The following is a 72,089-nucleotide window of genomic DNA, read 5'->3' on the forward strand; positions in this document are numbered from 1 at the left end:
GCTGCCCGCCCATGCCGGATGCTGCAAATCGGCTATTTTGGTGAGGGATTCTGGTCTCCAATCGACCTGCCGCCCGCCAGAAGGACCGCTCGCAAAAAGCAGGTCTGAGCTGGCCGTGAGTCGGGCGTCAGGGAGAAGGGCTCTGAGTGCTGCACATCGTGGCTATGGTGAAGATGCTGGACCATCATGAGTGGGACTGAGTGATCCTTGATGTGTGCAAGGTGACCTCTGGCGTTTGTGATTTGACAAAGAATTGGAACGATTGGCTACAAAAAAAAAAAAAAAAAAAAAATCATGAGTGGGACTGCTGGAAAAAAGTTAGGTGGATGTTGCTTTACTTTGTTGCTGAGGGTCATGTTTAATTTGGATGTGATAAAAGCGACTGAAATGTGTCTAGGCTGATGGAAACTTCTTTCTTTGATCTTGCTGAAAGACCTTCATTGAGAAGCCCAATGGCGAAGGGAAAATAATTATGAACAAGTGAAGTCACATTTTGTCCATCCAAGCTGATTAATTAATTCAGTAACACAGTAACAAGAAATTATCAGGAAAGCACTACACATAACATAGAGGGTGAGAGGGTTAGGGTTAGAATGATCTATTGTAAGCCTGAGACAGCTGCAGACTCTGACAACGTTTGTATGGGAGGAAAAGGGTATAAAATTACAGCTATTCAACTTTAGGGGCAGCATGATTACAGAGCAAACTGAGAAAGAACTAAGGTCAATAGAACACAGCAAGAGACAAGCGCCGTGGTGACTCAGTGGCCTACCGTTGAGGTTTCAACGACTAGACTGTCACTATTGCCTTGTTAATGTGTCTTTCTTTGTAATGCAAGGAAACTACTTCATAAAATCTGTCTGATTCATCACAAAAGACCTGTACCAGCGTGCCTTGTTGTGGTAACGGACATAAATCTATTCTGAGAGATGTAATTAATCTGACATATCGAATAATCCTCACAGCACATAAAGCATGTTATGATGGCCTGATGACCGTACCCATTATACATTGCAGTCATATGTGGATAGGAAGATATTCCTGGTAAAGCAGATGACCTGTGGGATAGATGTGTGTTTCTCACAGGGCACCACACATGACTTTAAAATCAGACACTCACCCAGAGAGGGTCAACAATGTGAGTGTATTTACAAGTGCACAATAACAAAGGTTACATAACATTATTACATTTACAAACATTTACACCACCAGCACCCACCCGTCTACCCGACACCACTGCCTCTCTTCCCCCCCCTTGAAGTGATGCCCAAAATCCCCTCCCTCTTTGGCAGAGGACGCGGCCAAAGGCGCCGGGATCTCCTGCTCCTCCGGATCCGTCTGCCTTGAGGGTGTGGGGTAAGGGGCTTGAACTGTGCGTCCAGAAACCATCTCTTGCCTCATCACCTCAATGGTCTCGGCTGTGCATTCCAACACAGTGATGAGCCGGTCCATCCTGTCATCGTGCTGCTGGGTGAAGGTGGCCATGCTGGCAGCTATCTCAGTCATGTTCTGGAGCATATTGCGACCTATCTGCACGCTTGTCCATGATAGCTGGACCATCTCCAGAATTGCAGGGAGCCGTGGTGGAGCCTCAGGTGGATGCTCGCTCCTGGTGGGTTCTGGCACCTTGCTTGCCTTCACGCCACAGCCTCTGCACTTGGTAGAGCTTGCCAGTGTGGAGTCCGTTCCAAACCCCAGGAGCTCGGAGGCCGACGCTGAGATTCTGCTGACACCTGGCTCACATGGCAGGAGGCTGCTATCATCCTATTCCTGCTCAAGGGGCTCAAAGACGGGCTCTTCTCCCTCCCCTCTCTCCTCTTCTTTGTGGCTCAGGTTGGTGGAGGATTTCCACGACCATCCCAGGTAAGATGTTTGTACCTGCGCTCCACCTCATCTCAAGGCTGAAGAGATGAAAGAGCCCCTACCTAACATCATTACAGGAACACATACACCACACAGATTCAGTGAAAGAAAGACCAGCATTTTTATATAGTGCCTTTCATGACCACCGGATGTCCCAAAGCGCTTTACAGCTAATGAAGTACTTTTGAAGTCCAGTCACTGTTATAATGTAGGAAACACAGCAGCCAATTTTCACACAGCATTCTCCTATAATGTTTTTTTTTTTGGTTATGTTGATTGAGGGTTAAATATTGGCTAGGACACCGGGGATAATTCACCTGCTTTTCTTCGAAATAGTGCCAAGCGAATTTTTACGTCCACCTGAGAGTGCAGATGTGGCCTCGGTTTAATGGCTCATTTGAATGATGGCATCTCCAATAGTGCAGCATTCCCTCAGCACTGCACTGGAGTGTCAGACTAGATTTTTGTGCTCAAGACTTTGGAGTGGGACTATGAACCCACAACCTTCTGATGCAGAGTCAAGAGTTCTACCCACTGAGCCACAACTGACACAGTGGTTTAAGAAGGCAGCTCACCACTACCTTCTCAGGACAGCTCAGGATGTGCAATAAATGCTGGTCTTGACCGCGAAGCCCACATCTTGAGAATGATTAAAAATATAGTTTGAGATTGTTTTTTAAGTGGACAGTGGCAATTGATGCAAGAAATCACAGGATTTGGCCATTTCTGCGATCTGTCCACTGAGTACTCAGCCAGTTCAGTTACATGAGGCCAGTGATGATGGGCTCTGAATTGTCTGGTTTTATAAGAACATAAGAACATAAGAAATAGGAGCAGGAGTAGGCCATAAGGCCCCTCGAGCCTGCTCCGCCATTCAATAAGATCATGGCTGATCTGATCATGGAATCAGCTCCACTTCCCTGCCCGCTCCCCACAACCCCTTATTCCCTTATCGTTTAAGAAACTTAAATTTATTCAATGTCCCAGCTTCCATAGCTCTCTCAGGCAGTGAATTCCACAGATTTACAACCCTCTGAGAGAAGAAATTTCTCCTCAGCTCAGGTTTAAATGGGCGGCCCCTTATTCTAAGATCGTGCCCTCTAGTTCTAGTCTCCCCTATCAGTGGAAACATCCTCTCTGCATCCATCTTGTCAAGCGCCCTCATAATCTTATACATTTCTATAAGATCACCTCTCATTCTTCTGAATTCCAATGATTAGAGGCCCAACCTACTCAACCTTTCCTCATAAGTCAACCCCTTCATCTCTGGAATCAACCTTGTGAACCTTCTCTGAATGTCCTCCAAAGCAAGTATATCCTTTCATTAATATGGAAACCAAAACTGCACGCGGTATTCCAGATGTGGCCTCACCAATACCCTGTGTAGCTGTAGCAAGACTTCCCTGCTTTTATACTCCATCCCCTTTGCAATAAAGGCCAAGATACCACTGGCCTTCCTGATCACTTGCTGTACCTGCATACTAACCTTTTGTGTTTCATGTACAAGTACCCCCAGGTCCCGTTGTACTGCGGCACTTTGCAATCTTTCTCCATTTAAATAATAACTTGCTCTTTGATTTTTTTTCTGCCAAAGTGCATGACCTCACATTTTCCGACATTATACTCCATCTGCCAAATTTTTGCCCACTTACTTAGCCTGTCTCTGTCCTTTTGCAGATTTTTAATGTCCTCCTCACACTGCTTTTCCTCCCATCTTTGTATCGGCAGCAAACTTGGCTATGTTACACTCAGTCCCTTCTTCCAAGTTGTCAATATAGAATGTAATAGTCCCAGCACTGATCCCTGTGGCACCCCACTAGTTTCTGATTGCCAACCAGAGAATGAACCATTTATCCTGACTCTCTGTTTTCTGTTAGTTAGCCAATCCTCTATCCATGCTACTATATTACCTCCAACCCCGTCAACTTTTATCTTATGCAGTAACCTTTTATGGGGCACCTTGTCAAATGCCTTCTGGATGTCCAAATACACCACATCCACTGGTTCCCCTTTATCCACCCTGTTCGCAGTGCACTAGTGGTAAGTTAGAATGAGAGATATAAGTTGCGTCTGTTGCCAGGATCAGATGAGATAAACAGAAGTGAATATTTTCTGAGCCTTAAGAGTATGGAGAGTTTTAGCAGCGATTACTGCAGCTGGTACTGACTTTCGGAGTGCTTCTTTAGCATTCTATGTACAGCATTGGACTGACTTCTGTTTCTGGCAGTGTGAGACCACTGGGAGATTTGGACCCCTCACAACCCACTTTGAGTTATTTTCAAGATCAGGTATGGCATTCCCTATGGGCATACCTTTGTACATCATTATCCTGGAGGAGAAGCAGCAGCTGTAGAGGATGAAAGAAAGAAGAGTGAGACAGCATTCAAGGTTAATGCAAGAGATATTACCCAATTCCCGAAGAAAATACAAGCAAAACAGGTCCTATGAAGACCTTAATGAGGAGTTGTGTATTAGAGGAATGTTTCATCAAAGAGGCAATAAGAGAGCTCACAGCCATGGTCATCTGCACACACTGCTCTGCCTGTGGCTACAAAGGTGACAACTGCGCTTAACTTTTATGGCACAGGCTCACTTCAGGCTGCCACTGGGGATGTTTGTAATATCAGCCAGGGTGCAGCACAGCCTTGTATTAGTCAAGTGACTGATGCACCTGAGAGGGGAGCTGGGGAATTAATTGACACCATACACGCATGCAAGCACCTCCTTCTCTACCATTCCGTACCCGAGCTCCACCCGCGTAAGTGTCCTGGAGGCATAAGCTATGGGTTGTAATTTGCCCGGACTATTGACATGTTGTAAAACGCACCCGACCCCATACGCTGATGCATCGCATGTGAGAACTAGCTTTTAATCTGGATCAAAGAAAGTCAAAACACTGTTGGAACACAGAAGGTTGCGTGCCTTATTGAAGGCGCGTTCCTGGGCGTGCCCCCAAAACCAATCGCATCACTTCCTCAGTAGCATGTGGAGAGGCTCCAGCAGCGTGCTTAAGTTCTGCATAAAGTTCCCAAAGTAATTGAGTAGCCCGAGAAAGGCGTACAGTTCTGAGACATTCCGGGGCCTGGGTGCCAGGCGAATTGCTTCTGTTTTGGACTCTGTTGGGCAGATTCCATCAGCGGCAATCCTTCTGCCCAAAAATTCAATCTTGGGTGCGAGAAACAGGCACTTGGATTTCTTGACTCGAAGGCCTACCCAATCCAACCGCTTTAGTACTTTCTCCAAATTACAGAGATGGGAGTCGGTATCCCTGCCCGTGATAAGTATGTCATCTTGAAATACAACCGTCCCCGGGATGGACTTGAGCAGACTCTCCATGTTGCGCTGGAATATGGCAGCTGCCGACCTGATGCCGAATGGGCATCGATTGTACATGAAAAGGCCTCGATGTGTGTTGATGTGAGTAGCTTGGATTCCTCGGTGATTTCTTGCGTCATATACGCAAATGTGAGGTCTAATTTTGAGAAAAGTTTACCTCCAGCCAATGTTGCAAATAAGTCCTCCGCTCTGGGCAGCGGGTACTGGTCCTGTTGGGAGACTCTGTTTATGGTAGATTTGTAATCCCCTCAGATTCGTAGGGATCCATCAGGCTTCATGACTGCGACGATGGGACTTGCCCAGTCGCTAAATTCCACAGGTGATATAATGCCTTCCCGCAGAAGCCTGTCTAGTTCGTGTTCAATCTTTTCCCTCATTACATAGGGTACAGCTCTGGCCTTGTGATGGACTGGTTTAGCATCCTGTGTGATGTAGATTTTGACTTTGGCCCCTTTGAAAGTGCCCACACCTGGCTGAAAGAGATGTTCAAATCACTTTATAATTGTTGAGCAGGAGGTCCGTTCCTCTAATGACATGGCATGGATATCATCCCATTTCCAGTTTTGTTTTGCCAGCCAGCTTCTCCCCAGCAGTGTTGGGGGGTCTCCGGGGACAATCCACAGGGGAAGTCGGTTCACTGTCCCTTTGTGTGTGACAGAGAGCATGGCGCTGCCGAGGACTGGTATGATTTCTTTGGTATAGGTCCTTAGTTTGGTGTCGACCCTTGTTAGTTTTGGTCTGTCTCTTTTATGCGGCCACAGTTGTTCAAATTGTTGAGCGCCCATGAGAGATTGACTCGCTCCCGTATCCAGCTCCATGTTGACAGATATCCCGTTGAGTAGGACCCTCATCATTATAGGAGGCATCCTGTTGTAGGAGCAGCGACCATTGATCGTGTTGACCCGCTGTACATCGGTGTCCCGGGTACTGTTCCCACCATCTTCTGGTCCGCTTTCCGACCCATCCGATTCATATACCAGCCGAGCAGCCGGTTTTTTGCACATGCGGGCCAAATGCCCTGTATTTTCACAATTTCTGCAAACAGCCTGCTGAAATCAACATCCCCTTGACGAGTGCCCACCCCCACACCTCCAGCACAGACCGCTTCCATTGTTTCCAAAGAATGAGCTGCGTCTGGCTGATCTCTCTTGAGCTTCTCTCAGTTTGTAGTTGATTGCTTGCATTGTGGGTTGATGAGGTGTGAACGGCCGTTCCTGTGGCCCTTGATGGCTTCTTCCTGCTGTCGAGAGCCTGTTCTTCCGATTTTGTCTGTGTGTGGGGGTAGCAGCTTGTTTTGTACTGTGAACTTCTTGTTCCGATATTTTGTTAGTTGTCGTACCTGCATTGTAAATCAACCTCGTTTCTTCTTCCCCTACCAAGAATGTCTGTGCAAACAGTGCTGCTGCCTCTAAGGTCAAGTTCTTGGTCTCTTATAAGCTTTCGGAATATGCCTGCGTGGCCTATTCCTTCAATGAAGAAGTCTCTCAGCATTTCTCTCCTCAGTTCATCGAAGAACTCACATAAACTAGCCAACCTCCGAAGTTCCGCCACGAAGTCGGGTATGCTCTGACCCACACAGCGTCTGTAGTTGTAGAACCTGTGTCTGGCCATGTGTAGGCTGCTCGCTGGCTTCAGGTGGTCTCTTACCAGTGTGCTCAACTCTTCAAACGACTTGCTTGCTGCTTTCTCGGGTGCCAACAGATCCTTCATTAAAGCGTATGTTTTCGAGCCACAGCTGGTCAAGAGATGGGTTCTTCTCTTGTCTGCCTTATCATCGCCTAACCAGTCTTTGGTTACAAAGCTTTGCTGGAGCCTTTCTATAAAGTCCTCCCAATTGTCTCCCGCATTGTACTTTTCATCTGATCCGTTGTTCGCCATTCTATGGATTCTGTAATCCCGTAACTCATCGCTACTGTAAAGTCCTGTCCCCTCAGTACAGATTCACTCGAGGCATGTAGTGAAGTCAAGGTCACTCTGGACCTGCACCTTTATTTCACAGCTCTGGAATGCTGCACTTGCCTGAGACCTGTCCTTATATACCTGTCTCTTGCAAGTGCACCCCTGGTGGTAAGGTTTGCTGGTGGTTACAGGTCATATCTTATTACAGTCATGTATAGCATGTTAGGATACAGTTATATATAATAATGTAAGATACATGACAATCCATGCATGACCATGGCAATAATAATCATCTGAGTGAATAACTCAGCATGAAATAGGTGCACTTTTTCAAGTATGACTCTAACCTCCATGAATAATAAAGCACAACATAAGTACACATTCAACTTTAAAATGGCAAAGTCCAAAATGAACACAGGCCAACCTATTCTTTCCTAATATACCCTGAATAGCTAAACAAGCCTTTCTTTTTCCTATTTTAGTGTTTCTCCAAGGTACAATCTGAGGGCCAGTATCACAAGAATTGATTGACTGCTCCTGTGGTTAAAAAAAAGGTCATAGAACTGGAGTAGTCCTCCTCTCACAGTGCTCTAAGGGAGTAGGTGGAAGGCCTGGCATGTGCTGTGACGCAGGTGGATTCCAGTGATCGCTATTCCACTGGGCTCTGCATGAGTGACCCCACTGATCAGCACGTTGGCTGGTCTGCTGACAGCTATCAGTTTCAGGTAACATACTCTGGAAGTCTGTATGTAGAGTGCTGTTTAATTGTTCCCTAGCACTACCACAGCTGCACTTTGTGCTTTTGTGGAAGAGAAGCCTGTCCCTGGCTGTTTCTTATGTGCCTGCTGCAACTTGCAATAAAGTCTCCATACACTCCATTCATGCCTGCAACAAGGAAACAGCTTTCTTGATATTTTCTCAACTGAGGGCTGTTGACCCCATAGTCACAGTTGTCAGTTGCTGTTTGTCCTAAGGACCAGCAGATAGGTGTGATATTCCTTGAACATCCTTTTTGCAATAAAGAAAACATTTGCCTAATATTCCCACAAAGGACAGCTGCAGATTGAAGACTAATACCTGTGAGTTGCTGCACATCCTCAGAGACTGACCTCCGAGCTTCCATGTAGGTGTGATATTCATTGAACATCCTTCTTTTCAGGTGAGAACCCATGAGATCTGTGCCCATGACTCTGAAGCCATGGATAGCCTTCTGCTCGTTCTCCAGTAAAAAGTGGCACATCTTTACCTACTTCCTACTCTTCCAACTCCACCATGCTTGCCAGTGGCTATTTGAAGATAATTATTAATAAAAGGAAAAAAGTGAATAAATTAAATAAAAGGATCAGCCATTTAAGACTGAGATGATAAGGAATGTCATCACTCAGAGGGTTGTTAATCTTTGGAATTCTCTACCTCAAAGGACTGTGGATGGTCAGTCGTTGAGTCTCAGTCCAAAGGCTGAGATAGATTTTTGAACTCTAGGGGAATCAATGGATTTGGGGATCAGGCAGCAAAATTGATTTGAGGTCGAAGATCAGCCATTATCTTATTGAATGGCGGAGCAGGCTCGAGGGGCCGTATGGCCTACTCCTGCTCCTAATTCTTATGTTCTTATGAAATAAGAAACTAGTTGAACAGAATTCATGTTGGGCTTGCTCCATATTCTATGTACTCACCCTGCACGTCACTTTCTCTTAATAAAAAAATCACATGTATTATGCTTGTACTGCAAAGAGCACAGTAACCTCTGGTTAAAATCATACATAAATTATTCTCAATTTTTTTTTAAACTTCTCATATGAATACATCTGAATTTTAATTAGAAGTAGATGAAATATGTGATTTCAGTGCAAAGTAAGCACATTGTTTGGGAAACATACACGCCCATCGTAACTATAGAATATAGAGATACAAGGTGTGGCAGTCAATTACATATGTTTAAGGACGCAAGTTCAATCTTGGAATAGTTCAGCAATTGCTATTGCCATGCTAATCGAGTGTTAATTGAAATTACATAGCACATGATTTTTCTGTTTGATGGAGATACGGTAAGACATGTGCTCTAACACTCACACAGAGGGCCATTCAATACAGTGGCAGCATCAATAATACTGACATGTTTTAAGTGCAATAAAGGAGCTATGATATACAGGCAAGCCCAGATTAATATTTACACAGCAATTTTCCCGAACAATGGAACCTACTAGTGGGAAGAAAGCATTGGCCACATGGAACCCCTGCTCGAAGGAGTGAGTTACAGCTTCAGTGGCCTAGAAATTGGACCCTACTGTGCCCGTTCGTACTCTCGGTTCCACAGCACTATTGCAGGCTGCTGCTGGCCCATGTTAGCCCTCTTCCTGTCCTTCCCCATCCAGGACTAATCACAGGGCCACTGCTGGCAAGGCAGCCAGTCCAAATTTGAGATCAAAGTTAATTGTACTTAGGTGGTTTATAGGAAATGACTGTTAATTGTATGCAGGTGGGAGATTTAATTGGGGACTTTCTTGCTCTCATATATTAATTGGAGTAGGCTAAGGAAGAGTGGTGAGCGTATTTAAGGGATGCATAGTGTGTCTATAGATGTGTAAGCAACTAAAGGCTCGTACTCTATCCTCCAACACCTGGCTACCTGACTTTTATATGTTTGCTGAAAGATGTCTGTTGTGGAAAATGGCAGAAAGCATGTTAAAATCATTGAGGTACTACTACCCTCCGATGTTCCCAGAGTTTGAACTGTATGACCAGTGGCAGTATGAGGTTAAGATATGGACTTGGGTTACTACTCTACCAAGGAGAAAACCAGGCATATCCCTGGCGTCATTGCTTCCTGAATGAAGTAAAATCAGAAGTAAGGTATTTTTCTGAGACAGATTTAACTCAGTTGGTTAGTGATGAAGATTTGGACTTTGTAATAGAATTCATGGATAAAATCTATAAGAAAGATGACCTGTTAAGTGCCAATGAGGCCTGGTCAGAATCTGATTGATTTTGGAAAACAGTTAATAATTCAATGGAAGAATATATTGTGGACTTTAACAAATTGTACAAAAAATTTACAGTTTAATTTGGGAATTCCTTGATTGGTACTAGCATTTAAATTACTAGATTGTCCTAAGGTGTCTCATTTGGACAAGTACCTGGTCCTAACTGGTGTCCAGCTCTTGGAAAAGAGGACACTGTTTCCCTAGGATTTTTTTTTAGGCAGCAGACATCTGATCCAACAATCATTCCCTTCAGCCTTCATGGAATAAATGAAGCATTCTGCTGTGACACGAAAATTGAAGATTTGATGGTCACTATGTTTTGAAATATTCCGCAGGCATCAATGGAACGGAAGGATTCATCATCATAGGCAGTCCCTCGGAATCGAGGAAGACTTGCTTCCGCTCTTAGCATGAGTTCTTGGGTGGCTGTATGTGGCCTGCCCAGCGGAGCTGATCAAGTGTGGTCAGTGCTTCAATGCTGGGGATATTGGCCTGGACGAGGACGCTAATGTTTGTGCATCTGTCCTCCCAGGGGATTTACAGGATCTTGCGGAGACATCGCTGGTGGTATTTCTCCAGTGAATTGAGGGGTCTACTGTACATTTTTCACGTCTCTGAGCCACAAAGGAGGGTGGGTATTACTACGGCCCTGTAGACCATGAGCTTGGTGACAGTTTTGAGGGACTGATCTTCAAACACACTTTTTTTTTCCTCAGGCGGTCGAAGGCTGCACTGTTGCACTGGAGGCGGTGTTGGATCTCCAATGCCTATTCTTGTGGATAGGAGGCTCCTGAGATAGGGGAAGTGGTCCAAGTTGTCCAGGGCCACATCATGGATCTTGATGTTTGGGGGGGGGGGGGGGGAGTGCTGTGCGGCGAGGACAGGCTGGTGGAGGACCTTTGTCTCAATAATGTTTAGCGTAAGGCCCATGCTTTCATATGCCTCGGTAAATACGTCTACTATGTCCTGGAGTTCAACCTCTGTGCACAGACACAGGCGTCGTCTGTGTTCTGTAGCTCGACGCCAGAGGTTGGAGTGGTCTTCGACCTGGCTTGGAGATGGCGAAGGTTGAACAGCTTCCCACTGGTTCTGTAGTTTAGTTCCACTCTAGCGGGGAGCTTATCAACTGTGAGGTGGAGCATGGCAGCGAGGAAGATTGAGAAGAGGGCTGGGGCGATGACGTTGCCTTGCTTGACCCCGGTCCGGACATGAATTGGGTCTGTGATGGATCCGTTGGTAAGGAACATAAGAACATAAGAATTAGGAACAGTAGTAGGCCATCTAGCCCCTCGAGCCTGCTCCGCCATTCAATGATCTGGCTGTGGACTCAGCTCCACTTACCCGCCCTCTCCCCGTAACCCTTAATTCCCTTATTAGTTAAAAATCTATCTATCTGTGACTTGAATACATTCAATGAGCTAACCTCAACTGCTTCCTTAGGCAGAGAATTCCACAGATTCACAACCCTCTGGGAGAAGAAATTCCTTCTCAACTCGGTTTTAAATTGGCTCCCCCGTATTTTGAGGCTGTGCCCCCTAGTTCTAGTCTCCCCTACCAGTGGAAACAACCTCTCTGCCTCTATCTTGTCTATCCCTTTCATGATTTTAAATGTTTCTATAAGATCACCCCTCATTCTTCTGAACTCCAACGAGTAAAGACCCAGTCTACTCAATCTATCATCATAAGGTAACCCCCTCATCTCTGGAATCAGCCTAGTGAATCGTTTCTGTACCCCCTCCAAAGCCAGTATATCCTTCCTTAAGTAAGGTGACCAAAACTGCTTGCAGTACTCCAGGTGTGGCCTTACCAATACCCTATACAGTTGCAGCAGGACCTCCCTGCTTTTGTACTCCATCCCTCTCGCAATGAATGGATCACGGCTTGCATGTCGTCGTGGAGCAGGCGGAGTATGGTGACATACATTTGGGGGCATTCACAACTGAGGAGGATGCTCCATAGACCCTCACGGTTGACAGTGTCAAAGACCTTTGTAAGGTCGAAGAAGGCCATGTATAAGGGCTGGTGCTGTTCCCTGCATTTTTCCTGCAGCTGTTGCGTTGCAAAAATCATGTCTGTTGTGCCCCAGAGCGGACGAAATCCACACTGCGACTCCGGGAAGAGCGTGACTAAATGGTGAGGAACTTGTGTACAGAAAAACTTTGTATATCAATTGTGAGAATTGGCGTAAACATCGATACAGTCCTAAGTTTTGGACATTGCTTTTTCATATTTCAAGAGCTGACAGCATGACTTGGGACAGCCCCAGGCATATTCCACAGGAATACACATCAGGTGGGTGGAGATAGTCTGGGATGGCTGAAGTGAGATGGAGGACCCTTTGTCATGTAATGGCATCCCAGCAGTGAGCGATCAGGTAAACTGGTCAGTGCTCAAGCCATCGAAATGACTGAGCCCTGGAGTGAGGGAACCTCAGGATGAAGGAAGCTATCTGGCCACTCAGACACGTTGGAGCCTTTATCCCCAGGAACAGCCCAGTAACAAAGGCACAGCCGAAGATGTGATTCATTGATTTTAGTTGGACTGCCTTGGGCAAAGAACTGGTTTTTGGTGTGAGAATTCAGAACTCACTCTCGCATTTGGGATGGAGAGAAGAAACCACCATCTATGAGCAGTGAGAGCCTCGTTCATCGGGAGAAGCAGCGAGTAAGCCAGAGGGGTAACTGGTGAGCATTATCCCAGCCCACACATAGAAACACAGAAATTTACAGCGCAGAAGGAGGCCATTTCGGCCCATCATGTCTGCGCCGGCTGACAAAGAGTCACACGGCTCTTGGTCAGCAGCCCTACAGGTTACATATAAACCTATGAACAATAACGGAAAGGCAAAGAGCACCCAGTCGAGCCTCACCACAACTGCGGCACCCCTTTACTGAACCGGAGCCATGTGATCTCCTGGGAGAGGGTGAAAACCAGATTAAAAACCCAGGCCAATTTAGGGAGGAAAAAAAATCTGGAAAAATTCCTCTCTGACCCATCCAGGCGATTGAAACTAGTCCAGGAGATCACCCTGGCCGTATTCTATTCCCTGCAGTACTTGCCATTATATTTGCACCGTCCAACAAAAGGTCATCCAGTCTAATCCCAATTACCAGCTCTAGGCCTGTAACCCTGCAGGTTACTGCACTTTGTGCCCATCCAACCATCTCTTAAAAGTGGTGAGGGTTTCTGCATCCAGCGTTCTTCCAGACAGCGAGCTCCAGATCCCCACAACCCTCTGCGTAAAGAAGCCCCCCCCCCCTCAAATCCCCTCTAAACCTTCCACCAACCACCTTAAAATTATGCACCCTCGTAATAGACCCCTCCACCAATGGCAATAGACCCTTACTATCAACTATGTCCAGGCCCCTCAATATTTTGTACACCTCAATGAGGTTTCCTCTCAACCTCCTCTGTTCCAATGAGAACAAACCCAGCCTATCCAATCTGTCCTCCAAACTAAAATTCTCCATTCCAGGCAGCATCCTCGCTAGTGCGATCACGTCCTTCCTATAATACGGCGACCAGAACTGCACGCAGTACTCCAGCTGTGGCCTAACCAAAGTATTATACTATTGAAGCATAACCTCCCTGCTCTTATATTGTGTGCCTCAGCCAATAAAGGCAAACATTCCGTATGCCTTCTTAACCACCTTATCCACCTGGCCTGCTACTTTCAGGGGATCTGTGGACCAATGGTGGAGCTTTGGAAGCGTGGCCTATTCAGTTGGAGCTCTGTTGCTGTGAGAGAAGGAGCTTCCTGCTGTTGCTCCTGTCTGGGAGGCCTTGAGTGAGCCCTGTGAAACAGCCCAGGAAGAGGAGGAAGGGGCTTTCTACATTTCAATCCATCCAGAGGGAGAGGAGGAGAGCGGAAAATTCAACAACCTTTAATACTGCTGCAGAGAGTTGGAGAGAGGGGGAAAAAAGAATAACTATCCAGTGTGGAAGGAGGGAGAAACTTCATCAAGCAAAGGTGGGTGTGTTTTGGTGCATTCCCCTAAAGACTTTGTTGTATCGGTGGGGGGAGGAAAGAAGACTTGCTAGAGGGCCGGAACATTGCGGGGGGTGTGTGTGTGTGGAAGTGTGTGTGGGGGTCTTGCTTACAGCTAGGCCCCACACACCACTGAAGCACCCCTCCCCCATTGCCTAGCCTGGGATAGCTGGAGCTACCTGGCTGAAGAACTATTAATCACCTATTTAACATCGTTGGGAGTGTGTGCCTGGGTGGCTCCAGCTGTCCCAGGTGAAGACATCTTCTCCCCCCACCCGAAGACCATCTACAAAGACTGTGTTTGTTTTGCCATCATCTGGGGAGTGCACCCCAAGAAAAACACCCACCCATCGCTGTGAGGGGAGACCTGCCCTCGCAGCTTCCCTCTTTCCCACCCCCTCTCTCTTTCTCTCTCTTTCTGACTCTCCCCGATCTCTCTGAGAGCCCTTTCCTCCTAATTGTAAAATCAATTAAGACAACTGAGCAGAGGGAGCAAGGCCCCTCCCCAATTGTCAACTAGGGGAGAGGTGTGCCTCTTTTAGAGCTCCCTCTGTTCAAACACCAATGAGGCCATTTAAGACCATTAAGGCCTGTGACTTTGGGGTGGGTGTGGCCCTTAAAGGGACCCCGTGATGGCGACCCCATCCACGCCGGTGGCAGGGCCAGCAAAGACATATGCACAGGCGGCGTCCACATCCACGGTGCCTCCTGCGCCTCCTGCTGCCCTGCCACCGTTCAGACGAATAACAAAAAAACACGGGGTCAAGAGCTACACTCACCCCACAATGAGCATCGAGGAGTGCGTGCGGGCGATGGCTGGGGTAGTCGGCCCCTCGGCCATTGTCGCAGCCTCCAAGATGTCTGGGAAGGCTGTATTCTTCCTGGGGTCGGAGCGGGCGGTGTCCCTGGCCCTTGAAAAGGGGCTCACGGTGGGCGGGACGTTCCTGCCGGTGGACCCTCTCGAGGCCACCATGCAGAGGGTCATCCTTTCTAACGTCCCGCCCTTTGTTCCCGCTGGGCTCCTCCTCCCTCACCTACACCAACTGGGGGAGGTAAGGTCAGGGATCAACCCCATACCGCTCAGCCTCACGGAGAGCAGCCTGCGCCACGTGTTCTCCTTCCGCTGCCAGCTCTTTGTCCGGCTGGCGCGGGAGGAGACGACGGAGGGATCATTTAATGTGGTGCACAAGGGGACTGCCTACCGCATCTTCTGGACGTCGGACGGCGTGCGGTGCCATGCCTGTAGGGAGGTGGGGCATGTTCGTAAGAACTGCCCCGCCTCCAAGGCCGCCAAACCACCGAGGGCGGCCAAGGCTGCCGCTGCCGCCACCCCCCCCTAGTAGCGTCTGCGTGCCGGTAGCTGTGGGTGCGCGGGCATCGTTTGGGGCCTTTGTTTTCACGGCCTCCGGCGGGGGGGGAGGGAGAACGTCCGATCGGAAGGAAGGCGCGGAGGAAGGCGAAACATCTCGAGGCGGGTCCCCTCAGTGCGCCAGACAATTTGATCACCGCGCTCAGCCCAACCCTGTCACCGGCGAGCGCGGGGTGCCCTGAGCCCGTGCCCGAGCCCTTGACCAATATCACAGAGGGGTTCGGGCGCGGGCAAGATAAGAAAAAGGGGGGAGTGGAGCGGAAGGCCTCGGCAGACATGGAGGTCTCCCTGCCTCCGCGCCCCCCCAGGAACAAAAGGAGGCGCCGCTCCAATAAGGCGGAGGGGGTGCCTGCCGCGTGTCCCGCATCCCCCACCAGCGCCCCCAAACTGCGCTGTAGGCGAGAGGAATCTGTCCCCGGGGAGGGTGGGGCAGTCGAGGCTGCCCAGCCTCTGCCTCCCGGGAATGGCGTGGAAGATCTGCCTGTCGTGGGGGGCGTGGGGCCAGCGGAGGAATGCGTAGCCGCCGGGTCGAGTGTCCCAGGGACTGAGGCGGGCGGGGCCGAAAAGGCCAAACCTGAGCCCGCCCAGCTATTAACCAACTTCCCCCGGGAGTCGCTCGGCCCGGAAGAAACAAAATATGTTAACAATTTTAATGATTCTGTACACGCTGGGCCGGAGGGGTGGCGGCGGGGAGGGGGAAGAACAACAACCCTCGCCCCCTACTTTGGAGCTGGGGTACTTGGAGGACCTGGAACATTTCTTTGACCAGGTCTCTCCGTGTTCCCCGGCTCTTGGGGCGGGGGAGGAACCTCTTCCGCTGTCGCTTCCTGACCCAGCACCGCTTTTAAAAGAGCCCAGTGAGGACTCCTCTACCGACGATCCTGGGGGTGGGATCGGGGCAGAGCCAGGGCCGGATGGAGCGGCCGGGCCGTTTGCCGTACCTCGTGCGGTCGACGGGCCGGCTGCTGGCGGTGACCTCCCGGAGGGGGACGGGGACTCAGTGGGGGACGAGTGAGAAGATCTCGAGTCCATCGCCAGTGAGGCGGTGGATCTCCTCGTGCCCGCCGCTGAGTCCCCCCTCATTCCCGTAGAGGATCTCCGGGACTTTTTGGTCGAGAGCCAGGGTCGCCGCAACCGAGCCCATCTGGCCCTGGAAAGATGGTCCGAGCCGGGGCTGCTCGTCGCGTCCGTCCGCGCCGCCGCTAAAACCATGGCCGCGGGCGGGCCCTTATCAAAGGCGCAAGGCCTTGAGCTGCGCCGGCTCAGAAGGTCCCTCGCTGGGCTGCTGAAGGAGTGGAGGTCAACAAACGACTCCACTCCCCCCCCACAATAGGTTAGGTAGAGGTTGCACTATGCTTTTGTCATGAAGATAACCATAGCCAGCCTCAACATCAACGGCGGCAGAGAGGCACGCCGTAGATTTAACAATTTTTCGCTCCTGCAGGAGGGGAAATATGCGGTGTGCTTCCTGCAAGAAACCCACACCGCTCCGGGAGACGAAGCCACGTGGCTCCTGGAATGGCAAGGAGAGGTCCGCATGAGCCACCTCACTACCACTTCTTGTGGGGTGGCCATCTTGTTGGCCCCGCATTTTCAGCCGGAGATCTTGGGGGTCGAGGAGCCCGTGCCAGGCCGCTTGCTGCACGTCACGGTTCGCCTGGGGGACGTGCCGCTCCATCTCGTGAACGTGTACGCCCCTCAGCCCGCCCCGCAGCAAACGCGCTTCTTCGAAGAAGTGTCCGCTCTTCTTGACTCCGTCGACGTCGGCGACTGCATTGTCCTCGGGGGGGATTTTAACTGCACCCTCGAGGCGAGGGACCGCTCCGGTGCCCCGTAGTGCACGGCGATGGAGAAGTTGAGGGACCTGGTCGGGTCCTTCGACTTGGTGGACGTCTGGCGAAATCTCCACCCCGACTCCAGAGCCTTTACTTGGGTGAGGCCTGGAGTAGGATGGTCTAGAGTCGACCGCCTTTACATGTCTCGGGCGTACATTTCCTGCGTCCCGGCGGCCTCCATACGATCGGTGCCGTGTTCGGACCACCACCTGGTGTGGGCGGAGCTCGCTTCGCTCCGCGCGAGGACGGGGTCCGCGTACTGGCATTTTAACAACCAGCTGCTGGAGGACGTGCGGTTCCAGGACTCGTTCCGTCGATTCTGGTCCGACTGGAGAAGGAAGCAGGGGGGCTTCCCCTCCTTGAGGCTATGGTGGGACGTGGGCAAGGCTCACGGTGGCGTCTTCTGTCAAGAGTATGCGAGAGAGTCGACCAAGAGGCGGGCGGCCAGGGTCGGGCACCTAGAAAAAGAGGTGCTCGACCTGGAGTCCCATCTTGGTCAAGTCGTCGAGGACCCGGCCCTGCGGATGGTGTACGAAGTGAAGAAGGCCGCGCTGAAGGACCTGCAGCTCGTCGGGTCCCGAGGCGCGTTCGTGAGGTCACGGATCCGGTTCCTGCGGGATCTGGACCGCGGCTCCCCCTTCTTCTACTCGCTGGAAAAAAGACAGAGTGTCCGTAAGCAGCTCTTGACGCTGCTGGCCGACGACGGCTCTCTCGTCTCGGATCCGGAGGGCGTCAACAACAGGGCCCGTGAATATTACGGGGCTCTGTTCTCTCCGGAGCCGTCCAGCGAGGAAGCGCGTAGAGTTTTGTGGGAGGACCTGCCGAAGATCGGCCCGGAGGGCGCCGAAAATCTGGAAACTCCGCTAAGCCTGGCGGAGCTGACCGGCGCCCTCGACCGGCTCTCGAGGGGAAAAGCCCCGGGGCTGGACGGGCTGACCGTGGAGTTCCACAGGGCATTCTGGGACGTCCTGGGGGGGCGACTACGCACGGGTCCTGGGGGAAAGTCTGGCGACCGGGGAGATGCCCCTCTTTTGGCGCAGGGCAGTCATCGTCCTGCTGCCTAAGAAGGACGATCTCCGCCTCCTTAAGAACTGGCGCCCGGTCTCCCTCCTCAGCACGGACTACAAAATCTTCGCCAGGGCGATGTCTGCTCGCCTTGACGCCGTGCTGGACCACATGATCCACCCCGACCAGTCCTGCACGGTCCCGGGCCGGACAATCCACGATAACATCCATCTGGTCCGGGACCTCATCCATCATTCCCAGGAGGCTGGTCTGTCAGTCGCCTTCCTATCTCTCGACCAAGAGAAGGCGTTCGACAGGGTGGATCACGACTATCTGTTCGGAACTCTGCGCGCTTTCGGGTTCAGGACGCATTTCGTCGCCCGGATCCGACTTTTGTACGCCGCCGCAGAGTGTCTGATTAAGGTTAACGGGTCCTTGATGGCGTCCCTTCGCTTTGGGAGAGGGGTGCGCCAGGGATGCCCCATGTCCGGCCAGTTATATGCCATCTGCGTGGAGCCTTTCCTGCGCCTCCTGCGGACGAGGTTGATGGGACTGGCTCTGCAAGGGTCGGGCGTGGAGGTCGTCCTCTCGGCTTACGCCGATGACGTGCTCCTCGCAGTAGAGGATCCCGCTGACCTGCGGAGGATGCGTGAGTGCCAGGAGATTTACTCGGCCGCATCCTCTGCCAGGATCAACTGGGAGAAATGTTCCGGACTCCTGATGGGTCAGTGGCGGGTGGACTCCCTGCCGGAGGAGCTCAGGCCTTTTGCCTGGAGCACGACCCATCTCCTCTCTCTGGGAGTCTACCTTAGCCCCGACGAGGAAGCCTGGCCGGCGAACTGGCAAGAGCTGGAGGCCAAGGTCGCCGCTCGCCTAGGGCGCTGGACAGGACTGCTCCGAGTGCTGTCCTACAGGGGTCGAGTGCTAGTCATAAACCAGCTGGTGGCCGCCATGTTGTGGTGCCGGCTGGTCACTTTGACCCCTCCCCCTGCGTTTGTCGCCAAGATACAGAAGAAGCTGGTGGACTTCTTCTGGAACAACAGGAAGCACTGGGTCTCTGCCGTGGTCTTGAGTCTCCCGCTTGGGGAGGGCGGTCAGTCGTTGGTGTGCGTCAGCACCCAGCTCGCGACTTTCCGTCTTCAGACCCTGCAGAGATACCTTTACGTCGAGACCCCTCCTAGGTGGCGTGCTCTGGCGACGTATTTCTTCCGCCAGCAGCACGGCCTCAACCAAGACACGCAGCTCCTGTTTGTGAGCTTGGGGGGCGTCAGGACCGCCTTCCAGGAGCTGCCTGTCTTTTACAAGGAACTCACCAGGGTCTGGAACAAAGTCTCCACCAAGCACAGCTCTCCGGCTGGAGTGGCGGCTGTCCTGCAGGAGCCGCTGCTCGGGAATCCGTACCTCCACGACCGAGGTTTTAGGTGGCGGTCGGACGAGAGGGCTGGTGAGGTGACCAGGGTCAGGGACCTGCTCGATGGCGGAGGAGCGGGCTGGATAGCGCCAGACATGCTGGCATGGCGCCTAAATTCCGCCAACGTCCGCCGCGCGGCCGATGCCATCGAGTCGCTAAAAACAGCTCTGGGCCCCGACTCCGTTAGGTGTGTCGAGGAGGCTCAAGCACGTGGGGAGATCCCGTCCGAACTGACCCCCGTCCGGACGGAATTCCTCATCGGCGCCAAACCCCGGAACCTCCCTCGGGAGCCGGCGCCTCACAACTTGAGCCGCCTCGAGGAAATCCTCTCCGTGCCTTTCAGTTCCGCGCAGAGGGGTTTCCTGTACGAGCTGCTCCTGCACACTCTCAACTTTGCCATCCTCGCCTGCCGTCCGGACACGCCATGGCATACCATCTTGCCGTCCGGAGGAGGCGGGGGTCCCCGATGGAGGGCACTCTACGCGGGAGTCCTCCCACTATTTATAGGGGACTTGGCCTGGAGGGTGGTGCACGGAGCAGTGCCATGCAATAGATTTTTAAGCCGGTTCACGGGCTCCCAGGCCGCCTGCAATTTCTGCGGTCTGGAAGAGTCCGTGTTCCATGTTTTTATTGAATGCACGAGGTTGCAGCCCCTGTTTTATTATTTAAAGGGGCTGCTCCTGAAATTCTGGCTGCACTTCAGTCCCACACTCCTGATCTTGGGCACCCTGTGCGGAGGGGAGCGGGTAGGTCCGAGGGCCTCCTCGTAGGCCAAGGGTGCCATCAGCCGGTCCAGGCAGCGGGCGGTCGAGGGGGTCGTTCAACCTGACTGCCTGCCTCTCTTCCGCGCGTATATCCGCGCCAGGGTGTCCTTGGAGATGGAGCACGCGGTGTCCACCGGTACGCTCGCGGTCTTCCGCGAGAGGTGGGCACCGGAGGGACTGGAGTGCATCATCACGCCCGGCAACCAAATTTTAATTTAATTTTATGTTTTAAAGTTTAATTTGTTTTAATTGCCGGTGTTTTTAGTGTCCTCCCTCCCCTTTTATAGGGGGCACTTGGAGAAAAAAAAATAATATGATTTTAGTGCCCAAAGAAACTTTAAAAAAAACAAAAACACAAAAAAGCAAAAAAAAATGCAAAAAAAGGGCCTTGGAAATGTTTGGTGTGCCCCCCAGATCGGGGGGACACGATTTAAGGATTAATGTTTTAGTTTCCTCCCAAAAGGGTTCTGTGGACAAGCACTCCAAGGTCCCTTTGTTCATCTACACTATCAAGTGGCCTACCGCTTAACGTGTATACCCTTTCCTTATTAGCCCTCCCCAAGTGCATCACGTCACACTTCTCTGAATTAAATTCCATTTGCCACTGGTCTGCCCAGCTGACCAGAAGATTGATCCTCCTGCAGCCCATGACTTTCCTCTTCATTATCAACCACACAGCCAATTTTCGTGTCGTCTGCAAACTTCTTAATTATACTCCCTATATTCAAATCTAAATCATTGATATATACCACAAAAAGCAAGGGACCCAGTACTGAGCTGTACGGAACCCCACTGGAAACATCCTTCCAGCCACAAAAACATCCATCAATCATTACCCTTTACTTCCTACCTCCAAGCCAATTTTGGAACCAACTTGCCACTTTGCCCTGGATCCCATGGACTTGAACCTTCATGACAAGTCTACCATGCGGGACCTTATCAAAAGCCATGCTAAAGTCCATATATACTACATTGTACGCACTACCTTCATCGACCCTCTTGGTTACCTCCTCAAAAAATTCAATCAGATTAGTCAAACACGATTTTCCCTAACAAATCCGTGCTGACGGTCCCTAATTAATCCTTGCCTATCCAAATGCAGATTTATCCTGTCTTTCAGGATTTTTTCCAATAATTTTCCCACTACTGAGGTTAGGCTGACGGGCCTGTAATTACTCGGCCTATTCCTTTTTCCCCTCTTTAAACAAGGGTACTACATTAGCAATCCTCCAATCCTCCAGCACCATGCCCAAATCCAAAGAGGACTGGAAAATGATGGTCAAGGCCTCTGCTATTTCCTCTCTTACTTCGCTCAACAGCCTGGAATGCATTTCATCTGTGCCTGGGGACTTACCTACTTTCAAAGCTGCTAAACCTCTTAATACTTCCTCTCTCACTATATTTATTTCATCCAGGATATCACACTCCTCCTCTGTAGTAGTATCTGCATTACCTCTTTCCTTTGTGAAAACAGATGCAAAGTATTCGTTAAGAACCCTACCAACATCTTCTGCCTCCACACAAAGATTACCCTTGTGGTCTCTAATAGGCCCTACCCTTTCTTTAGTTACCCTCTTACTTTTAATATATTTATAGAAATCTTGGGGTTTCCTTAATTTTACTGGCCAAGAATTTCTCATGCTCTCTCTTAGCGTTCCTAATATCCTTTTTTAATTTTGCCTCTTAACTTTCTATATCCCTCTAAAGTATTTAGCCATTGATATATGACATAAGCGGCCCTTTTTTTCTTAATCCTCCCCGTAAATCCCTAGACATCCAGGGGGCTCTAGAATTATTTTTCACAGCCTTATTCTTTAAGGACACATGTTTGGTCTGAGCATTCTGGATCTCCTCCTTGAATGCCTCCCACTGATTTACCCACAAGTAGCTGTTTTCAGTCCACCATGGCCAAATCATTCCTTAACTTAGCAAAATTAGCTTTTCTCCAATTTGGAATTTTTATTCCAGGCCTATTCTTGTCCTTATCCATAACCAACTTGAATCTGACTGAATTATGGTCACTAGCACTCCCCCACTAATAACCCTTCAACCTGCCCAGCTTCATTCCCCAAAACTAAATCCAAGACTGCCCCCTCTCATGTTGGGCGTACTACGTAATGACTAAAAAGAATTCTCTTGAATGCATCTCAAGAATTCTGCACCCTCTATACCCCTCACACTAGATTTGTCCCAATCAATATTTGGATAGTTAAAATCCCCTACTGTTACTACCCTATGGTTTTTAGACTTCACAGCAATTTGCCTACATACTTGCTCCTCTATCTCCCTCCCATTGTTGGGGGTCTATAATAGTGTGATCGCCTCTTTTTTTTTTCAATTCGTATGGCCTCATTTGATGATCCCTCTAACCTACCATCCCTCCTCACCGCTGTAATAGTTTCTTTAATCAGTACCGCAACCCCCCACCCTCTTTACCCCCTTCTCTATCTTGTCTAAAAATCCTGGAGCCAGGATTATTGAAATGCCAAACCTGCTCCTCTTTCAGCCATGTTTCTATAATGGCTATAATGTCATACTCCAAAGTTTCTACCTGTGCTCTTAGCTATACTCCTTGCATTAAAGTATATACCATTCAGCACAGGAAGACATCTTTGCTTACTACAAACTAAGCCCTGTTTCCTCTGTCTTACAGATTTGCTTTCTAGATTCTTGCTATCCAACTTCTGCTTTACTTCCCTCCCTTTTGAATTCGTTCTCAGGTTCTCATCCCCCTGCCAAGCTAGTTTAAACTCTCCCCAACAGCACTAGCAAAAGTCCCCGCGAGGATATTGGTCCCGGCGCTGTTGAAGTGCAACCCGTCCGGTTTGTACAGGTCCCATCTCCCCCAGAAGTGGTCCCAATGCCTCAAGAATTTAAAGCTCTCCCTCCTACACCAATTTTTCAGCCACATGTTCATCCTCTCTATCCTTCTATTCTTATACTCATTAGCACATGGTACCGGTAGTAACCCGGAGATTATTACCTTTTGAGGTCCTACCCTTTAATTTTATTCCTAGCTCCCTAAATTCTTCCTGTAGGTCCTCATCCCTCATTTTACCTATGTCGCTGGTCCCGATATGGACCACGACCTCTAGCTATTTACCTTCCCCTCCTGTAAGGTTCGAAAATCCACAGCCACATTTGAAACACCGTAAGGACAAGAAAACTAACATGGGATCGTTCCATACACTAAACGAACATTTTTGGCCAAGTTAAAAGCAGGCTGGGAAAATGTATGGGCGGATAGAGACATTGGATACAGACATTGTGGAGTCTGGACTCACAAGCGAGACAGAGGCACTGGCCAATGGGAGGAAAAGTGCATTCTGGCAGGCCAATCAAGGGTCGAGTCGGGCCTGAAGTGGGGAAATCTTCAACCAATAAGGACTCCCCGGCCCAGTTTGAAAATGACTTTTCCCCCCCACCCCCCCAAAATCAAACTACGAATGTGGGCCATTATCTACCTAATTAATATGGACAATAGCTCTGAATCAAAACTATGAATCACTGCAGGAATGGCCCACTGACTCCCAGGACTATAACAAAGGACCCACAGACTTTCAGGCACCTATGTGCCCCGTAACAATACCCTGGTCCTCACACCTGCGTGTACCTGTGACATCTTCTGATTAAATATTCAAAGCTATCTCCCCGCCCAAACTTACACAATGGACCACCCACTGGGTTTGAGCACGAAAAGACCAGAACTGAATTGAATACAAATATAGGACACAGAACCACCAGAAAAAGGAGTTGTGGACCAAAAAGGAGTTGTGGGTAGAGTTCACGGGGGAGGAAAGGTGTGGAGAGGAAAAGACTTGCAGGAGTTGTGGAGAAAAACAGTTTGGGGTCAGTTCTTGAAAAGGCTGCTGGCTGCTGGAGGGGGAATGCAGCTGAGAGAATTTTGCAAACTTTTTTATTTTGGTTGAGACTAAAAACCCACGAGCCAATCTCCTGGTTGGTAAGTGGCAGCAGGTGGTGCTGTTAGCCCTGAACACACTGGACAGGGTGAGAATAGCTGAAGCATCAGGCTGGGACATGCAGAGCTGTGCAGACCTGGACACCTGGTTCAATAACCTGGATTCACAGCTGTAGTCTGACGATAACCGAGAGGCAGATAGAAGACACCGACGCAACATCGAAGAGGAAAACCGAACACCCACATAAAACCCACCCCAGAGGGACCCCGAGCTGAAATAAGTGCTACAGAACCCCGGAGTTGATAGGATTGAGAGTAGAGCCCAAACCCCCTCAGACTCCATTTAGGATAGGAATTGGTAGGAAGGGTGGGAGTGGGAGGTGTGGTTGTGTGTGAGTGGAATGTTTTAACCTCTTGTTTTCCCCTTCCCTGTTGCGAGATTTTTCGGGTTGTTGAATGAGATTTTGCCATTACTGCTATTTTATGACCTCTTCCTATGCCCTCTATCTGTTTGCTGTTCTAAATAAACAACATTAACCATTTTGTACTCTTACCTACTGTGTCTGGTGCCTCATTACTCACCCACCCTCATAAATCGCACGTACAGAACACAAGGGGAGTGTGGATTCGAACCCACACCCCAAGCTCCCCTTACACTCATAGGATGCCCTGCATCTGCTCTGTGACATCCTTGACCCTGGTACCAGTGAGGCACAAAACCATTCGGGAGTCATGTCTACGGCCGCAGAAATGCCTGTCTGTTCCCCTAACTATAGAATCCCCTATCACTAGGGCTTTTTTGTTCTTCGTCCCTCCCCCCTGTGCAGCTGAGCCACCCGTGGTGCCTTGGAATTGGCTCTGGCTGCACTCCCCAGAGGCACCATTGTCCTTACCGATACACAGAATTGAATATTGGTTTGAAAGCGAGATGGACTCACGGGGGGACTTCTGTGCTACCTGCCGAGCACACTTACTACGTCTGGTGGTCACCCACTTCCCCTCTACCTGCACACCTTTAAGCTGCGGGGTGATCACCTCCTGAAACGTGCTATCCACGTAGTTCTCAGCCTCGCGGGTGCACCTTATTGACTCCACCCGTTACTCCAGCTCCAAAACGCGGAGCTCGAGCAGTTGAAGCTGGAGACACCTCCTGCACACATGGTTGTCGAGGCTGCACGAAGCGTCCAGGACTTCCCACATGCCAATGCCATCCCTCTAGTTAGACTTATCTGGTTTAAAATCTACTTAAAAAGAAATAGAGAAAAGAGAGCTACTCACCAACTCGCCTCATCGACCTCTGTGGCCTCCCGAACTCACCGACCTCTGTGGCCTCCCGACCTCCGAGCTGCCAGCCTCTGAACTCCCTACCTACATAAAGAGAAATAAAGAAAAGTGAGCTACTTACCAACTCACCTCGGCAGCCTCCGACTCGCCGACCTCCAGGCCTCCGACCTCCCCTCACTGTAACACTTCAATCTTGTTGCTGGGTGACAGCATGACTCCTGATCTGAGCAGCAAGGTTTGTGAAGTCGAACCATCCTTAAGATCACTGCATAGTGTGAAGGTGTGTGTCCCAATCAAGCCGTAGGGGTTTAGTGGGGAGGTTTATGCGCGGATCATAGACGTACGCACAGTCTGTTGGACAGGTTCGGTGGTGCACTATTGCGCCAAGCAGGGAATTTTTAGTCATGGGCACTTTGCAATCGGGGCTTGTTCAGACGAGCCAGTGTTGTGTGTTGTACTGTGTTTTACACCACCTGGGTGTGTTTTACTGGGAGCAGGTGTGTGCTTTAACTTGAATAAAAGCATTGTGACAGTTGAGCCTGAAAGATCTGTCTATAACTGTGTGTATTCTGTTCACTACTATAATTCCCAGGGAAACCACCAAGGGTAAAACCACTTCCACAACAAAAGACGAAATTGTGACTGTAATTGTGAGGGAATGAATTCTAAGAATGCCAAGGAAAAGTCAACAAATGTTTCAGGTGTGACTCTCAGTGCCAATATTCGGTGAATGAAGGAAGATGCATGTATTTGAGATGACTCATGCAGAAAGTAGCACTGAGGAAGAAGATGAAGATAATAGGACTATGAGCAGATTACACTGGTGACAAGGAGTTTTAACCCGATGATGAATGCACTGTATGCGATCGTGCATGTACTTCAACGGTATGCAGGGTAGATTAGTTAAAATGTTATCTTCATTCACTAAATAGTGATGATCGATGCAAGGTGAAGGAATATAAAAGTACAACATGCTTTAGGTTTGGAGATGACAACAACTTAAGATCACTCGAGAGTGGTAATGCCATGTAAAATAGCTGGAGTAAGCCATTTTATAAGTACAGATGCAGTTTCCAGTGAGATACCTCTGCTTTTCAATAAACCTTCCATGAAAAAGGCACAAATGAAACTTGACATGGAACACAATAAGGCAATTATTTTGGGGAAATCGGTTGGTCTGTAGTTTACCCAGTCAAGACATTATTGTATTCCCTTAACAAAACCTGATGTTTCTCATCAGAGTATTAGGCAAGTATTAATGGCATCGGGTGATAAAGATAAGCGCAAAAAAAAAGCAAATTGTCTTAAAATTACATAGGCAATTTGCCCACCCTACTTGTCAATGTTTGAAATTTCTGCTAAACAATGCAGGTGTAGTTCATGAGTTTACAAGGATAATGGAAGTGATGAGTGAGAGCTGTTAAATTTGCAAGAAGTATAGAAGGACACGTCCTGTTGTAAGTATTCCATTGGCGTGTGACTTTAACGAGGTAATTGCCATGGATTTAAAGATATGGAATAAAGACAGAAATGTTTTCATCTGGCATTATATTGACCTGGCTGTGAGATTTAGTATTTCTACACTAACATATAATAAGGAGAAGAAGGGTGGAAAGTGTGGGATCATGCACTTTGGCAGGAAAAATCAAAGAGCAAGTTATTATTTAAATGGAGAAAGTTTGCAAAGTGCTGCAGTACAGCGGGACCTGGGGATACTTGTGCATGAAACACAAAAGGTTAGTATGCAGGCACAGCAAGTGATCAGGAAAGCCAATGGAATCTTGGCCTTTAATGCAAAGGGGATGGAGTATAAAAGCAAGGAAGTCTTGATGCAGTTGTACAGGGTATTGGTGATGCCATACCTGGAATACTGCGGCAGTTTTGGTTTCCATATTTACGAAAGGATATACTTGCTTTGGAGGCAGTTCAGGGAAGGTTCACTAGGTTGATTCTGGCGATGAGGGTGTTGACTTATGAGGAAAGGTTGAGGAGGTTGGGCCTGTACTCATTGGAATTCAGAAGAATGAGCGGTGATCTTATCGAAATGTGTAAGATTATGAGGGGGCTTGACAAAGTGGATGCAGAGAGGATGTTTCCACTGATAGGGGAGACTAGAACTAGAGGGCATAAACTTAGAATAAGGGGCCGCCCATTTAAACCTGAGATGAGGAGAAATTTCTTCTGAGGATTGTAAATCTGCGGAATTCTCTGCCTCAGAGCTGTGGAAGCTGAGACATTTAAGAAACTGTCTATTTCTGTCTTAAATTTATTCAATGATAAGGGGTTATGGAGACCGGGCAGGGAAGTGGACCTAAGTCCATGATCGGATCAGCCATGATCGTATTAAATGGCGGAGCAGGCTCGAGAGGTCGTATGGCCTACTCCTGCTCCTATTTCTGAGATTCTTATGTTATTATGGAAAATGGATAGGAACTGGACTTGGGACACCAGCAAAGTTTTTGACTGATAATGGAGATGAATTCGCTAATGAGGAGTTCAGAGATATGTGTGAGAATATGACCATCATTCTCATGAATACAGCAGCTAAGAGCCCTTTCAGAAATGGTCTTTGTGAAAGTTATCATGTTATGATCGATGACTTGGTGCGTAAAATTTTGACTGTTAAACCAGAATGCAAATTGTCAACTGCCCTAGCATGGGCAGTTCACGCAAAAAATTCCCTTCAGATGGTTGAAGGATACAGTCCTTCCAAACTAGTCTATAGGCACAATCCCAAATTACCTTCTGTTCTTTGTGATAATCCTCTTGCTCTGGAAGGTACTACAATTAGTGTAATTTTTTCTGAGCATTTAAATGCTTTGTATGCAGGAAAATTCACAGAGCACTGAGGCATCATTTTAGACCATCTGAGAGAGTTCAATTCAGGGGATTTGACAAACTATAAAAGAGAGGGTCATAGGGAATGGAAAGGCCTTGGTAAGGTAATGGGTCATATGGTAAGACAGTGTCAAACATGGTAATCAAACTGTTACGGTTCATTCCTCACAATTAATTGGAATTAATTATAAAATCTCAGACTCCACTCAATTGAATGAAGTAAACTAGGCACCTTGTACCTCAGATATTCATGACTTTTTTGATTAGGGTCCTGAGGAACAGAATGCGATAGATCAAGGGTTGGACAGTGGTGATGTGATTGATCATGACGCACATCACAGAGCTATCACATCCACAGAGCCCTGCCCAGAGTGAGTACACCGGTGACATACGTTCCAGAAGGGACTAATGAATGGAGACATGCAACAATTTTGGGATGTGCAGGAAAAGCTACTGGTAGGTATAAATTTTGGTTGAATGTTCTGAATTATGACCAAGAATAGAGGTCCATAGATTGGCAGAATGGAGTGAATGAGTAGAAAGTGCAGTCCAAGCAGTGATAGGATGTCTGAAAGTAACTCTTGTGTTGGAAAATGATCATGAACTAGAGAAAGAGGCTTTGATAGTGCAAGAGAGAGTTGCAATAGGAGTCCCGACAGACATGGAAGTAGTAGAGGTCATAGTTTGAATAGATCAGACAAAGAAACAAGTACCGCAAAACTGGCACAAAACAGAATGAGAGTAGAAGTTCTCATGATCGTGAAGTTTTGATGGTTGGCAGTAAACTAGAGGATTAAACAAATAAGAGAGGCAAAACAAACTAAGTTTGATAGTTGGAAAGAATTTAGAGTTTATTCTGAGGTACCAGATAAGGATCAGCCAGCTTTGTCGCATTGATAGGATTGTACTGCAAAAGTTCTTGCAGATGCGACTTATAAGGCTTAAAGTGAGGTTGGTAGCTCGGGGTTTTGAAGAGAAACTGGGTGACACAGATGTTAGAGTGGACTCTCTCTGTACGAAAAGTAATGTAAAAATTTTTTTTGGCTCTTTTGGCCACATATTCATGGGAGTATGGGTCAGTGGACAAAGGCTGTATTTCTGCAGGGCGTTACTTTTCAGAGAAGGGTTTCTGAAACCACCGAAAGAGGTAACGTGTTGTGTATCCATAAAGCATGCACTCCCATATTCCGCCACCAGGGAGCTCATCCCCTGAAGTCCCAAGGGATCCCAGCATCCCTTGGGAGCACTGTATATAAGCCGGCCCCTAAGGCCTGTTCCTCACTCCGGAGTGTCTTATTAAAGACTGAGGTCACTGTTACTTTAACCTCTCTGTGTGCAGTCCCATCTGTGTTAGGAATACAATAACTGGTGACAAGAATACGAATCCATCGCAAAGATGCAGCAAACTGTAGGCATCCTGGAGAAGTTCTCGGAGGGTGAGGACTGGGAAGCCTATGTTGAACGGCTAGACCAGTACTTTTTAGCCAACGAGCTGAACGGAGAAGGAAGCGCTGCAAAAAGGAGAGCGGGGCACCGTCCTACAGTCTGCGGGGCACTGACCTACAGCCTCATGAAGAGTCTTCTGGCTCCGGTGAAACCCACAGATAAGTTGTATGAGGAGCTGTGTACAGTGGTTCGGGAGCATCTTAACCCGAGGGAGAGCGTGCTGATGGTGAGGTATCGGTTCTACACGTGCCAGCGATCTGAAGGTCAGGAAGTGGCGAGCTACGTCGCCGAGCTAAGGCGACTTGCAGGACAATGTGAGTTTGATGGCTACCTGGAGCAAATGCTCAGACTTTTTTGTACTGGGCATTGGCCACGAGACCATCCTACGAAAACTTTTGACTGTAGAGACACCGACCCTCAGTAAGGCCATTGCGATAGCACAGGTGTTTATGTCCACCAATGATAACACCAAACAAATCTCTCAGCACACAAGTGTTAGCAATGTTCATAAATTAACTGGAACTGTTTTTGCTAGCAGAAATGTACAGGGCAGAACCGACAAGTCTGCAACTGCCAGCAGGACTCAGGTCACCCAGATGACTGAGTCCCCAACAAAGGATGAATGCAAGGCAATTCACACCTTGGCGTTGTGGAGGCTTCCATTCAGCCTATTCATGCCGCTTCAAAGGGTATGTTTGCAAGAGCTGTGGAATAATGGGGCACCTCCAACGAGCTTGCAAATGAGCTGCAAGCTCTGCAAAACCTGCTAACTACCAGGTGGTAGAGGAAGATCGGTCCACGGTGGATCAAAGCAATTTCGAGCCTCAGAGAGGAGGCAGGTGCTGAAGTACACTGGGTGCAAACATTTTCAACGAAATGTCCACCTATAATGCTAAACATAAAATTGAATGGCTTACCCGTAGCCATGGAACTGGACACTGGCGCTAGCCAATCCATCATGAGTAAAAAGATGTTTGCCAGACTGTGATGCAACAAGGCATTCAGACCAGCCCTGAGCCCCATCCACACGAAACTAAGAACGTACACCAAAGAGCTTATCACTGTCCTGGGCAGCACCATGGTCAAGGTTACCTATGAGGGCATGGTACACGAACTGCCACTCTGGATTGTCCCGGGCGATGGCCCCACACTGCTTGGAAGGAGCTGGCTGGGCAAAATCCGCTGGAACTGGGATGACATCCGAGTGCTATCACATGTCGATGAGGCCTCATGTACCCAGGTTCTTAACAAATTTCCTTCCCTTTTTGAGCCAGGCATTGGAAACTTTTCCGGGGCGAAGGTGCGGATCCACTTGGTCCCAGAGGCACGACCCATTCACCACGAGGCGCAAGCGGTACCTCACATGATGAGGGAGAAAGTGTAAATCGAGCTGGACAGGCCGCAACGCGAGGGCACCATCTCCCCCATGGAATTCAGCGAGTGGGCCAGCCTGATTGTTCCAGTACTCAAAAGTGATGGCACGGTCAGGATTTACAGCGATTATAAAGTAACTATTAATCATTTCTCGCTGCAGGACCAATACCCGCTACCTAAAGCAGACGACCTATTTGCGACGCTGGTAGGAGGCAATACATTCACCAAGCTCGACCTGACTTCAGCCGACATGACGCAGGAGCTGGAGGAGTCTTCGAAGGGCCTCACCTGCAACATGCACAAGGGACTGTCATCTACAGCAAATGCCCGTTTGGAATTCGGTCGGCTGCAGCGATCTTCCAGAGAAACATGGAGAGCCTACTCAAGTCGGTACCACACACGGTGGTCTTTCAGGACGACATATTGGTCACGGGTCGGGCCACCGCCGAGCACCTACAAAACCTGGAGGAGGTCCTCCAGCGACTGGATCGCGTAGGGCTGCGGCTGAAGAGGTCGAAATGCATCTTCATGGCAACAGAAGTGGAGCTTTTGGGGAGAAAGATTGCGGCGGACGGCATTCGGCCCACAGCCTCTGTCTTGGCATCTATCAGGAACGCCCTCAGGCCACAGAACGCCACGGAGCTGCGGTCGTTCCTGAAACTCCTCAACTATTTTGGTAACTTCCAACCAGGGTTAAGCACCCTCTTTGCGCAATAACACATGCAGGGGCTCGAAGGTGAGAACTGGGTATGGGGAAAAAAGCCAAGTAATTGCTTTTGAGAAAGCCAGAAACATTTTATGCTCCAACAAGCTGCTTGTATTGTATAACCCGTGTAAAAGACTTGTGCTAGCATGTGACGCGTCGTCGTACGGAGTCGGGTGTGTATTACAACAAGCTAACGTTGCGGGGAAGTTGCAACCTGTCGCCTATGCTTCCAGGAGTTTGTCTAAGGCCGAGAGGGCCTACAGCATGATTGAGAGAGGCATTGGCGTGTGTGTTCGGGGTAAAGAAAATGCATCAGTACCTGTTTGGCCTCAAATTTGAGCTGGAAACCAATCACCAGCCCCTCACATCCCTGTTCGCTGAAAACAAGGGGATAAATACTAATGCCTCAGCCTGCATACAAAGGTGGGCATTCGTGCTATCAGTGTATAACTATACCATCCGCCACAGGCCAGGCACCGAGAACTGTGCGGATGCTCTGTCGGCTACTATTGCCCACCACGGGAGTGGAAATGGCGCAGCCTGCAAACTTGTTGATGGTGGCGCAGCCCGCAGACTTGTTGATGGTCATGGAAGCATTTGAAAATGATAAATCACCTGTCATGTCCCGCCAGATTAGGACTTGAACCAGCCAAGATCCTCTGCTGTCCCTAGTAAAAAGAACTATGTACTGCATGGGAGCTCGGCCAGCATCCCCGTTGAAATGCAAGAGCTAATCAAGCCGTTCCAGCAATGAAAGGACGAGCTGTCCATTCAGGCAAACTGCCTGTTGTGGGGTAACCACGTAGTGCAACCAAAAAAGGGCAGGGAGACGTTTATCTCGGATCTCCACAGCACACACCCGGGTATAGTAATGATTAAAGCGATAGCCAGATACCACGTATGGTGGCCCGGTATCGACTCTGACTTAGAGTCCTGTAGACGGCAATGCAGCATATGTGCTCAGCTGAGCAATGCGCCCAGAGAGGCACCACTAAGTTTGTGGTCCTGACCCTCCAGACCATGGTCGAGGATCCATGTCGACTATGCAGGCCCGTTTCTCGGTAAAATGTTCCTGGTGGTGATGGATGCTTTTTCAAAATGGATTGAATGTGAAATAATGTCGGGAAGCACCGCCACCACCACCATTGAAAGCCTGAGGGCTATGTTTGCCACCCACGGCCTGCCTGACATACTGGTCAGTGACGGGCCATGTTTCACCAATGCCAAAATTAAAGAATTCATGACCCGCAATGGGATCAAATATGTCACCGCCGCCCCATTTAAACCAGCCTCCAATGGGCAGGCAGAGCGGGCAGTACAAACCATCAAACAGAGCCTTAAACGAGTGACAAGAAGGCTCACTCCAAACCCGCCTGTCCCGAGTACTGCTCTGCTACCGCACGAGACCCCACTCGCTCACAGGGGTGCCCCCGGCTGAGCTACTCATGAAAAGGACACTTAAAACCAGACTCTCGCTGGTTCACCCCAACCTGCATGATCAGGTAGAGAGCAGGCGGCAGCAACAAAATGTAAACGATGGTCGCGCCACTGTGTCACGGGAAATTGATCTGAATAGCACATACACAGGGTCAAACTATATGGACATGGTCCCAAGTGGATCGCGAGCCCGGTGATAGCTAAAGAAGGGAATCGGGTATTTGTAGTCAAACTAGACAATGGACAAATTTGCAGAAAGCACCTGGACCAAACGAGGCTGCGGTTCACAGACTGCCCTGAACAACCCGCAGCAGACACCATCTTTATCGAGCCCACAACACACACCCAAAGGATCAACGACACCATGCCGGACCAGGAAATCGAACCCATCATGCCCAGCAAGGCCAGGCTCACACAGCAGCCCTGCAGGGCCAACAACACACCAGCCCAGCGAGGGCACAGCCAACACACCAGAACAGACATTTGTACCGAGGCGGTCCACCAGGGAAAGACAGGCTCCCAACCGCCTCACCTTGTAAATAGTTTTTTCTTTGACTTTGGGGGTGTGGAGTGATGTTGTGTATCTGTAAAGCATGCACTCCCATGTTCTGCCACCAGGGAGCTCATCCCCTGAAGTCCCAAGGGATCCCAGCATCCCTTGGGAGCACTGTATATAAGCCGGCCCCTAAGGCCTGTTCCTCACTCTAGAGTGTCTTATTGAAGACGAAGGTCACTGTTACTTTAACCTCCCTATGTGCAGCCTCATCTGTGTTAGGATCACAGTAGTAGCGGATGCAGAAGAAAAACTATGGAAATTAAACAAAATGGGGCGAAAATTGTGGTCGGAGGCTTCCTTTGTACGAATATCTCTTACCCCCAAAAAATCTACGAAGGTACGTGGTGGTCCCGGGGGAATGTAGGATTCTGGTCAGAAGCCTAGATTCACTGCGCAGCGTATGGAGAAATGTCTTTCACGTACGTACAAGCTGGATTCTCTGGGCCTGGACCACCAATCACTATGCAGTATTCTCATTGATAAAAATGGGAGCTCTGTTTGTATGGGCTCCCATTACCATCAATGAGAAACACCAAAACACAGCATAATAAATAAAACACCTCAAATATTTAAAATTAAATGTTTTAGAAAAAAACATTTTGGATATTTTTTTAATGTGTTTTAATAGGGTTAAAAATAAACTTGCCTCATTGGACAGGGTTTTTAAATATAAAAATCAGTGTTTAAATTTAATTTTTATGGGGCCAAGTTTCCACCGACCCTTAGAACAGCGCACCTCCGTGAAGTCCGCCGACTTTCAGGAACAAAAAGTGCACCTAATCCTTGCCATGGTATTCTCCATGCTTATCAGGCCTCCTTCGGCGGAGCGCATCAGAACCAGCAGGGGGCGGAGCCAGGTCCCTGCGCTGAAAACCGTGCCGGGACCTCTGCACATGCGTGTTAAAGTATGCGTGCATGTGCAGTAGCTCCTCGCCCCCAGATTCTGTGTGCGTGTGCTGCAGGCTGTGTGGGAGGGGCCCAATGCATGTCACCCCTGGCCCTGGCTGATTGGGCTCCCCGCCACGACCTGTAAGGGAACAGACGACAATGTTCATCATCGGAGACAGGAGATCCCGGGAACAGAAAGCCAAACCAGAACGGGAAGAAGGAGCTGGCAAAAGTGACCATCAAGCAGGAAGAGTGAGTGTTCTTTGGGACTGTCTCTGAGATGTTCGGGGAGTGGGGGGGTGTGGGGATAGCAGGAAAGCAAAGAGATTGGGGGCAAGACATGAGTAGGATGGGACCTGGGTCGGCTCATATGTTTAACGTTGCCCCCACGCTCCCTCCCTCCCTCCTGTCTGTCATCACTTTCAATGTACTTATGCTTCTTTAATGTTGTGAAGGTGTTTAGTGCTTTAGAAAATCCTCTAACTTTCCTTCTCTCCCTATCTCTGGCTACCTGCGCCTGATTTCTAAACTGTCCGCAAGGTTTTTCTGAGCGTACAAAAGTGGACACATATGCTGGCCTAAGTTAGTTTGGAATAACTATTGGCTGTCTAAACTTGCTTAAATGGCCAAAACAGACGTAAATGGCTGGTAATGCCCCGTTTTGAAAAAGAAACTGAATTAACTCACAAACTGGAGCAAAGTAAATGTGGAGAATTGTGATTTTTAAGATAATCCCAAAAAAACTAGTTGCTCCAAAAAAATAGCAGCAACTCCTGAGGAAACTTGGCCCCTATATTTTTTTAAAGTGTTACGCTGGTAAAAGTAAGCTATGCTCCTGCTTTTACCAGACATTCGCTGGGCATGAGTTGGGCAAATAACCCAATCTCTCCAGTGCGGATGTCCTTCTCCTGGGAATGCGTAGGATCTGTACGGAGAAATCTTGACCGATCGGAAAACCCGGCTCTTGGCACATGTGCATTGCGCCCCGAAAACCGGCTTTTGCAAGGCCTTGCCGGGTGCGTGCACATTTCATATGGATACGGCAAGGCCGCAATTTTTGGCTCAATGTGTCTATGGCCTGAATGATGCTTCCAGGGTATGGTATTTTTCAATGAGATCTGTTTTGCTGAAAACAGGCTGTGTTCAACAAAAATCAGATCCCGCAATGTTTTATTGGTACCATAAAGGACAACTTTCAGGCATCTTCATGATGCATGTTGATGATTTCTTGCGGGGTGGTATTGCTGAATTTGAGATATTTGTCATTAATAAGATAAAAGAAGAATTTAAAATTGGGAATCAGGCCTATGGGGCTTTTAAATTTATTGGTTTAGATATTAAGCAAAGTAGGTCTGGTATATATTTAAATCAACAGTCCTATCTAGAGAGTGTTACTCCCATCCAGGTTAACCGTACTAGGTCATCACTGAAAGGTGATGTTATATCTAAAGAAGAGACAGAGCAATTGCTAAGTTTGATTCACTAGTTGAACTGCTTGTGCACTCAGACCAGACCAGATGTTCGTTTTGATGTGTTGGAATTAACTACTTCAATGTCATATCCCACTGTACAGAATGTTTTAAGAGCAAATAAAATATTAAGAAAATTACATTTGAATAAATGCACATTTAAATTCTCATCCTTGGGTGGCCCAAAGAACATGAGGATAGTTATTTTTACTGATGCTTCACCTGCTAATCTTCCTGATGGGTATTCTATTGCAGCTAGTTTCATAACGTTTCTTATGGGTGAGAATGGGAAATGTTGTCCTTTTAGCTTGGGAGTCTAAGAAAATAAAAAAGGTTATGAAAACTACTCTGGCTGTTGTACACACATTCTTGTGGAGGCAGTGGATGTGGGATTCTATGTGGCAAATATTTTGAGTGACATCCTGTACAAAGGGAGTATGAAAGATAGTGTACCCATTGAATGTTATATAGACAATGTACACTCTCAGGCAGTCCCTCGAAATTGAGGAAGACTTGCTTCCACTCTAAAAGTGAGTTCTTAGATGACTGAACAGTCCAATATGGGAATTACAGTCTCTGTCACAGGTGGGACAGACAGTCGTTGAAAGAAAGGGTGGGTGGAGTGTCTGGTTTGCCGCACGCTCCTTCTGCTGCCTGCATTTGTTTTCTGCGTACTCTCGACGACAAGACTCGAGGTGCTCAGCGCCCTCCCGGATGCTCTTCCTCCACATAGGACGGTCTTTGGCCAGGGACTCCCAGGTGCCCATGGGGATGTTGCATTTTATCAAGGAGGCCTTGAGGGTGCCCTTGAAACATTTCCTCTGCCCACCTGGGACTCACTTGCTGTGTAGGAGCTCCGAGTAGAGCGCTTGCTTTGGGAGTCTCGCGTCAGGCATGCGAACAATGTGCCCACCCAACGGAGCTGGTCAAATGTGGTCAGTGATTCGATGTTGGCCTGAACGGGACACTTGTTGATGTGTCTGTCCTCCCAGGGGATTTGAAGGATCTTGCGAAGACAACGCTGGTGGCACTTCTCCAGCGATTTGAGGTGTCTACTGTATATGGTCCATGTCTCTGAGCCATACAGGAGGGCGGGTATCTCTACAGCCCTGTAGACCATAAGCTTGGTGCCAGATTTGAGGGCCTGATCTTTGAACACTCTCTACCTCAGGCGGCCGAAGGCTGCGCTGGCACACTGGAGGCGGTGTTGAACCTCGTCGTCGATGTCTGCCCTTGCTGACAATAGGTTTCCAAGGTATGGAAAATGGTCCACGTTGTCCAGGGCCGCGCCGTGGATCTTGATGACTGGGGGGGGCAGTGCTGTGTGACGGGGTCAGGTTGGTGGATGACCTTTGTCTTACGGATGTTTAGAGTAAGGCCCATGCTTTCGTATACCTCAGCGAAGATGTTGACTATGACTTGGAGCAGACTCTGTGCGCAGACGCAAGCGTCGTCCGCGTACTGTAGCTCGACGACAGAGGATGGGACGGTCTTGGACCTGGCCTGTAGGCGACGAAGGTTGAACAGGTTCCCACTGGTTCTATAATTTAGTTCCACTCCAGCGGGGAGCTTGTTGAGTGTGAGGTGGAACATTGCAGTGAGGAAGATCGAGAAGAGGGCTGGCGCGATGATGCAGCCCTACTTGACCCCGGTCTGGATGTGGATTCATTGGTCAGGATCACAGCTTGCATGTCATCGTGGAGCAGGCGGAGGATGGAGACAAACTTTTGGGAGCAGCCGAAACGGAGGAGGACGCTTCATAGTACCTTGTGGTTAACAGTGTCAAAGGCCTTTGTAAGCTCAAAGAAGGCCAAGTACAAAGGTTGGTGCTGTTCCTGCATTTCTCTTGCAGTTGTCACGCCATAAAGATCATGCTCGTTGTACCCTGTAGTGGACGGAATCCGCACTGTGACTCTGGGAGGAGCTCCTCAGCCACAGGGAATAGAGGAGGATTCTAGCGATGACCTTCCCAGTGGCTGATAAAAGGGAGATTCCTCTGTAGTTGCCGCAGTCGGACTTGTCCCCTTTTTTAAAGATGGTCATGATTACTGCATCTCTGAGATTTCCCGGCATGCTCTCCTCCCTCCAGATGAGAAAGATGAAGTCATGCATTCGTGCCAATAGTGCCTCACTGCCATACTTTAGTGCCTCAGCAGGGATTCCAGCCACTCCCGATGCCTTGTTGTTCTTGAGCTGACCGATGGCCTTTTCTATCTCCATGCAGGAGTGGTGTTTTGCTGAGATGGTGGCGGGTAGCATGCTGCGGGTTGGAGTCGAGGACACTCATGTCAAAGGCAGAGTCTTGATTAAGGAGATCTTCGAAGTGCTCCTTCCAGCGGGTCCTGACTGCCTCGGTGTCCTTGACACTGTCTCCCCATTCTTGGCCAGCAGTGGGGTGGGGCCTTGGGTGCTTGTGCCGTAGGTGGACTTGACTGCAGTGAAGAATCCTCATACATCATGGCTGTCAGCCAGCTGCTGAATCTCCTGAGCTTTCTCCACCCCCCATCTAATCTTTAGGTCACGGGTTTTTTGGTGTACTTTGGCCTTAATCCATCTGCAAAGCGGCTTTGCTGCTCCCAAGTTGGGTTATTGTTTTAGGTTCAGAAATGCCCTGTTCTTGCAATTTATTAGCTCTTGGATCTCCAGGTCACTCTCATCAAACCAGTCCTGGTGTTTCCTGGTTGAGGCTGCTGCTGCATTGCTCATTCATGTACACTCTACGGAAAATGTGAGTGAGAAAAGGTTACGGATTGACCTTGTTGGCTTGAAACAAATGCTGGTTTAAAAAAAGGAAATCTCTAAAATTAAATGGGTAGATTCAAGCCATCGAATTGTTTTACGAAAAGATTTGCATGTACAGTGAAATCATTAGAGATCCTGGAGAAGGGTCATCTCACAATGTGATACTTTGCATAGAGGATGAAGTATTTAGTTTGAAATTTTGTTTGTAATATATATAAGGCTGGGCTTTCTGTCTTCTGCCACCCCTGTTAGCACCATAGAGGGGCGGCAATGGCGTTGTTAATATTTGCAGGCAAGCGGCCAGCTTCTAGCGCCTCGCCGGGATATTTGGTGCCGGTTTCGAGGGGGCACGGAGCATTACTGCCCGGTAGAGGCGAGCCGGTATGCAACGCCCCTGGTTGCGGCACCGGCTCTATTATTGGCTGGCGCCTGACCCGGAGAGCGCCCAGCTGGGGCCGCCTGTGAAAGCTGGCGTTCCAAGCTGTAGTGGCCGCAGTGAAGTAAGTAATGTCAACCTCAGGTAAATGTGATTGTGTTTATTTGTGATTTATGTTGTGGTGGCGTGAGTTATGTATTGGGAATGGTTTTGGTGGGGTTTTTTCAGGATTATTCACTCTCCAGGCCTCTCTTGGGTTGCTCCGAGGCCGGCTGTTCAGCTCGGAATTTTTACTTGCTCAGCCAGTCCAACATCTTAAGAGATATGCAACGCCTCCCTTAGCGTTCCGCTCCAAATTCCGGGCCCAGCTGCTGAATTTTGCAGCGGCAGACACAATCCATTTGCCGGAGCAAAATTTATCGCTTCGCCCGGGACAACGCTGCAAAAGAGGTGCGACCAAATTTCTCCCTCATAAAGTTTAATTTTTTTTTAATTTATTTTAAGAAAAGCAGGAAAATCTGTTTGTTGTACTTGTGTGGTGTATAAAAATTGAGTGTTAATTGTATGCAGGTGGTGGGATTTAATTGGGAACTCTCTTGCTCTCATTATGTAAACGGGAGGATGCTGAGGAAGGGTGGTGAGCTTAGCTAAGGGATGCACAGTAATAGTATGTGTCTGTGGATAAAGACTAGTACTTTAGCTTTCACCACCTGGCTATCCGACTTTTACACTCGGGCTTCTGTGGTGTGCTGGGAAGGCACCAACCATGCTGCATTCAAAGAGGCAGAAACCAATTTCTAGGCCAGTGGAACTAAAGGTCACTTTCCCACCTTCCGCCAAAGCCAAAGCACCACAACAGTAATAGACATGACTAACACAGATGCTGGGCCATCACAATGGATATGACAAGAAGGCCTAGAAGCACTGGAATCATAACATGCTGTCATTGAAATTCTGTCGCCAGCCAGAAAACTTGTTCCTTCTACAAAGCAACAACAACTTGTATTTATATAGTACCTTTAAAGTAGTAAAATGTCTCAAGGCACTTCACAGGAGTGTTTTAAGCCAAACCACATACATTTAACACCTAGCCACTATGGCAGATGACCAAAAGCTTGGTCTTAAAGAAGGAAAGAGGTGGCAAGGTTTAGGGAGGGAATACCAGAGCTTGGGGCAGCTGAAGGCACAGCCACCAATGGTTGAGCAGTTTTAATCAGGGATGCTCAAGAGGGCAGAATTTGAGGAGTGCAGGCATCTCTAGAGGGGTTGTGAGGATTGTAAGGAGATTAGAGATAGGGAGGGATAAGGCCATGGAGGAATTTGTAAACTAGGATGAGAATTTTGAAATCGAGGCGTTGCTTAATAGGGAGCCAATGTAGGTCAGCGAGCACAGGGGTGAATGGTGATCGGGACTTGGTGTGAGGTGGGACACGGGCTGCTGAATTTTGGGTGACCTCAAGTTTACATAGGGTAGAATGTGAGAGGCCAGCCAGGAGTGCGTTGGAGTAGTCAAATCTAGAGGTAATAAAGGCATGGATGAGTGTTTCAGCAGCAGAAGAGCTGAGGCAGGGGCGACGACGGGCAATGTTACAGAGTCAGTTAGAAGAAGTATTCGATCAGATGTCAGACATCACACACAATCCAGTGGCACAAGGAAAAACCATCTTCATAAAACATTATGGGCTAGAACCTCCACTTTTCTGCTTATCGCCCAAACAATGGGTGTTATTTCCGGCATGGGCATTAAAAAAGGGTTTTCAGATCGCCGGCTTCTCGCCCTGGTTTCCATTTTTGAAAATGGGCGTTATCGCGAGCAATATCAAATACGCGGTAGCGTGAAATTTTTTTGACCTTCTGCCGTAAAGTGTGGCCTTCCTTGGCATGGCAATGCTCGATTCCTGCGATTCAGGAAGTCAAGGATCATCATGATCTGCGCAGAAGAGGAGACAGAGAGAAGGAGCTCCGAGGCACTGAAAGCATGTGTGACTGTGGTGTGTGCTTGTCTGGCTGTTGTGGGAGGCACAAGGGAGATTCACCAGTAGCAAAAAGCCTACTAAGCACCAAGAACATAGTTGGCACCGAGTTTTTGTCCAACAAATAAGATATAAACATGGAAGGGATGGTGGAGGCCCTGGAGCTGGTAGCCAGGAACACTGGTGGCAGAGCACTCCGAGTGGTCGCAGAGCACAGCACTGCACCCAAGGTGACGCACCCCCATTGCCTACCACACATGAGAGCCAGCAGCAAAATCTTGCTTCTGGCTCAGAGCACATTCCCACCTCGGGACCGTCTTCTCCCGTATCTGTCCAAGCAGCGCTTCGGCCGTCACCCCCCCCCCCCAACCCCAACAATGAAGCATCATCTGAGGACCTCCTCAGACAGGTGGCTTGGAGTCAGGAGGGGAAGGGGTAGAGGTGGGGAGGAGAAGCGGGGGGCGAGGGGAAGGATTGGTTTGTACAGAAATACCAATGATTTCAGACTAATGTTCGGTTTAAATATTTTTTATTTAACAAAACCTTGTAGCACATTGGCTCAGTTGGCTGCACCATTATACACTGGTGATTCCTTATCAAAGGGTATAATCACACTTAACTTCAATCAACTTAAACTTTAACTGTCACCAAGGTGATGCTCAATGTGATGTATGTAGCACACAAATCACTGACTCCACACGGTCTGGTGTTGATCTAACTGCTGTGACCTTGGTCCTTTATTGAACAGCTCCAGAGTGCTCCACAGGTGTGGTGGGCAGCCTTTTATACTGCCTCGTGCAGGTACTTTCAGGTCTCCCACCACAGCGCCCTCTGTGGTGCACCATTGTACTTATCATACATTTAATGTACCAGAGCAATACACAACATCACTGCCCTCCACAACTCAATGCTTGAATCCCCTAAATCGAAAAACGCATTAGTCCATTGGTAATGTTGGTCACGGATCCACGTCCCTGAATTTAAACACAGTGACCATTCAGCATTGAAATATTACCTCTTGTCGTAATTCGCAATTCATGTCCATTATTTTAAACACAGTGACCACCCAGCATTAAAATATTATTTCTTGTCATAAATCCATCATCCTATATTCACATGGCACACTTAGACTTGCTCTAGCCTTACAAAAATCCAAAAGTCTTTATGTGGGGACCGCAGTGGTGTGAGGCCCTTTTAAGATGCCCGGGAGCATTTCCCTTTTAAGGCGCCATTTTGTGGTTCCCACAAGGCTTCCGTTGGGCGCCGCCATCTTAGGTGTTCAGCTGGCCTCGAAAGAAGAAGAAGAAACACGGAAGGAGGGAAAGGGAAACACAGAAGGTGGGGAGAGGGAATTTTTGGGAAAGGTTTCAGGCATTTGTCCAAGATCCTCTTTCTCTGGCGCTAATGCTGGACTTACTCGATGCTAGTGCTCTCAAACGCGGCGCGTCGTTTTTCGCTACAGAATGAGGAAAAACAAACATCAGCGGCAGCGCCAGTTTGCTTGCTGCCGTGGCCGCCTCTCCTGCTGCCTCCGTGGCCGCCACCATCGCGGCCGCTGCCGCCGCCTGACTGTTCCGCTGCGTGGGTCCGCCGGCCACCGATGGACCGCAGTGCCCCGCCGGCCCGCACCCCAGCAATGGGCCTGCACCTGTAGCCTTGAGTGGAGGCTGAGGCTGCAGGATTGCTTGGGGCCAGGAGTTCTGGGCTGCTGCTGCAGCTCCAGCTCGGTTGCCGCTGCCCTTTGGAAACCTGGGGAGCAGCAGTCTGTGGGGGAGTGAAGAAGTCTTCCCAGCTCCCACGGACTTTTCCCATCCATCTTCTGCCGAGGAGCGTCGGCCCATCGCCTGCAATGACCTATAAAGGTAAACCGTGCGTCTCGCCCCCATGAGATACCTGTACATCCGCTCTGCCGAGAACAGGTATCAGTTCCTTGGTGTAAGTACGAAGTTTTGCCGTGACCGGGACCAGCTTGGGTCGTGCAGCCAGGTTACCCCACAGTTTACCAAAGGTTCTCTGACTCATCGATGGACCCGATCCCGTATCTACTGCCATACTCACTGGGACTCCGTCAATTTTTACTTCGATTATCACTGGGGGCGAATCGTCGGTGCATGTATACAGTCCAAGCACCTCATCTTCTTCTGCTTGCTCCTCACTGAACAGTGGATCATCCCCCATCTCCTCAGCCACATGGTGAGTCCGATTTCTTTTACACATACGCTGAATGTGGCAGGTATTGCACGTGTACTCCGCAAACCTGTACCGGTGAGCCCCGTGGCTTCCTCCGCAGCGCCAGCATGGTGCTGCTTGATTGGCCCCCCTCGGCGGACTCTGAGTCCCAGGACCCTGAGGTCCGTGCTCTCTGCCCCGGGCAGAGCCACATTCTGCAGTTTTGTCCATGGTGGCCGCTATCCTGTTCAGTGCCTGCTGGGTTTGAGACTGTGTGGATCATCTGTTTGGTGCTGCACGTCGAGGTCATATATGCCCGGCTGATGGTGATGGCCTTTGTCAGGGTGACTGTGGGTTCCATGGTTAGCAGCTTGTGAAGGAGGCCCTCATGGCCAATCCCCATGATGAAAACATCCCGCAAAGCCTCATCAAGGTTTGCCCCAAAATCACACGGCGCCGCGAGTCTCCTGAGGTTCGCAGCATATTTGGTGACGTCCTGGCCCTTGGGTCTGCAGTGATGGTAAAATTTGTGTCTAGCCGTGAGGATGCTCTCCTTCAGTTTCAACTGGTCACGAATGAGTGCGACCAGCTCCTCATATGACTTGTCCCGGGTGCCAGCAAATCCCTGATGAGAGAGTAAACCCCATCGCCACAACTGGAAAGCAATATTGCCTTACGCTTCTCTCTCATGCGTTCGTGTCCTCTGTCAGATCATTTGCTGCGAAGTAATACTCGAGCCTTTCCGTAAAGGCCTCCCAATCATTGCCCACCGTAAAATTCTTTAGCGAGTCCAGAGTAGCCATGGTTGCGTGGAATTCATCCGCTTCCTCATCGCCAATGTGATGTATGTAGCACACAAATCACTGACTCCACACGGTCTGGTGTTGATCTAACTGCTGTGACCTTGGTCCTTTATTGAACAGCTCCAGAGTGCTCCACAGGTGTGGTGGGCAGCCTTTTATACCGCCTCGTGCAGCTACTTTCAGGTCTCCCACCACAGCACCCTCCTGTGGTGCACCATTGTACTTATCATACATTTAATGTACCAGAGCAATACCAACACCCACCATTGATGTAAGATCTGCACACCCAGCAGTGTGTCAGCCTTGCAAATAACACCAACGTTCTTTCAGGCAAAGCAATCATTGATGAGCTCCTGATGTAAGGCTCTTGCAGCTATCATGCCACCATGGGCCCTTTCATGCAGTCTACAGGAGGGCTGGGGCATGGCTTCAGCATCAACCTGATTGTGTGGGCCGATGTCAGCGTCCGGCTCCTCATCCTCCTCTTCCTCTCCTGAGGTGGACTGTCAGACTCATCAGGCAATTTTTGTCCCCTCCTGATAGCCAAGTAGTGTAGCATGGAGCATACCACCATGAATTGAGCTACCTGCTCAGCGTGGTATTGGAGCACGCCTCCTGAGTGGTCCAGGCAACTAAAGTGTTGCTTCACACTCCAATGGTTTTCTCCATGATATTGCGAGTTGCTCTGTGGCTCTCGTTGTATCGCCTTTCGGCCTCGGTGTGGGTGTCACGCAGGAGGATCATCAGCCAGGTGGCGAGGCCATATCCTTTGTCACCAAGCATCCAGCATTGACCTTGTGGCTGATTGTTAAACAAGTCAGATGCTGTGCTCTCACGCAGGATGTGAGCATCATAGATGCTGCCCCGGAAATTGAGCATTCACTGTCAGTATAATTTGCTGGTGGTCGACAACCAGAATCCCTTGCTGTTCCTGAAAACCTCAGCATCCTGAAAAGGTGCCCGCATCGTGATGTGAGTACAGTCTATTGCTCCCTTTACCTTGGGGAAGTTTGCAATTCTGGAGAATCCTAGACCTCTCTCACACTCTGTCTCCCTGGTCATAGGGAATTTGATCTTTTCCCTCCTGCGTGCGTACAGGACTTCAGTGACCTGGCTAATGCAGCGACGTGTGGCATGCTGAGAAAATAGAAACATAGAAAATAGGTGCAGGAATAGGCCATTCAGCCCTTCGAGCCTGCACCGCCATTCAATAAGATCATGGACGATCATCACCTCAGTACCCCTTTCCTGCTTTCTCTCCATATTCTTTGATCACTTTAGCCATAAGGGCCATATCTAACTCCCTCTTGAATATATCCAATGAACTGGCATCAACAACTCTCTGCGGCAGGGAATTCCACAGGTTCACAACTCTGAGTGAAGAAATTTCTCCTCATTTCAATCCTAAATGGCCTATCCCTTATCCTAAGACAGTGTTCCCTGGTTCTGGACTTCCCCAACATCGGGAACATTCTACCTGCATCTAACCTGTCTCGTTCAGTCAGAATTTTATACGTTTCTGAGATCCCCTCTCATCCTTCTAAACTCCAATGTATAAAGGCCCAGTTGATCCTGTCTCTCCTCATGTGTCAGTCCAGCCATCCCGGGAATCAGTCTGGTGAACCTTCGCTGCACTCCCTCAATAGCTAGAACGTCCTTCCTCAGATTAGGAGACCAAAACTGAACACAATATTCCAGGTGAGGCCTCACCAAGGCCATGTAGAACCTCCCTGCTCCTATACTCCAATCCTCTAGCTATTAAGGCCAACATACCATTTGCTGCCTTCACCGCCTGCTGTACCTGTGTCAACTTTCAATGACTGATGAACCATGACACCCAGGTCTCGTTGCACCTCCCCTTTTCCTAATCTGCCACCATTCAGATAATATTCTGTCTTCGCATTTTTGCCCCCAAAGTGGATAATCTCACATTTATCCACATTATACTGCAACTGTCATGCATTTGCCCACTCACCTGTCCAAGTCACCCTGCAGCCTCTTAGCGACCCCCTCACAGCTCACACCACCACCCAGTTTAGTATCATCTGCAAACTTGGAGATATTACATTCAATTCCTTCATCTAAATCATTGATGTATATTGTAAAGAGCTGGGGTCCCAGCACTGAGCCCTGCGGCACTCCACTAGTCACTACCTGCCATTCTGAAAAGGACCCGTTTATCCCAACTCTCTGCTTCCTGTCTGCCAACCAGTTCTCTATCCACGTCCGTATATTACCCCCAATACCATGTGCTTTGATTTTGCACACCAATCTCTTGTGTGGGACCTTGTCAAAAGCCTTTTGAAAGTCCAAATACACCACATCCACTGGTTCTCCTTTGTTCACTCTACTAGCTACATCCTCAAAAAATTCCAGAAGATTTGTCGATCATGATTTCCCTTTCATAAATCCATGGACCGATCCTGTCACTGCTTTCCAAATGTGCTGCTATTTCATTTTTAATAATTGATTCCAACATTTTCCCCACTACTGATGTCAGGCTAACCGGTCTATAATTACATGCTTTCTCTCCCTCCCTTTTTAAAAAGTGGTGTTACATTAGCTACCCTCCAGTCCATAGGAACTGACCCAGATTTGATAGACTGTTGGAAAATGATCACCAATGCATCCACTATTTCTACGGCCACTTCCATAAGTACTCTGGGATGCAGACTATCAGGTCCCGGGGATTTATCGGCCTTCAATCCCATCAATTTCCCTAACACAATTTCCCGCCTGATGAGGATACCCTTCAGTTCCTCCTTCTCACTGGACCCTCGGTCGCCTAGTACTTCTGGAAGGTTATTTGTGTCTTCCTTCGTGAAGATAGAACCAAAGTATTTGTTCAATTGGTCTGCCATTTCTTTGTTCCCCATTATAAATTCACCTGAATCTGACTGCAAGGGACCTACGTTTTGTCTTCACTAATCTTTTTCTCTTCACATATCTATAGAAGCTTTAGCAGTCAGTTTTTATGTTCCCGGCAAGCTTCTTCTCGTACTCTATTTTCCCCCTCTTAATTAAACCCTTTGTCATCTGCTGCCGAATTCTAAATTTCTCCCAGTCCTCAGGTTTGTTGCTTTTTGTGGCCAATTTATATGCTTCTTCCTTGGATTTAACACTATCCTTAATTTCCTTGTTAGCCACGGTCGAGCCACCTTCCCCATTTTATTTTTACTCCAGACAGGGATGTACAATTGCTGAAGTTTATCCATGTGATCTTTAAATGTTTGCCATTGCCTATCCACCATCAACCCTTTAAGTATCATTTGCCAGTCTATTCTAACCAATTCACGCCTTATATCATCGAAGTTACCTTTCCTTAAGTTCAGGACCTTAGTTTCTGAATTAATTGTGTCATTCTCCATCTTAAAGAATTCTACCATGTTATGGTCACTCTTCCTCAAGGGGCCTCGCACAACAAGATTGGTAATTAGTCCTTTCTCATTACACATTACCCAGTCTAGGATGGCCAACTCCCTAGGTCTAGAGAACCATCCCTAATACACTCCAGGAAATCCTCCACCGCATTGCTAACAGTTTGGTTAGCCCAATTAATATGTAGATTAAAGTCACTCATGATAATTGCTGCACCCGTATTGCATGCATCCCTAATTTATTGTTTGATGCTGTCCCCAACCTCACTACTACTGTTTGGTCTGTACACAACTCCCACTAGCGTTTTGTGCCCTTTGGTATTCCGTAGCTCCACCCATACCGATTCCACATCATCCAAGCTAATGTCCTTTCTTACTATTGCGTTAATTTCCTCTTTAACTAGCAATGCCACCCCACCTCCTTTTCCTTTCTGTCTATCCTTCCTGAATGTTGAATACACCTGGATGTTGAGTGCCCAGTCTTGGTTACCCTGGAGTCATGTCTCCGTAATGTCAATTACATCATATCTGTTAACTGCTATCTGCGCAGTTAATTCGGCCACCTTATTCCAAATACTCCTCACTTTGAGGCACAGAGCCTTCAGGCTTGCATTTTTAACACACTTTGCCCCTTTAGAATTTTGTTGTAATGTGGTCCTTTTTGTTTTTTGCCTTGGGTTTCTCTGCCCTCCACTTTTACTATTCTTCTTTCTATCTTTTGCTTCTGCCTCCATTTTATTTCCCTGTCTCCCTGCATAGGTTCCTGTCCCCCTGCCATATTAGTTTAACTCCTCCCCAACAGCACTAGCAAACACTCCCCCTAGGACATTGGTTCTGGTCCTGCCCAGGTGCAGACCATTCGGTTTGTACTGGTCCCACCTCCCCAGAACCAGTTCCAATGTCCCAGGAATTTGAATCCCTCCCTTCTGCATCACTGCTCAAGCCATGTATTTATCTGAGCTATCCTGTGATTCCTACTCTGACGAGTACGTGGCACTGGTAACAATCCTGAGATTACTACTTTTGAGGTCCTACTTTTTAATTTAGCTCCTAGCTTCCTAAATTCGTCATGTAGGACCTCATCCCATTTTTTACCTATATCGTTGGTACTTATATGTACCACGACAACTGGCTGTTCACCCTCCCTTTTCAGAATGTCCTGCACCCGCTCCAAGACATTTTTGACCCTTGCACCAGGGAGGCAACATACTATCCTGGAGTCTCAGAAACTTCTATCTATTCCCCTTACAATAAAATCCCCTATCACTATAGCTCTCCCACTCTTTGTCCTGCCCTCTTGTGCAGCATTGTTCCATGAACTTGGGTGATGCTGCTCTCCCCTGATGAGTCATCCCCCCCTCCCCCCAACAGTACCCAAATCCGCAAATGTCGCCAGCTGTGGCCTGAAAAGAACCCGAGCGTAGAACGACAGTGCCGCGGTTACTTTGACTTCAACAGACAGTGCAGTACTGATGGTGCTGGCAGGCTGCAGATCCATCCTTAGCAGCTGGCATACCTCAGTGATAATCTCTTTGTGGAAACGCAGTCTCCGAAGGCAGGTGGTGTCGGGCAAATTGAGGTAAGAATGCTTCTCATTGTTCTTGCGGGTGGTGTAATGTCTGGTCCTCCTCATCTGTCTGTCACTTCTTACATTGAGCACATAATGCAGTGTAGTGTTCCTTCGGCGATGTTGAGTCTGCTGCATGTATTTGGTCACCAAGAGAGGGTGAGAAAGGACAGGCCCCATTGCAGTAGCTCTCTGTTTTCCACCGATTGGTCACAAACAAGGAATGTCCCGACGAAGACAACTCTTCAATTCCAATCGGTCACAGTATGGTCAAGAGTCCGGGGGAGGCCTATAAAAGGCCCAATGTCGTCGGAGCAGTGGAGTTCGAGGAGGCCAGCTGGTGCAGGGAGAGAAGCCAAAAAAGAAATAAAAATAAATCTAAGGGTGACGTCACAGCCAATGGGGTAAGTGATTGGCTGGTGATTTGTGAGTAGTTTTTCTTTTCCTTTTCCTTTATCAGTAGGTCACCTTTAACATTATTGCCAAATTAAATTAATTCAGGGTTAAGTCATGGCAGGAGAGCCCAGACCTGTTTCATGCTCCTCCTGTGCTATGTGGGAAGCCAGGGACGCTCCCAGTGTCCCTGATGACTATATGTGCGGGAAGTGTAACCAGCTGCAGCTCCTGACAGACCGCAATGCGGCACTGGAGCTGCACATGGATTCACTCTGGAACATCCGCGATGATGAGGATGTCCTGAACAGTACATTTAGTGAGTTGGTCACACTGCAGCTAAAGGATACTCATGTAGATAGGGAATGGGTGACCATCAGGCAGAGCAGTGGAAGGAAGGTAGTTCAGGGGTCCGCTGCGGTCATCCCCCTCCAAAACAGATACACCGCCTTGGGTGCTGTTGGGGGGGCTTACTCACCTGAGGAGGGCAGCAGCAGCCAATTTCATGGCACCATGGGTGGCTCTGCTGCACAGGAGGGCAGGAAAAAGAGTGGGAGAGTGATAGTGGTCGGGGATTCTATTGTAAGGGGAATAGATAGGCGTTTCTGCGGCCGCTAACGAGACTCCAGGATGGTATGTTGCTTCCCTGGTGCAAGGGTCAAGGATGTCTCTGAGCGGCTGCAGGACATTTTGGAGGGGAAGGGTGAACAGCCAGTTGTCGTGGTGCATAGAGGTACCAATGATGTAGGTAAAAAATGGGATGAGGTCCTACAAGCTGAATTTAGGGAGCTAGGAGTTAAATTTAAAAAGTACGACCTCAAAGGTAGTAATCACAGGATTGCAACCGGTTCCACATGCTAGTCATAGTAGGAATTGCAGGATAGCTAAGATGAATACGTGGCTTGCGGAATGGTGCAAGAGGGAGGGATTCAAATTCCTGGGACACTGGAACCGGTTCTGGGGGAGGTGGGACCAGTACAAACCGGACGGTCTGCACCTGGGCAGGACTGGAACGAATGTCTTGGGAGACTGTTTGCTAGTGCTGTTGGGGAGGGTTTAAACTAATATGGCAGGGGGACGGGAACCTCTGCAGGGAGACAGAGGGAAGTAAAATGGGGGCAGATACAAAAGATAGAAAGAAGAAAAGTAAAAGTGGAGGGCAGAGAAACCCAAGGCAAAAATCAAAAAGGGCCACATTACAGCAAAATTCTAAAGGGGCAAAGTGAGTTAAAAAGACAAGCCTGAAGGCTCTGTGCCTCAATGCGAGGAGTATTTGTAATAAGGTGGATGAATTAACTGTGCAGGCAGCTACTAATGAATATGATATAATTGACATTACGGAGACATGACTCCAGGGTGACCAAGACTGGACACTCAACATCCAGGTGTATTCAACATTCAGGAAGGATAGACAGAAAGGAAAAGGAGGTGGGGTAGCGTTGCTGGTTAAAGAGGAAATTAACGCAATAGTAAGGAACGACATTAGCTTGGGTGATGTGGAATCGGTATGGATAGAACTGCGGAATACCTAAGGGCAGAAAACGCTAGTGGGAGTTGTGTACAGGCCACCAAACAGTGGTAATGAGGTTGGGGACAGCATCAAACAAGAAATTAGGGATGCATGCAATAAGGGTACAGTAGTTACAATGGGCGACTTTAATCTACTTATTGACAGGGCTAACCAAACTGGTAGCAATACGGTGGAGAGGATTTCCTGGAGTGTTTTAGAGACGGTTTTCTAGACCAATATGTCAAGGAACCAACTAGAGGGCTGGCCATCCTAGACAGGGTGATGTGTAATGAAAAAGGACTCTCTAACAATCTTGTTGTGTGAGGCCCCTTGGGGAACAGTGACCATAATATGGTAGAATTCTTTATTAAGATGGAGAGTGACTAGGGTCCTGAACTCAGGAAAAGCTAACTTCGATGGTATGAAACGTGAATTGGCTAGAATAGACTGGCAAATGATACTTAAAGGGTTGACGGTGGATAGACAATGGCAAACATTTAAAGATCACATGGATGAACTTCAACAATTGTACATTCCTGTCTGGAGTAAAAAATAAAACGGAGAAGGTGGCTCAACCGTGGCTAACAAGGGAAGTTAAGGATAGTGTTTAAATCCAAGGAAGAGGCATATAAATTGGCCACAAAAAACAGCAAACCTGAGGACTGGGAGAAATTTAGAATTCAGCAGAGGAGGGCAAGGTTTAATTAGGAGGGGGAAAATAGAGTATTAGAGGAAGCTTGCTGGGAACAAAAAACTGACTGCAAAGGCTTCTATAGATATGAGAAGAGAAAAAGATTAGTGAAGACAAATGTAGGTCCCTTGCAGTCAGAATCAGGTGAATTTATAATGGGGAACAAAGAAATGGGAGAACAATTGAACAAATACTTTGATTCTGTTTTCACGAAGGAAGACACAAATAACCTTCCAGAAATACAAGGGTCTAGCGAGAAGGAGGAATTGAAGGAAATCCTTATTAGTCGGGAAATTGTGTTAGTGAAATTAATGGGATTGAAGGCTGATAAATCCCCAGGGCCTGATAGTCTGCATCCCAGAGTACTTAACGAAGTGGCCGTAGAAATTGTGGATGCAGTGGTGATCATTTTCCAGCAGTCTATCGACTCTGGATCAGTTCCTATGGACTGGAGGGTAGCTAATGTAACAGCACTTTTTAAGAAAGGTGGGAGAGAGAAGATGGGGAATTATAGACCGGTTAGCCTGACATCAGTAGTGGGGTAAATGTTAGAATCAATTATTAAAGATGAAATAGCAGCTCATTTGGAAAGCAGTGACAGGATCGGTCCAAGTCAGCATGGATTTGTGAAAGGGAAATCATGCTTGACAAATCTTCTAGAATTTTTGAGGATGTAACTAGTAGAGTGGACAAGGGAGAACCAGTGGATGTGGTGTATTTGGACTTTCAAAAGGCCTTTGACACAGTCCCACACAAGAGAAAGGTGTGCAAAATTAAAGCACATGGTATTGGGGATAATGTATTGACGTGGATAGAGAACTGGTTGGCAGACAGGAAGCAGAGAGTCAGGTTAAACGGGTCCTTTTGAGAATGGCAGGCAGTGACTAGTGGGATGTCACAGGGCTCAGTGCTGGGACCCCAGCTATTTACAATATACGTCAATGATTTAGATGAAGGAATTGAGTGTAATATCTCTAAGTTTGCAGATGACACTAAGCTGGGTGGCGGTGTGAGCTGTGAGAAGGACGCTAAAAGGCTGCAGGGTGACTTGGACAGGTTAGGTGAATGGGCAAATGCATGGCAGATGCAGTATAATGTGGATAAATATGTGGTTATCCACTTTGGTGGCAAAAACACGAAGGCAGAATATTATCTGAATGGCGGCAGATTAGGAAAAGGGGAGGTGCAACGAGACCTGGATGTCATCAGTCATTGAAAGTTGACATGCAGGTACAGCAGGCGGTGAAGGGAAATGGCATGTTGGCCTTCATAGCTCACGGATTTGAGTATAGGAGCAGGGAGGTCTTGCTGCAGTTGTACAGGGCCTTGGTGAGGCCTCACCTGGAATATTGTGTTCAGTTTTGGTCTCTTAATCTGAGGAAGGATGTTCTTGTTATTGAGGGAGTGCAGCAAAGGTTCACCAGACTGATTCCCGGGATGGCAGGACTGACATATGAGGAGAGACTGGATCGACTGGGCCTATATTCATTGGAGTTTAGAAGGATGAGAGGGAATCTCATAGAAACATATAACATTCTGACTGGACTGGACAGGATAGATGCCGGTAGAATGTTCCCGATGTTGGGACAAGTCCAGAACCAGGGGTCACAGTCTAAGGATAAGGGATAAGCCATTGAGGACCGAGATGAGAAATTTATTCATTCAGAGTGGTTAATCTGTGGAATTCTAGACCGCAGAGAGTTGTTGATGCCAGTTCGTTGGACATATTCAAGAGGGAGTTAGATATGGCCCTTATGGCTAAAGTGATCAAAGAATATGGAGAGAAAGCAGGAAAGGGGTACTGAGGTGATGATCGTCCATGATCTTATTGAATAGTGGTGCAGGCTCGAAGGGCCGAATGGCCTACTCCTGCACCTATTTTCTATGTTTCTATCTTCAAAACAGAAAACCAGTGGTTAAATTTGATTTGTAAATTTGGCAGAATAAGTCCATATCTTTTGTTGTGTATAACGACGCAAGTTATGTATCATGATTTTGTTATGATTACTTCTTCATTAAGGAGGGAGAAGTGTACTAGAGCTCCACCTAGTGGACTACTGTGGTAATGCAACTATTGATGTTTCTAAGATGTTTTTCAGATGTTCACATCAACTCCAACGACCTGCAGAGTACATCCGAACTCCGCCAAGGTTGAAGCACAGCAGCCTTTTAAAGGACGCGACATGTGATCGACAACATGCCGTCCATAACGCTGTGATTTGTTCCGGTTAGTTCCACTTTTTGTGTACGTTTTTTTGGGCGAGCGATATTGTGGGCGATATGTGTACGAGGTGGTGAAATTGAGGCTGTGCAATCTCATGGTCGCTAGTTTCGGTAAATATGTTCTTTACGACAAAAAAAAGTGAGCGGGCGTTAATATTGAATCTCGGCATTAATTCCGTGCGGAAAGTAACGCTGGGCGATACTTTCAATGAATTCACCCATTCTGCTGATTCCACCCAAAAAAGTGAGCGGGCGGTAATATTTTTCTCACTGCTAAGCACATGGGGAAAGTAACGCTCGGCGATAAGTTTCTGAAAAATGCCCGCCAGTTTCCATTTTGTGCCAAAATAGGCGATATATGGGTGTTTTACGTCATTTCAGTAGTAAAATGGGCATTAAGTGGGCATTAAGCATGCAAAAAAAGTGGAGGTTCGAGCCCTATAACCATTTAACTGAATGAATGCATTGCAATTGATTTGAAAATTGTACCAATGCTATATCTGGTGCTGGTTGGAGCATGAGTTTCATTATCCCTGCACTCTTCTACAATCTGTGGCTGATGCTTTGTGTCATTGGTTAGAATAAAGCAGGAGCGCAATAAGAATAGGTGGTATTTAAGGAACTACGCAAGAAATTTAAGTGGTTTTGGGGAAGTTACTTTGGGGGATGTGAATTTCAGGTTTAAGAAATGATGTAGTTTTGGAAGACTTTATGGAAGGCGCTTTGAATTAACAACGGGAACACCAGTTTTCCTTGCTGCATTGTTCATTCAGGGGTAATTCATTATTGTCTCTTTCACCCTCTTGCTCTGCCACGTCTTGGCCATTCCATTCTCTGACCTCCATTCTGAGGTTTCTTGGAAGAGTGAAGTTATGGAATGTGCAGCAGACCACAATTATTTGTGAGACGTTGGGGAAGCTGTGATATAAAACGCTCCCAGAAGGTCGTGAAATCTGAAGCAAAAGCAAAATACTGCAAGATGCTGGAAGTCTGAAATAAAAACAGAAAATGCTGGAAATACTCAGCAGGGCAGGCAACATCTGTGGAGAGAGACGAAATGTCATCGACATGAAACGTTAACTCTGTTTTTCTCTCTCCACAGATGCTGCCTGACCTGCTGTGTATTTCCAGCATTTTTCTGATTTATTTCAGGAAATCTGAAGCACTGCTTTAAGATTCCAATGCTATCTGGTGCTGGTTGGAGCAGGAGTTCCATTATCCCTGCAGTCATCTAAAATCTGTGGCAGATGCTCAAATACCATGAACCATGGCCGCAGACAACAGCATTTGTCTCCTAGAAGCCATCCGTCCATCCCCTTTAAATAAGGAGGAGAGGGTTGATTGTCTTAAAATGATGGCATCATAAGGGCTCCCAAATAAGCAAGCATTCACTTACATTATTCTGTGCTCATTGGCATGCATTAGCTGGACACTGAGAACTCCTTCATGGTACTCCTTTTAAAAACCTACCTTTTTGAGCAAACTGTCCCAATATCTTCAGATATTGCTCGGTGTCAAATTTTGTCTGATAATCACTCCTGTGAAGTGCCTTGGCGGAGGTGCGGTGAATGTTTGTGGTGGAGGAGCGGCAAGAGATCGTGGCCGAAGTGCAGTGAATGAGGGTGAGGGCTCGAGCAGCACGGGCCAGCTCACACTGCAATATGTGTGTGCATTAGGTCCGTGCAGCAGAGTAGGTCTCCAGTCGTCCTGGTTAACCCTTGCCACTGGATAAAGGCCTAGCTTTGTCAAGCCCATGTGGTGACTGATGTGCTACGGTCACCACACGTTGAAAAAAATCCACGCACAGGCATCTTCCACCCCTTCAGTTGGAGTTCAGAACTGGAACATCGGGTCCTTCATTGAAACATCTGTGAACACATCTGGAAGCAAGTCATCCTCGTTCGAGGGACCGTCTATGATTGAAGATGACTGATAGAATAATACCCTAAACTATTAACATAGGACACAGCATTCTGCACAGGGTTAAAATGTAATCAGTGACAAGTGACAGAAATGAGGAAGATGTTAAGCCTGTTGAATAATGCATCTTTAACCTCCTTGATATATCTGCGAAAAACAAACCAGCTGTCGCTGCGGATGTCCCTATTGGTAGCCCAGAAGAACCCAAAGCATAAACATTGATGGTGGTGGTGAGTTTGACAGGTACTGGCAGTGCAATATGGATGGTTGATTGTGTGGTCACCTTAGGCCTCAGCCTTCTTAGACAAATATCCTTAGCCAACACCACCCTCTGCAGCCATGGTGTACAGGCAGTACCTGATAATAGTACAGCTTGTGTGGTGTCCTTACACCTTACTATAGAATCACACGAGGTATGTACTGCAGACAAGGTCACTACACGACCTGAACCTTTATTCCCAGGACCAAGAAGTGCTGACCCTGCGTGGGACCTCCCTTTATATACCTGGATGACCAGGTGAGGAGTGTCTCCCACAAGTTCACCCCCTGTGGTCAAGGTGTGCATTACTCAGGTGTATACAGTGTACAGTGTTGTTACATAAAGGTTACAGTTATGTGAAGGTTCCAAACATGATATCATCTCCCCCCAACGTTTTTGGGTGAAAGATTGAGTCTTTCAGACGGTCAACCCTCTCTCGTGGAGCGCCAAAGTTGGGGCTCTGGTGGTTGGGCCTTCGCATGCGTCTCTGTCGCCTGAGGTGATTCCGGCCTGTCCAGCTGGCCGCAAGGACTGTGCATGCTGGTAAATATCCTTGTTGCTCGTTCACTGGCAGTGGTGTGGGTGACATCTCATGATCTTACTCAGTGTCCATGCTGAACCTTTTCTTTACTTGGTCCAGATGTTTGCGGCATATCTGCCCATTGTTAAGTCTGACCACTATGACCCTATTCCCCTCTTTGCCAATTACAGTACCCTCAAGCCAATTGGGTCCCAAAGCATGATTGAGAACGAATACAGGGTCATCAATTTCTATACATCTCCCCACTGAGTTGCGATCATGGCACTCAATTTGGGACTGGTGCTTGCCCTCAACAATGTCTGACAGGACTGGATGAATGAGGGACAGCCGCGTTTTAAGCGTGCGTTTCATGAGTAGTGAGCGAATGCGGGCGGGACCTATAGGCCAGCAGGAGGCATGATAGGCGCTACTGAAGGGAGGGTCCTTGAATCCAGAGCATGCCCTGTTTTATGATTTGAACCGCACGTTCCACCTGGCCATTGGAAGCCGGCTTGAACGGTGCTGTCCTGACGTGTTTGATACCATTACCCGACATAAACTCCTGGAATTCATAGCGAGTGAAACACGGGCCGTTGTCGCTAACCAGGATGTCCGGCAAGCCGTGGGTTGCAAAGACCGTACGCAGACTCTCCACTGTGGTGGAGGTCCTGCACGAATTCAATATGATGCAGTCGATCCATTTTGAGTACGCATCGACAACAATCAAACATTTTTCCCATGAACGGGCCCACGTAGTCTACGTGAATACGTGACCATGGCCTGGTGGGCCAGGGCCACGGGCTGAGTGGGGCCTCCCTGGGGCCATTTCCCAGCTGCGCACACGTCGTGCACCTACGAACCCAGTGTTCCAGGTCTGAGTCAATTCCCGGCCACCATACATGTGACCGGGCAATGGCCTTCATTAGCACGATGCCTGGGTGCTCGCTGTGGAGTTCCCTGATGAATGCTTCCCTTCCTTTCTGAGGCATGACTACCCGGCTGTCCCATAGCAGGCAGTCAGCTTGGATGGAGGGCTCGTCCATCCGTCTGTGAAACGGTCTGACCTCCTCGGGACACACTCCGTGTGCGGGCGCCCAATCCCCAGTCAGGACACATTTCTTTATCAGGGATAGGAGGGAATCTCTGTTGGTACAGATTTTGATCTGGCGGGCTGTGATGGGGGAGCCTGCGGTGTCGAAAGCTTCAGCGGCCATGACCATTTCCGCGCTTTGCTCCGCTGCCCCCTCGGTGGTCGCCAGTGGGAGCCTGCTGAGTGTGTCAGCGCAATTTTCGGTGCCTGGCCGGTGCTGTATGGTGTAGTCATACACAGCCAGGGTGAGGGCTCACCGCTGTATGCGAGCTGACGCATTGGCATTGAGAGCCTTGCTATCGGACAACAGAGATGTTAACGGTTTTTGGTCCGTTTCTAACTCGAACTTTCTGCCGAAAAGGTACTGGTGCATCTTTTTCACCCCGTAAACACATGCGAGTGCTTCCTTTTCAACCATCCCATACCCCCGTTCTGCCTGGGAGAGCGACCTGGAGGCATAAGCTACAGGTTGGAGTTGGCCCTCATATTACTCTGCTGCAACACGTACCCAAACCCTTAGGATGATGCATCACACGTTAAAATCTCTCTGGTGTACGTCCGTAGCTGCGTGTCAATGCGTTCCAGTTTGGGCCTGTTAGCTTTGAGTGGCCATAGTTTTTCAAATTGTTGGGCACTCATAAGTGACTGGCTGGCTCCTGTGTCCAGCTCCATGCGCACCGGGATGTCATTTAATAGAACTTTCATCATCATAGGTGGCGTTTTGGTATACGAGCTGTGGACGTCTGCCACATGAACCCGCTGGACTTCAGCGTCCATAGATTTGCCCCAAGCATCACCCTGCCTTGCAGACCCCTCGCCTGGTTCCTCTGCCTCGTAAACTAGCCTCGCTATGGGCTTTCTGCACATTCTGGCCAGATGTCCAATGAAGTTACAGATAAATTGTTGAAACCTACAGGTTTTCGCAGCATGTCTGCCACCGCACCTCCAGCATGAGCTGAGATTGTTGTGAACAAAGGAACTGTTAACAGGCATTCCTCTCGGATTGTCTCTTTGATTACTCATGAGCACTCTGTTGCTGAGTGTCAATGCTCCCTTCCCGGGACACATTGTCCCTTGTGATGGCGTGAATTGCCGATCCCCCTTCCATTGTTTCTGTTGCTGGCCCACCCTAGAGCCTGTTGCTGCCTGGGCGGTGTCGAATTGCCCTTGCCTGCCTGCAGGGTTCTGAGTCTCGTTTACAATGTTAACTCCCTGGAACCAGGGCTGCGCACGTAAATTATCTTGGTTTCCTCTTCCCCTGCCATGAAGGTCTGAGCTATCAACGTTGCCCTTTCCAAAGTCAAGTCCTTGGTCTCAATAAGCTTTCTGAAAATCCTGGCATGACCAATGCCCTCAATGATGAAATCCCTTAACATCTCCCCCCTGCAGGCGTCTGTGAACTTAGAGGCTGGCCAAACGCCGAAGGTCCGCAACAAAATCCAATATGCTTTGTCCCTCCCGATGCCGGTGTGTATAGAACCGATGCCGGGCCATGTGTATACTGCTCGCCGGTTTGAAGTGCTCACCAATCAGAGTGCTGAGCTCTTCAAAGGAGTTGTCCGCCGGCTTCTCGGGTGCAAGCAGGTCTTTCATCAGCGCATACGTCTTGGATCCACAGCTGGTCAGTAGATGCGCCCTCCGCTTGCCAGCCGCTTCCTCTCCCAGCCAGTCCTTCGTGACAAAGCTCTACTGGAGCCTCTCAACGAAATCGTCCCAGTCCTCACCAACACAATACTGTTCCTCTATGCTACTGGTGGCCATCCTCGTGGGTCGTTGATTTCCGTTTCTTGTCGCCAAATGTGGTGTCCTTACACCTTACTATAGAATCACACGAGGCATGTACCACAGACAAAGTTACTATGTGACCTGAACCTTTATTCCCAGGACCAAGAAGTGCTGACCCTGTGTGGGACCTCCCTTTATATACCTGGATGACCAGGTGAGGAGTGTCTCCCACAAGATCACCCCCTGTGGTCAAGGTGTGCATTACTCAGGTGTATACAGTGCACAGTGTTGTTACATAAAGGTTACAGTTATGTGAAGGTTACAAACATGACAGCTTGCATGCCACATTACATCATGGGCAGTCCTTTCCAGTTCTCTCTAATCCTGCTCTACCAATTGCAATACAAATGGAGCACGGTTGTATATAAAAAAAAAATATAGGTTTCAGTTCACGTATGTTTTAGCTCTGAAGAAGCAAACTGATTGTAGCCTCTGCAACAATGGTGGTTTCAAATGAGGACCTTAATGCACTTGTGATATGTTGAGTCATTGAATATAAGTAGAAATAATTTTCAGAATTATTGCCGCTTGTTGTGTCCTACATAATATCACTATACAAAAATGGTAGCTTCTTCCAGCAGCTGAAGGGGATGATGGTGGTGGTGGTGGTGGTGGTGGTGATGATGATGATGGTGTGGGTCCTTCATCCCCATATCAGAGATGAAATGGAGCAAGAGAAACATCCTGCAGCCAGAGAAAGGAACAACTCATAACTGAGTGCCTTTAATAAATAAAAGTTGATAAACCAAATAAAATTCACTCCCCTGGCCTGACTTTTGGTGATCTTGAATTTATTTCCTCTAATTATCTGCCCTATTTACCTTATCAAAATCTCATAACCCTGAACCCTTCCACAGGATCTCATTTTTAACCTCATTTGTTCTAACGAAAAGAGTCCCAGTTTGTCTCATCTCTCCTCATGACTAAAACCTCTCATCCTGAGTTCCTTTATTAAAAAAACTAGAAATTGAATCCTCAAAGATTTATTTCAAGCAGGTCTCATTTAAATACCAACAACATTACGATGATGAGATGCTCAGTTAGAAAAAACTTTAATTAGTAGAGGCTGTGGATTCTTTGTTTTCCTTTTTCAACAAAGATAGTTTATCAAGAATAAATGTCTATTTCCTCAAACTAAAGGTTTAAAAATTCAGCTGGAAAAACTCTTCTGAGCCATTTTTAGGATTAAGGAACTTTGGGGTCAAAGAAGGGTTGTTACCATCTGTTTAAGGCGGTAATGGGGCAGAAATGAGTTCCCACCTGGTCGGGGTGGCCTCAATGATGATCGGGACATTGTCCTCCTAATTTCTGCAGGCGTAAAAGATTACCACCCCACTCCGCCGACATCCGTCCCGCTCGTCCGCGTACGATGATAAAGGCGTCATCACCGTGCGCACCACTTGGTCCCCACCCTGAAAGAGACATTGCCCCAAAATTGTCTACCCTACGCTTGTCGATGCCAGTGTCAGCTTTTTTTGTCGTTATCAAATCGGCAATCTGAACTGCCACCGCTATTTAAAGGCGCGCTGTGGCTACCACCACTGTTAACCAAAATTTGCTTCCACGTTGCGGTCTTCTATTTTTGTGTCTGATTCCGCCTTCGCCGATTACTGGGCCTCTGTTTGTGCAGACCTAACCTCGTTCCAATAGCTAGCATTAGCAGAGTAGCCCAATGCTTGCGAGTAATGGGCTCAGTTCTGGCGGTGGACTCCTCCACATTCTGTGCCGCAGGATGGTTCGCAGAAGAGAGTGCGCCGGCAAATACAGATGCAGAGGCAGAGGGAGAGGGACACAGATAGGATGGCACAGCCAGATGGAGATGGCCATAATAGCTGGACATGGAGAACGACATGGAAAACGGCATGAAGAAGGGCATGCAGCAAGGAGGAGTGGTAGGAACGCAGACACCCAAAGCCAGAGAGAGAGGGACATGGGGAGGAGAAGGCAGCAGTAGCAGCATAAGAACATAAGAATTAGGAACAGGAGTAGGCCATCCAGCCCCTCGAGCCTGCTCCGCCATTCAATAAGATCATGGCTGATCTGGCCGTGGACTCCGCTCCACTTACCCGCCCTCTCCCCGTAACCCTTAATTCCCTTATTGGTTAAAAATCTATCTATCTGTGACTTGAATACATTCAATGAGCTAGCCTCAACTGCTTCCTTGGGCAGAGAATTCCACAGATTCACAACCCTCTGGGAGAAGAAATTCCTTCTCAACTCTGTTTTAAATTGGCTCCCCCATATTTTGAGGCTGTGCCCCCTAGTTCTAGTCTCCCCGACCAGTGGAAACAACCTCTCTGCCTCTATCTTGTCTATCCCTTTCATTATTTTAAATGTTTCTATAAGATCACCCCTCATCCTTCTGAACTCCAACGAGTAAAGACCCAGTCTACTCAATCTATCATCATAAGGTAACCCCCTCATCTCCGGAATCAGCCTAGTGAATCGTCTCTGTACCCACTCCAAAGCCAGTATATCCTTCCTTAAGTAAGGTGACCAAAACTGCATGCAGTACTCCAGGTGCGGTCTTACCAATAACCCATACAGTTGCAGCAGGACCTCCCTGCTTTTGTACTCCATCCCTCTCGCAATGAAGGCCAACATTCCATTCGCCTTCCTGATTACCTGCTGCACCTGCAAACCAATTTTTTGGGATTCATGCACAAGGATCCTCAGGTCCCTCTGCATCTCAGCATGTTGTAATTTCTCCCCATTCAAATAATATTCCCTTTTACTGTTTTTTTTTCCAAGGTGGATGACCTCACACTTTCCGACATCGTATTCCATCTGCCAAACCTTCGCCCATTCGCTTAACCTATCCAAATCTCTTTGCAGCCTCTCTGTGTCCTCTACACAACCCGCTTTCCCACTAATCTGAGTGTCATCTGCAAATTTTGTTACACTACACTCTGTCCCCTCTTCCAGGTCATCTATGTATATTGTAAACAGTTGTGGTCCCAGCACCGATCCCTGTGGCACACCACTAACCACCGATTTCCAACCCGAAAAGGACCCATTTATCCCGACTCCCTGCTTTCTGTTCGCCAGCCCATTCTCTATCCATGCTAATACATTTCCTCTGACTCCGCGTACCTCTATCTTCTGCAGTAACCTTTTGTGTGGCACCTTATCGAATGCTTTTGGAAATCTAAATACACCACATCCATCAGTACACCTCTATCCACCATGCTCGTTATATCCTCAAAGAATTCCAGTAAATTAGTTAAACATGATTTCCCCTTCATGAATCGATGCTGCGTCTGCTTGATTGCACTATTCCTATCTAGATGTCCCGCTATTTCTTCCTTAATGATAGTTTCAAGCATTTTCCCCACTACAGATGTTAAACTAACCGGCCTATAGTTACCTGCCTTTTGTCTGCCCCCTTTTTTAAATAGTGGCATTACATTAGCTGCTTTCCAATCCGCTGGTACCTCCCCAGAGTCCAGAGAATTTTGGTAGATTATAACGAATGCATCTGCTATAACTTCCGCCATCTCTTTTAATACCCTGGGATGCATTTCATCAGGACCAGGGGACTTGTCTACCTTGAGTCCCATTAGCCTGTCCAGCACTACCCCCCTCGTGATAGTGATTGTCTCAAGGTCCTCCCTTCCCACATTCCCGTGACCAGCAATTTTTGGCATGGTTTTTGTGTCTTCCACTGTGAAGACCGAAGCAAAATAATTGTTTACGGTCTCAGCCATTTCCACATTTCCCATTATTAAATCCCCCTTCTCATCTTCTAAGGGACCAACATTTACTTTAGTCACTCTTTTCCATTTTATATATCTGTAAAAGCTTTTACTATCTGTTTTTATGTTTTGCGCAAGTTTACCTTCGAAATCTATCTTTCCTTTCTTTATTGCTTTTTTAGTCATGCTTTGCTGTTGTTTAAAATGTTCCCAATCCTCTAGTTTCCCACTAACCTTGGCCACCTTATACGCATTGGTCTTTGATTTGATACTCTCCTTTATTTCCTTGGTTATCCACGGCTGGTTATCCCTTCTCTTACCGCCCTTCTTTTTCACTGGAATATATTTTTGTTGCGCACTATGAAAGAGCTCCTTAAAAGTCCTCCACTGTTCCTCAATTGTGCCACCGTTTAGTCTGTGTTTCCAGTCTACTTTAGCCAACTCTGCCCTCATCCCACTGTAGTCCCCTTTGTTTAAGCATATTACGCTCGTTTCTGACACAACTTCCTCACCCTCAATCTGTATTACAAATTCAACCATATTGTGATCACTCATTCCGAGAGGATCTTTTACTAGATCATTTATTTTTCCTGTCTCATTACACAGGACCAGATCTAAGATAGCTTGCTCCCTTGTAGGTTCTGTTACATACTGTTCTAAGAAACAATCCCGAATGCATTCTATGAATTCCTCCTCCAGGCTACCCCGTGCGATTTGAGTTGACCAATCGATATGTAGGTTAAAATCCCCCATGACTACTGCCATTCCTTTTTCACATGCCTCCATTATTCCTGTGATTATTGCCCGTCCCACCGTGAAGTTATTATTTGGGGGCCTATAAACTACGCCCACCAGTGACTTTTTCCCCTTACTATCTCTAATCTCCACCCACAATGATTCAACATTTTGTTCATTAGAGCCAATATAGTCTCTCAGGAGGCAGAGGGTCAGGAGCAGCCTGATCAGGAAGCAGGAGGGGATGCAGAAGGTGATAGAGCAAGATGCAGACACAAACATAGTGACAGAAGGCCTGATGCTGCAAGCGTCTTCGGACAATAGGTTTCCTACATCGACCTCAATGATGACCAGTGTCTGCGATTCAGGAGACTGCAATTCAGGAAAGATGTGATGACAGAGCTGTGCCATCTCCTGCAGCCAGACTTGTAGCCTCAGACAAGGATGAGGTTGGCTCTATCAGTGGCATCCAAGGTCACCATCACTCTTAATTTCTACGCCACTGGATCTTTCCAAGGAGCCACAGCAGACATCTCCAACATATCCCAGTGTTCTTCACATTGCTCCGTCAGATCACACATGCTCTGTGCAAGAGGAGGAGGGACTACATCTCATTTCCAATGACCAGAGAGAAGCAGTTGGAGCGGTCAACTGGCTTTTTCAGGATAGCAGCCTTCCCCAGGGTTCAAGGCACCATAGACTGCATCCACGTCGCATTGAGGGCACTGTTGATCAATCCGGAGATCTTCCAAAACTGGAAGGGATACCACTCAGTCAATATACAGTTTGTGTGCGACCACAAATGCCAAATCATGGCCGTTGATGCCCGCTATCCTGGCAGCAGCCACGATGCCTTCATCCTGCAGCAGATCGGTGTGCCAGGACTGTTTCAGCCGCCAAATGAAGGTCGCGGCTGGCTGCTCGGAGACAGGGGGTACCCGCTATGCACCTGGCCCACGACTCCCCTTCGCAACCACACCACTCCTGCGCATCAATCTTACAATGAGTGTCATTCAGCCACCAGGTGCATCTTTGAGCAGACCATCGGAATCATGAAACAGCGGTTCCGCTGCCTTGATCACTCAGGAGGAGTGCTACAGTACACGCCTGACCGGATGTCCCTGTTCGTCGTTGTCTGCTGCATGCTTCGCAACCTGGCAATCATGAAGGCACAACCATTTGCCAACGACATAGCCGTAACACCTGAAGAGAAGCAGGAAGAGGTTCCGGCGCCACACAGGAAGCGGCCTCGCCACCCTGATCCGCAAGGGGCATCTGGGACCTTCTCATTGCTGCTCATTTCCAATAAGTTGGTCGCCACTTCCAGCTTCCTCTTTGCATCCCCATGCCCACACCAATGAATGCCCACACTGAAATGAGACACAGATATTAAAGTTTTGAATGAACATTTATGAAACAAAACCATGTATTGTCAACATAAATGTTTTCATTCATCTTTATGCCTTTCCTTATAACCCCTTTTATGTTGACCTACTTTAGAACTACGCCGCAGTGTCTCCCCAGAAGCTGCAGCATGGCTGCTGGAAGCGTGCTCTCTTTCACCGCCAGACGCTACAGATGTCCTTCTGAGTCGCCCTTGCAGGGCCAGCTGCAGACTGAGCCACCTCAGCCTCGGTACTAGCAGTCTGGGTAGGCTGGGTGCAAGCAATGGCTGGTTGCAATGATGGAGTGGCAGGGCTGGAATCAGGAATAAAGTAATCCTGAGAGAGCACAGCAGGTTCCTGCTCCGATGATCCAGTGCCACTTCCCTGGGGCAGGGCCTCAGCATCCCCACCAATCTGCTGGAGCACAGTTTGGTGGGTTGCTGCGACACCGTCAGATCCCCGGTGGACTGTGGTGGACCCAGCGGTGATGGCAGCAGTCAGAGCTTGCGTGGCATCCAGCTGAGAATGCTTGAGAGCAGCCACAGACCTGATGACAGCAGTAAGATGCTGCCTGGCATTTTACTGAGACTGTGAGAGCAGTCTGAGGTTCCATGCCACCAGCCATCCTCTCCTTTGCAGCACTAAGACATTGGGTCGCTTCTGCCTGTGCTGCAGTATCAGCTGCCACATCACCCATGACCCGCGTCATGAGGCCTGGATCCATATGGTCTCTCTGGGAATTCACCCTTGTCTGCACACTGGCAATGATGGACTCGATGGTGTGCGCAGAGTTGTCTGCAATGCAGGAGGTGGACTCCTCCACGCTCCTTACCAATTGCAAAGGCTCTCGGGCACTCTTTCCATTGCCCTTAGCCTGTCTAAGTGCATGACCAACACCATTTGTGCGAACGTCTCCACATCGAAATGCTCATCTGAGTCCTGTGCAACAGGACTTGCACACGTGCTCGCCCGCCGGGGAGCTGGCTCCTGTTCTTTGCAGTTTTGCCCTTGACCTTGCTGCAGCCCGCTAGGCCCGGTGCAGACCCCTCTCCTAAGTTAAGTTGTAAAGACCGTGTTCTCCCAGTATCATGCAAGGGTGAAAAGCAGTGACATGGTGCTTTGATCTGTCTCTTCCACGGCATCCTCCTCCTCCCACATTTGTTCACTCACCTCACTTGGCTATGGGGACTCAGGCACAGGCTGGTCTGCCTCGGAGGCATCATCAGCAAACTTATAAAGGAGAGGGAAGGGTGTGCAGCATGCAGCAAGCAAGGTGCACACATTGCTGACCACATTACTGATTGGCATTTGTCGAATTTCGGCAAGATGGCATCAAAGGAAGGTCTTCACTTACCAATGTTGCCCCCAGTGGGATCAACGGTGCCAACGGACACTGGGCAGGCAACGTGCGACCCCATTAGCCGAAGTACCCTTTCCTCCACATCGCTGAGCTGCCACAGTTACGCCTCTCCACCTCCTGTTCTCTGTTGCTCCCGACGGTTATGTGCCAGCTTGGCTTACAAAGCAAAGAAAGGTTGCTGAGTAGCAGTCTAGTTAGGCATGTGGAACTAATGGATGTACATTCATGAGCTGCAACTCTGAGCAACAAATGAAAGGGGCCATCAACTGTGAGTATGCACACATGACACATGGTTGACTCATCAGTAAAATGGTGGTTTGCTGACTACAAACAGATGCAGGTAAGTAAGAGTTGGGCAAGGAGAGGCTCAGAGGCTCAAAGTCAATACTAGGAATAGCATGTACTCACTTTCACCACTCGAGTGATGTCATTGAACCTCTTTCGGCACTGAGTCGTCATTCGGTCCACTATTGAGGTGGCCGTCACCGCTACAGTCACCTCTGCCCAAGTATTGCGGAAGACCTGCCAAGAGGGCCTGTTAGACTCCGGGGGCTAGACTTTCCACTTCACATCGTCCATATATGGCCCTTATATCGCCCAAAAGAAGACCTCTATTGCCCATTTTGAGTAAAAAATGGAAACTAGGCCAGAAAGATCGCCGGAAAAATAATCCCCCAAGTTTTGTCTCACTTTGCTGAACTGACCGCCGAGCTGATCGCCCACACATGTGATTTGAAGTTTCAGCACATCGCCATCACATGGCCGAGCTGATCGCTTGCCAAGAACATCGCTGGGTAATAGTTGCTTTTCCCGGGCTTTACTGAAGGAAATGGGCACTACAGACACTATTTTGAAGATCGAAGGAAGTGTGGAGACAGCTTAAAAAATTGTGCTTAGATAGTTGTGAGTTATTTAAGGGTCCTGTATAGATAGATCTACTCAGATTATTACTTATATTTAATTTTATTAATAGTCTAGTGGATTAGGCATTTTTTAGTGAAAAGTGCATTTATAGCAAGTGAAAATATTTATTGAAAGTGATGGGGCCCAGTGTTTGACTGGGGCTGCAATAGAGAGAGTATTATAGAGTGAGATTGGTATACAGTGTTAGACTGAGGCTTGTATAGAGAGAGTAGTTTAATAGATTAGGTATTTTTTAGTGAAAACTGCGTTTATAGCAAGTGAAAATTGTTATGTCGTTAGATGCTCTGATAATGACTCCATGAGGCAATGTATTGCATTTGAACTGTAGTGACCTTAGTCCATTTAATATAACTCCAGAGTGATCATCACACATGGTGGTCTGCCTTTTATACTAGGCCTGGCACAACTGTACAGGTAACCTACAAGTCTCCCACTGCAGTGCCGTCTGGTAGCACACCTTAATGACCATACAGCTGGTGTACAAGTTTCCCATAGTAGTGCCCTCTGGTGGCACATCATATGTAATAGTACAAGCAGTAAACATGTCTGGATACATAACAAAAATAATTATTGATAGTGATGGGGCCTATGCTTTCTGCGCCATTACTCGTAACTGCTCACATGCTGGTTTCTGAAAGGATCAATCGAAGAGCTGGCAGAGTAATGCATAGACAGAGACAGAGGAGATAGGAGGCGAGCGTACAGCCAACGAAGGTACAAAGAAACACAATCTTACCTCAACTTGTCTGAAAACGCGTGTCTTAGGAGGCTGCACTTCCGGAAGGAGGTCATCGATGAGATTTGCCAGCTCATCAAGGGGGATCTTCAACATTCCAGCACCATCAGAACCACACTGTCCGTTGAGGTGAAGGTTACTGCAGCCCTAGCTTTCTACGCATCGGGATCCTTTCAGGCTTCAGCTGGTGACATCTGTCGTATCCCTCAGCACGCCACACACTGCTCCATTCGACAGGTGACTGAAGCCCTTTACGCTCACAGTATGGACTTTATAAGCTTCCCTATGACCAGGGAGGCACAGACCGGGAGGGTTTTGGGTTTCTCGAGAATAGCAGACTTCCCCAAGGTACAGGGCGCAATAGACTGCATGCACATTGCCCTGAAAGCCCCTTTACAGAACGAGGAGATGTTTCATAACAGAAAGGGATTCCGTTCCCTGAATGTGCAGCTTGCTGTCGACCACAAGCAAATAATCATGACAGTAAATTTTACATTCCCTGGCAGCATCCATGATGCGCACCTCCTTTGTGAGAGTGCTATCCTTGACCTGTTTGTCAATCAGCCAGAAGGTCATGGTTGGATGCTGGGGGATAAGGGATATGGCCTTGCCAGTTGGCTGATGACCTCACTGCACAATCCCCTCACTGAAGCAGAGAAACGTTACAATGAAAGCCACATAGCGACACACAACATTGTCGAAAAGACAATTGGAGTCCTAAAGCAGTGCTAAAGCCTGGATCATTCTGGAGGCAGCCTGCAGTAGCACCCTGACCAGGTCGCCGAGCTTATTGTGGTGTGTTGCATGCTGAATAAATTAGCTATAAGGAGAGGACAACTAATGCCAGATGGAGCTGCAGGTCCACCTCCAAAAGGAGAGGAGGCAGAAGAGCCAGCCAGCGAGGAGCAAGAGGATGAAGAGGCGGAAGAGGAGGCCAATCAGCCTAGTGATCTAGCCATGGTCCCACCATCACCCCCACCCCGAAGATCAGTACCCAGTGGCAGTTATGCGGCTGCTAAGCTGTTGCGTCAGCAGCTCATTTATGAATGCTTTTCATGAACTTACCTTGGGGATAGTCACATTTACATGTACAGTTATGGTTAAACAAAAATTGCATTTGCGTTGAGTTACGTTTTTGCCTTGCCTGCACTGGCCTGGCATTTGCATCAATGCCTAACTTAAGTAAACTTTTGTTATAATAATAGAATGCACAACAAATGCAGAACAATTGTTAAAATGTTATCCTTAAAGTAACTATAAGAGAATGCACAACAATTGTTAAACTCAATAAAAAAATTTATTTAACACAACAAATTTTAAAAATTATTTTATCAACACCCTCCCACCATCCCCCACCCCAAACAACAATGAACGCACGAACTTAAAATAATTTAACATTTATATTGAAAAAAGAGCCTTCATCCCTACCTGCGGCCAAGTTTCCCTCCAGGTTTCTTTACCACCCTGTGTTTTAACACCACCCTTTTGGTCCCCACAGACCGAGACGAAGCTGGCATGCAGCGGGCAACGGCAAGACTTCCTGCCATGTTGGAGGTGTCTGAGTGGAAGACGAATCATGCTGTTCATCTTCCGAGTCAAGAGGAACTATATCCTCCATACTCACTTGGGTGCTAGGGGTTGCACTTTGAACCAACACAACACCTTGGGTTGCAGCGCCGTGTCCAGCCAGCAAAGTATGCCGAAGGGCATTGGTTGCGGCAGTCTGTTCTCTGATCCCCTTCAAGGTCTGCCATGCTAACTCCATTTGCATGACAGACCAGTTGGAGAAGTTTGTGGAGAACTGGCTCAACATCGTGGAGAACTGAGGAACCCCTGGATATCATCATCATAGGCAGTCCCTCGGAATCGAGGAAGACTTGCTTCCACTTCTAAAGTGAGTTCTTTGGTGGCTGAACAGTCCAGCACGAGAACCACAGACCCTGTCACAGGTGGGAGAGACATTCGTCGGGGGAAGGGGTGGGGGGTGGGATTGATTTGCCACATGCTCCTTCCGCTGCCTGCGCCTGACCTCTTCGCACTCGTGGCGTTGAGATTCGAAGAGCTCAATGCCCTCCCGGATGCACTCTCTCCACCTAGGGTGGTCTTCGGCCAGGGACTCCCAAGTGTCAGTGGTGATGTCGCACTTTACCATGGAGGCTTTGAGGGTGTCATTGTAATGTTTCTGTTAAGCTCATAATAAAGTAATATAACTGAGTACTGTAGACATGAGTAAGTGTGACCTTAGCTCCTTTATTCAAACTCCAGAGTGTTGGTACAGCATGGGAGGCCTGCTTATATACAGTGCTCCCAAGGGATGCTGGGACTCCAACAGGTATGCCCTCTGGTGGCGGTATGATACAGGTTACCTAGGGTTGCATACATAACAGTTTCCGCTGCCCACCTTTGGCTCATTTGCCGTGAACAAGCTCTGCATAAAGCAATTCCTTAGGGAATCTCATGTCTAGCATGCAAACTATGTGGCCTGCCCAGCGAAGCTGATTGAGTGCAGTCAGTGCTTCAATGCTGGGGATGTTAGCCTGGACGAGGACACTCATGTTGGTGTGCCTGTCCTCCCAGGGGATTTGGAGGATCTTGCGGAGACATCATTGGTGATCTATCTCCAACGACATGAGGTGTCTTCTGTACATCGTCCATGCCTCTGATCCATATAGGAGGGCGGGTATTTCTACAGTCCTGTAGATCATGAGCTTGGTGGTAGATTTGAGGGCCTGGTCTTCAAACACACTTTTCCTCAGGCGGCCGAAGGCTGCACTGGTGCACTGGAGGCGATGTTGAATCTCCGCATCAATGTCTGCCTTTGTTGATGATGATAGGTATAGGAAGTGATCCACGTTGTCAAGGGCCGCGCCATGAATCTTGATGACTGGGGGGCAGTGCTGTGCAGCGAGGACAGGCTGGTGGGGGATCTTTGTCTGACGGATGTTAAGCGTAAGGCCCATGCTTTCCTATGCCTTGGTGAATACATCGACTATATCCTGGAGTTCAGCCTCAGAATGTGCGCAGATTCAAGCGTTGTCCGCGTACTGTAGCTCAACAACAGAGGTTGGGATGATCTTGGACCTGGCTTGGAGGCAGCGTAGGTTAAACAGCTTCCCACTGGTTCTGTAGTTTAGTTCCAGTCCAACGGGGAGCTTATGGACTGTGAGGTGGAGCATGGCAGCGAGGAAGATTGAGAAGAATGTTGGAGCAATGACGCAGCCCTGTTTGACCCGATCCGGACGTGGATTGGGTCTGTAAGGGATCCGCTGGTAAGGATCACGGCCTGCATGTTGTTGTGGAGCAGGCAAACTTTTGGGTGCATCCAAAACGGAGGAGGATGCTCCATAAGCCATCATAGTTGACAGTGTCAAAGGCCTTTGTAAGATCAAAAAAGACAATGTATAAGGGCTGGCACTGCTCCCTGCATTTTTCCTGCAGCTGTCGCGCTGCAAAGATCATGTTCGTTGTGCCCCGTAGGGGACAAA

The sequence above is a fragment of the Pristiophorus japonicus genome, chromosome 1 (assembly GCF_044704955.1).
Source record: "Pristiophorus japonicus isolate sPriJap1 chromosome 1, sPriJap1.hap1, whole genome shotgun sequence".
In the NCBI taxonomy this organism is placed as follows: domain Eukaryota; kingdom Metazoa; phylum Chordata; class Chondrichthyes; family Pristiophoridae; genus Pristiophorus; species Pristiophorus japonicus.